A 72,089-nucleotide genomic window follows, 5' to 3' on the forward strand; every position below is an offset into this window, starting at 1 on the left:
TTCTGTCCTTGAGCAAGGCTGCGGAGATGAACTCCAGAGTATCGGGAGTGGTGCGCTGCCATGACACCATGACAAGTCTCATTGTTTTTGTAAGACTCCTTGTATGAAATGTGGTACATTGAGGTTATTTCCTTAAAGTATTGATTGATTGTTTTAATGTAAATAAAAACTTTGGTTATTCTAACTTTAGCGAAATGTGGTTATGATCATTCATTGAAATAGCATGAATTGAAACAAGCATCCACTTGATACAAAACTGAAATTCTGTGATATTCTAGAAATAAAACGGACATTCTTCACTCTCATTTTTCGACTTGGGGTGGTGCCCACGCGCAGGAAGGCGCCACCGAGCTCGGTCCTGCATTCCCCACCACGTTTGCCAACCCCACCGCATTAGGCACAGTCACTCAAACTAAGTGATCCACTAATAGTCCAACAGTCATTAATAAACCCCGGAGAGAGTGCGGGTCCGTGGAGGGAAGGCCTCTGACGGCTTGGCTCCGCGATCTTTCCGCTGGGTTAAGCGCGTCGGCCTGTCTCAGCGCTCCCGGTAGCTCATGCCGCCGAGCTCAGGTGTGCTGACAGGTAGCGTTCGCGCGGCAGCGCATGCTCGGGGGAAATCACCGCGCGCTCGTCCTCCGCGCTCTGAACGAGGCTGTTTACCGTGCGGGGGGAAAACAAACAGGCCTGCGCGCGGAGAGCGCTTCTCATCAGCGCGGGCGAGGGCGTACAAATGGGGCTTCTGTGCGGGAGTTATCTACAGCCAGACTGGCTCTCCGACGATGAATATAGACGAAACATATCTGAATCCAGTAGGGAAAGCAAAGAAAGAAACATCTCTATTAGCAAGGCGAAAACATAAGGAATTTGCCATTTTTATTAAACTGTAGGGCAAAAGTTAATGTATAGAACACATTTATTGCAAGGTTTTTACAAGCTGTCATCTGAATATTATTCTTTTGCGCTATGGTTTTATTAGCACAAGATAACTTGGCACCAACTCCTTGAATTGTATAACTCATTTGGCTCTTTGGTCTCTGTAATATCATCATACGCATTACAGACTCAGACCTATTTGCTTTGCCACAAAGCAGTCCGTTTCTCAGCATATCCTGGGGGAAAGAGAGACTGACTTGGGCTGCGGCTTAGCTGCTAACCTCTGGACCAGGAGGGGACCCAGCCTGTGTAAAGATGTATGTCTCAAAGCCTGCATGTCGTGTTAATATCACACACACACACACACACACACACACACACACACACACACACACACACACACACACACACACACACACACTCATACATACACGAAGTCAGGGAAATAGACACACACAGGCGTGTATATACACTAGAGTCCTTAGGGTTTACCGCCCAAACATGGGAGGAAAATAATTTATCAGGGGAAAACAGCAGTGTGCAAAAACTCTTTCTCCACCCCCCCACAACTCACTCACTCACACACACACACACACACACACACACACACACACACACACACACACACAACTATATTTGTGCATTTATGCTGTTCTTCATTCTGGTTTCTTATGCTATTAGTTAATCAAGGTTCTGTGAATTTGAAAGTGAAAAGAATATATATATATATATATATATATATATATATATATATATATATATATATATATATATATATATATATATATATATATATATATATATATAACGTGCTAAACTGCTAATGCTAATTTTATTTATTCACTTTCAAACATATTGATCTAAACTGCTCTTGGGGAGCAAACAGTGATTATCCAGATGTAACTGATAAGTGTACCATAAACCTCAAACAGCCTATAGATAATAGAATTGATCTAAATTAATAGATTATGTTATAGAACATAATTTATGTTCTCTAGAATTATTTGTTCACTGTAGGGCATGTATGGAAGTCTGTGCCAAACAGCACTTATTCAACAGTCTTGGCTAATATGTTGGTAGGCAATCATATGCAAGGAACATATCATCCAGTTCTAACTGTGGTTTCTTAAAGAAACTTAAATATCAACATTCCAGAAATTACTTCATGCCACTCAAGGGCAAATGTCTGTGTGCATGCATGGTAATTAAACAGATTACTCAAGACTTCTGCTTTTGGTTTTTTCTTTTTTTTTTGGTGCTTATTACTTCCCATCTTTCTCATCTTTCTGCATTTGAAAAAGCTTTAGATTTTGTTTCTTTCTATCTCTCCTTTGTCCTGTGAGACATAATTCAATTTGACCATTTGCAGTGAGGTCCCATGCTGTCCAGCGCTTTATGGCAGTAACTCCTCTGTGCCATTAGGGGGTGCTACAATTCTATGGCAGCTGTTGTAAGTTCTACCCCTGCTTTTAAACGGCATGTAATCTGAGAGAAAAAAACTCCCAAAACACAAACTTTGCAAACATAGCTCCTAAAATAAGAAATTAGGGGATTTGTGAGGATAAGAACAGAGTGAACCCTCAGAAAAGACGTGTGCATAGTTTTGGGACCAAAGTGGGGATAGTTCATCAGTGCTAAAATATTTTTAAGTTTGTAAGTGATTTATCAAAAACGAGGCAAAATGAGTTTTTCACATTACATTTATGGAATACAATAAACTCTTTTAAGTGAAGTATACATATCAACAACCATCTTCTTCATTTAAAATAAAACCTGCTTGACATTATTTCCTTCTTTAACAAGCCCCTTTGCTAACCTTTCCTCTCACAAAAGGCTGAATGGTAATTTTGCAACAAAACATCTGAATTTTCCCAAATTTGTCTTATAACAAAATCTCAAATAAAATTATGTGACTTCCCCTAAAACTGCAGCTCATGAATTATGGAAATGAACACATTTGCCCTTGTTTATTTATATATACATATGTATAAAAATCATTTATTCTAATAGGGTCTATAAATCAAAAGTATTGTCAGCGAATAAGAGATAAGTGAGGTTATTGTGCAATGGGGCCAGCTGGTGGTAATAATTTAATGAAGTTTTACAGGCACTATAAAGACAGAAAGCAGATGTGGCATTAAGTATTATAAACTTGGTAAAACTTTTAACAAGTGAGATGAATTTCAGCACTGCTATAGCACAGAGCTGCAGAGTTAAAAAAAAAAAAAAAAACAACAACAGGAATTTACACATCTTTCAATTGCAAAGCTATCAATCACACGCGTGTTATTCCTCTGGGAACGTCTTTACATGCATATTTATCAGCTCGACATGCTAATTCCCGCTGCTCCCGGCCCCTCCGCTGCAACTCAGAGCCTGTTTATGACTCATAATTGTTGATATCCTTTGATATATTTCTCTCAACTAAGACATCATTTGCTTTTTGTGGTCTTAAGTCAATGAGGCACAATGACCCGGGCTTTCAATTCAAATTTACAGTTCAATATCTATTCTCTTCCACATCATCTCCAGTGGCACTCCCCTGGGGGAGAGGAGGGGCACTGGAACCCATTGTGTCGGGCTTGGCTTTGCATGTAACACAGGTGGCTAGAGGCTGGGGCAATAGAACAGAAAAGAGAATCGAAATGACCAAATATGTACATTGTAAAAAAAAAAAAAAGGAAAAAAATAGGACTTGTGGGAAGAATGAGAAAGAGGGATCATTAATACTCCTTGTCTGTTTGAAATACAAGGTATTATGTACAAACAGAACCTGATGCCAAGTTATTTTAATAAACATATGTTTTTTTCAATGCAATACATTTAGCAAACTCACTTTTTTTAACTGTAAGAGTAGTCTATCCATTGTTAGAAATCAGGATAAAAGTTCATTGCGATAGCAATTCCCCCCCCCCCCCCCCATCCTTCCACTGAAGTATTCAACTTTGGGATAAAGTGTATTGGAAAACAAAGAGGCATACAGAAACACCCGCCGTGAGTGTCATCAGCATGAATTTCCATGGCTAAGAAGTGTGTATAGCAGATGTATTAATGAAGATTGGGAGCAGAGAAGAGCTTGTGGAGGTGTGTGTATGTGTGTGTGTCTGAGCGTGCGTGCATTCTTGTGTGTGTGTGTGTGCGTGTGGGAGAGCTGCTCCAGACACCTGCCACCAAGCCAACTCCTCTTGGGAACCAACATCTGAGAAATGCAATTTGAGCGTTTCTGAGCCACAAAGAGAAAGTAAACACAATGTTTGGGAGAGAGAAGGGGTAAACAGAAATGCAGTTGATGCTGGGCAAACATGTATTTTTCACAAAAAAAAAAAGAGTTTTTGAGAAAAGAGAAAAATAATCATAAAGGCTTCCGTTGTCTCACAGGTGTGGGAACTCAAGGACAAACTCAATTGTGGTAGTAAAGCCCACTTATGTGTGTGTGTGTGTTTTATGGTTGTTTGCCTGTTTGTTTGTTTTTCAACATTGTTTTCCAAGTTCACTACATGAGGGATGCGGTGTTTGACGGGACTGAAGGCCGTCGTGTGCCACATGCATGGTTTGTATTAAACACCCTAACCAGGAGAACAGCTAGTGACACCTTTTCCTGCTTAAAACGCTCGTGTACATCCCTTACTGGGGCATGTACTCTGCTCTTCCTCCTGACTCCTGGAGAGTCTTTCTCAGTCTCGAGTGCTTTTAAGCCCGAGTGGGGAGGTCTAACCGGTGTGACCTCCCCTTTGCACACTGCCCCAGTCAGCGTCTGTAGGTGCCGTGTCACAGCTGGTCCGGGGAACCGCTCACGGTTCGCAAGCGGTTGCCGTGGTGATTCTGCTGCAATGCGAGCGTTGTGGCCTGAGGCACTGGCCGGCATTTCCAACACACAGAGGCTGAAATACTGAGCCTCAGTGTTGACCTGTGGTGGGACTTTACAACAACCTGTAGACACAGCACTCATATGACAAGAAACAAACTAATGGATGTGATAAACCTGACTGGTTTCATCATTACTAGAATTATAATAATATTATCCACAACACAGAATGAGCTGTACTGAGAATTGACAGTGACGTTTGAACTGACTGTGTTGTCATAAAATGAAAAAGGCATCGTTCCCCCAGATTACACTTGCGTACACATTCATTTAAATATGTAACTGTCTGGCTGAATTTTTCACTCATAGGAGCCACATTTCTAGATAAATATTATTGATTGAGTAGGAGGCCATCCTAGCTTCAGCTGGGTCTTAGCACGCGCAAGTCTGAAGACCAAGTGTCAGAATTCAGTGCAGAATTCAGCTCCACAGATGAACTACTCTTGTGCATCATGCATGTGGAATTTCACTATGAAAGCTAGCAGCAATTTTTAAAATTTCAATACAACAAGGAAGCATGCACATGTTTGATGATCAGAGACAATTAGAACATGAACAAATGTGGCACTGCTACGTGATTGATTTCCATGTCATCTGCTTGAGGTTAAGAATAAACGAATCAAAAACATTAAAATCATGAAATTCGCATCAAAGTGAAATAGGGCCTAACAGGTTGTTTTACATAATCATGCATACAGCCATCACCTGTTTTGACACAGCTAAAGAAACATCGAAGCCCTCTTCCCTTCATTAAAACCAATAATAACGCAGGTGTGCACAAAATGGCAGGCTAGCAGCAATATGAATTATTAATGCTGAACTTAAGTATTATAACAGGAAATCGATGAACTTACCTGGCACAATTAAAATGCAAAATGCCTCATTTTTCCATAATCCAGCACAGTATAATTATGTCTCTCTATTCTGGTACACGATAACTTTAGATTTTTTTTTTTGAAAGCACACAACACCTGCTTGCTTTGTTTACACTTGTGTGTTCTCTCTCATATTATGAACAGGGTGCTCAGATGTCCTCCTGCCTACAGCTCTGAAAAGACATATTCTGACAACTTGTCAAGCCACAATCATAATCTGAAACACAGAAATTCTCATATAGGTAGGAAACTTTAATGTGACCGGGGCCATGGCTATGCAAATGACACACAGCATGCTAGCCTGTGGGTGTTTTAAGTAAATGACAATGCAGGGTTTGTTGTTTTTGCCCTTCGGAAAGTACAGTGCGTTATCGCAGTGTAGGAAGCAAATCAATACCTTGTACATAATTACTAATTATTAAACAACGCATCACACATGAATTAGACGGCGTCACCGATGGCACATTAGCTGTGTTTATATAATGCATCGTGTGTGTTAGGTAATGTATACATGCAGAGCACAGCTTTCGGAGGATACGTTTCACTGAAAACATCCTAAAAATCCTTCACCCACAGAACTGCTGACCAATCACAGGCCCGGATTCCAGCCCTTCCTTAAAGGACACAGAATAACAGCTTGTGTGGTCTCCAACATGGGACCGGCATATCTATTTATTTATTTATTACTCCTTTCACCACCCCCCTTGGCAAGTCAGACTTTATCAGCAAAAACACGCACAAATGAAAACAAACACATCCCGGCTTGCTAATTATGCGTGTGTCGAGCGGGCAGCGGGCGGCCTCGCGCCGGGCTCTTCTTGGCCGGCCTTCTCCCGCGACTCAGGACAACCTGGCCACACTTACCGCGTGCTCCTGGAGCAAACTGTTTGATTAGATAACACGGGGCCGGCCACGCCACTGGCCGCGCCATTTTTCAAACCCATTATTCTGCACGTGAAGTTCCAAATTGCGGCGGTGACACCAGGCTGGTATCTCGCGGGCCATGTGGCCTGTACCCCCGCCAAAATCCTGCACCACTAATTTTACTAATTGCCTGGGCACAGCCAGCAGTTTTCATTGGTCCATATAGCCGACGATGTCACAGCAAGCTAATGAGGACTAAATAACGCATGTGAACCCCTCTAATTGCTTCATTTCTCATTGTAGATACCATTTCTGTAATAAGAGCAGGGATGCCAAAATATTCACAATATAATTTTGGAAGGAAGCATCAACATATCCGGACTACTTCCAAAAAAACATTATGAGTCCTGGAGTATTATTTGTTTATTTATATATATTTATTTGAGGACAGTGCAGTGTGTGGTCAGTGTTGGCACAAAAATATGACAATATCCCCCTGTTTATTTCCGAGTGCGTATATATTTTCAGCGCGTACATCCCCCATCAACATGTTGGTAAAGTGGTAGTAAATATGCAACATACAAGATCTCTCTCATTCCGTTTTTTTTCCCACGAGCTACAGCGGATGGTGCGTCTTATGTAGTAACCTATGTTGGGCTGCATATTTCACTAATGCACATCTATCTTCACGCCACCTGGGGCAGGGAGCGTGTGACGTTCCTGGCCTGGCTGTGTTCCCATTCGTGCATGTTATTTATTTATTTCTCTCCCGCCCTTTCTTCCTGCTTTGCTTGCCTCTTCGCGTCTACAGGGAAACACGTGCTGAATATTTGAATATTTAATGCAATTAAAGGCGGAGTGAAAAGAATGCTATTACTTATTTACTTCCTACATCCTCAGCAGAGCATCAGGTGGTCGGAGGACCAGGGCCCGTTTGCGGCACCGCCGCGAATTATTGACCAAATGATCTGTCTTAATTCACGTCACACTGAACTTAATAATGCACGCGGTACGGGCGCGTTGCCTTTAGGAGGAGGTTACAAAAAAATAAAAAATAAAAAATGCACGGTTTGTCTCGGTCCATGACACGGTGCAGAGGCAAGCGTGTGATATGGGTGGAAGGGGAAGGAGGAAGGTATGGTAGAATATGATTAAATAAATTACGATGACAAACAAAACAGGGTTTATGTTGAGAACATTTGCTATGCCGGGGAATATAGCTGACAGAAGTGCCAATCAGACGCGGTGCGGAGATCAGAGCCACCCTGCTTTCGCTGCTGAGACCCGAGGAGACGGAGCACTGCTCACTGGGTCATCTGTTCATTAATTTATTCATTCACATTATAATCTATAAAGTGGAATTTGATTAGTGACTATTCCGGAATGCCGTTTCAACGGTAAAAACGACTAAGCAAACTGCGTTTTTCCTACTGCACGCACCTTGTGGTTCAGACGTCCCTTAGACGATCTGTACTGTTACGGTGAATGTCTGCTCTCATCCGTGGATTAGGTCTTGTTGCAAAAGGAGAGTTGAAGGTGAAAAGTTTAGAGTTAAAGATTAGTAGTTCTACTGGGAAGAAATCTTTCACCAAACCTTCTGAAGTCTACAAGCTCTCCCCATGGAACTCATTCAGTTTAAAAATCATGAAATTATGAACAATAAAAAAGCACTAAAGAAGAAGCAGCCTGCCTTAGTTCAGTCTCTACACTTTACTGCCATAAATGGTTCAGTAGAATAATAGTTTGGTCTTTGAACTCTGACAAGTGAAATAACTGTTTTAACCAGCTGCTAACTGAACCAAAAGCAAACGTTTCCTGTCTATTTTTTGGCTAATTGTGGTTATGGTGAGGTAGAGACTTGATCGTTTAAGCACCTGGGCTCCTCTCCTCATTGTAATCTTCTCGCAGGCTCAGCGACTGCCACAAATAGCTGTGCGCTTAATAAATAAAAGAATAAATAAAATAAAATGACACTTTGTTCGAAGGGAATCCCAAACAAGAGGGATATGCAAATGTAGAAAATCAGCTTCATGTTCCAATGATTCTGACATAAAGCTGAACACATCAAAATCATCCATGAGTCACTGTGGTCAGATGAGGTTGTTTTTTCTATGAGTAAATTGGGTGCAGAGAAATTCTGGGATTTCCCACACTGTGGATCTCTTGTTGTCGATTTACGTCGGCTCTGTGCAGCTTTAGGGCAGTTTTGGTTTCAACACGGACCAGCAATAACACAAAGTGTGTGAAAGACATGAATTCAGAAGAGCTAGGATGGCATGGGCTTGTACTGAAAAAGACCAAAGATCCATTGACCTCTGGAGCAGTAGATTAAAGGAATACTGCAGGCAGACGCAAATGAAAGCTAGGGGGGACTGGTGAGCATGACTCACTGTTGTAATGCTAACATGGAAACACTACATGCATTCATCATTTTTTAAAGCAAAATTAGCATGTTTGGGCAGAGTGTTCCTTTAAACGATGTCTCTTGTGAAGGTGTTTACTCACTTAAATCACCACGAGAGCTGAACCTGCTCTGGAGTTCTTCATCCCGCACTAGTAACAAGTTTGTGTTATAATCAACACGTGAGCCAAATGTGAGGTAAACTCGACTTCCTGTGCCACATTACACCTGCTGTAGAGTGCAAAGAGCAACTCTGGAGCCAAGCGTGCCTTATTTACTTTCAAACACAGTGATTTTCTGATTTGAGGAATAACACACGGCATCTGCATGTTGACTCTGACGGTCATTAAAGTATAGCTTTCCTGGCAGTGTTGAAACTTGCGCCAAATGTCTTCTTTATGTAGCCCATCGATGGTTCGTTAATGTAACTATGAATATGAGTAATGGATTAAAATGTGGTCAGTGGCGCAGAGCCCCAGTGAGCGTGTGTGTGTGTGTGTGTGTGTGTGTGTGAGTGTGTTTGTGCGACAGCTGCCTGATTAGGCACACAGCACCATTTGCAGTCTGCATACAGAAGCGGGTTTGCTCAGAGACACATTGCATAGATGAAAGATAACAGATAACCACATACATGGCACTTAACATAGGTATTCGAAGCGAAACATATCAGCCCTGTTTTCAGTACAGATGTAGAGTGTGTGGGAAAAGGCTTATTTATAGAGTCGTGTTTGTGCCTCCGTGCTTTTTTGTTGTTGTTGTTGTTACAACTTCCAAGAAATGATGTGAAATTCTGCCTACGTCATTTTGTAACGTAGGTTTATTTCGATCAATAGTGAACTTCTTGTTAGTTTCAAAGAAACTCAGCTAACAACGAAAGGTAAGAAAAACATTTGGCCGTTTTGACTTTTTCTGAGCTAAATAGTTGTGACCTTCAAAAAAACCTTAATTACCTTTATTGTTTTTTTTTTTTTTTTTGGTTTGTTTGTTTCGCTGACAGAGAACTGATAAGAACCATTCCAAAAAGGAAATAGGGAATATCGTAGCAAAAGATTTGCTCCCCAATGACTTCAAGACCTACTTTCATGGAGCAATGTGCCCTGTGCTTGTGTGACTGTGTGTGTGCGTGTGTGTGTATGAGTGTGTGATATGCTTTATTTACCAGTGCCCTGTGCTTGCAGGTGACTTTTCCGAACAATATTTAAACGTGGCACACAAAATAGTGTCCTGGTGAAGTTTGTATGCACTTTGAACAGAACTACTATCAGTCCAGTGTAAAAGACAGGAAGTGGTAGCTCATAAATACATAAAGATGCAAAAATCCCCTTATCCCTCCTCAGTCCTATATCAACCCCCCCCAGGCCACAACGTGACCGGCTTCTGGTTCTGCCCCAGCTCTGAGGCTCACACAGCAATGACCAGAACAACACACACACTGCCAGCCAATCGTAACAGGTGGCTGGGGAGCCCAGAGAGCTTCACAAGGGCTAAGAGGCTAAGTCATGAGGACTAAGAGAATTCCGGGATGTTACGAGTGTCTACATCAGCTTGCTGAGAGAGAAACTTACTGAATTTAAGTCAAGAACCGAGTATTTTTATATTGTCTCACCAATCCTAACTCAAATACACAGACTGAGGAGCCTTGCTGTTGCCAAAACTATCTGACTACCACCCAACAAGTCAAGACCTAAGCACTACCTCTCACTTAAAAAAATATAATTTAAAATTAAATAAAACCCAAAAGGGGAGTCACTGCAGCATAGTGGCACACAGCAGGAGCTCGGTGGAAGGAGAAAGGCCCCAGGAGAACAACATTTGCTCCATCACTGGACTGCATTTCCTCATGCTAATCATCAGAGGGAACATATTAATGCAGAGCGAGGTGGCACTCTGAAACAGCTGCTCCCGCTATGGCCAATAATAACACTAGAGAGAGAGAGAGAGAGAGAGAGAGAGAGAGAGCGAGAGAGAGAGAGAGAGAGAGAGAGAGAGAGAGAGAGGTGGGTGGAGAGAGAGAGAGCGAGAAGAGAGAGAACTAACAAGTGAAGGAGGGTGGGAGTAAACTGCGTACACAGATCTCTCACAGCTTTGGTGGGCTCTCTCCAATGAATTGTTTCTCCTCTGACAAGCAGCTCATTGAATTTCCCATCATGCACCTGATCGGTCATTCAGAAACACAAAACACAAATAAGTCAAGTCGACCATCTGCTTGTTAGCGGCAGCTATAAAAGTGCATCTTTTTTTAATAAACAATCAAATTACTTTGAAGGGCCAGAGACCACCTGAATGGAAAATCAAATATTTTATCTTACTTAAGTTTTGTTTCTGTCGGCTATTAAAAAAAAACACCTTTCGTCTTTAATTTATTACCACAACACGCACAATCCTCGTGTCATCCTCATTTTCCAAATCAATAATCAGCACAGCATGCTTCATTAACAGTGACCAATCAGAGACAAGCTGGGGATCTCATTTTACAACATGAGCATTCCTAAGACATAAACCATCTGCTACTTGTAGAAACAGCAAAATCAAATTAATCCATTTCTACCATGCATTCAGATTTTAAAGCAATTAAAGATGTTCTTTGTCTAATCGCAGACACAGAAGAAGCTCAGTAATGAGCGAAGCAAACTCTTTGCTGAACTTTCCAGGGTTCTCAACAACACATTTGGAAAGTTTACAAGCCCGCCATCCTCCAGTGGGTCGTCAGAGCTACAATACAGATGTTGGCAACAACAATGAATTTTTTTATTAAGCATTTAATCATTGTGCAAACCAAGAATTCCCATAATATGAGGCCCCTGCATAAACGAAGGAAGATGCCAAATCATCCAATGTAATGTTTTCTTTTTTAATATGAGACATAAACAGATGCCAATAAGCTGAACTTGTTTTAAGATTATATAAAACCAATGATGAAGTAGAATACAGAATTTACCTAAATTAAGCTTGGGGATAGAAGTCTCACAGAATGCTAATTTTTGTTGAAAAGATTTTGTGTTGTTTCTCCCCTAACCCCTCGACTTTAATGTCTAATCATCATGAAAGAAAAAAAGCCGCAACAATGGGCTTTGGTTGAAAAGCGCTGAAATATTAAGGAAGTGCTAATTTGTCATGATGAGCACATGCACCCACGCATGCATGCACACATGCATACACACAAATGCATGCCCCCACGCATGCACAGGCATGCACACACACTGCAAAATAAGGAAGATAGAGGTGAAGGCACTGCATCACCTTAACACAATGTGATGATCAAAGCCCAGTTTGGCACTGTGCTATGAAGACTGTACTCAATTCTCTGTGTCAAGGCCATGAAGCTCTTATAAAGGTGTCCTGTTATGGCCCCAGCACTCACTGAAGAGGCATAATACCAAATGTTTTCTTTTACAAAAAAAAGTTTGTTTTGTTTGACTGTATTCACTCCACATTAGCACATATTAACTGCTTCTGCTTTCTTCACAGCCTAAGTCTTGATTGTTAGTCACTGACAATGTAAAGGAAAAAGCACATTAACCTGCTACATGTTTACCAGAGCAGAATGCTGCTTTCATTCTTTTTGATCCACCAAACATTTGTTGGTTGTGAAAAAAAACGAATCCCCTCAGTTAATTTTTGTTTCAAAACCAGGAAGTAAATGTTGTCTGTCTTGAGCAAGATATACTGTGATTCAAAAAAAAAAAAAAAAAAAAAAGCCTTTTCTCTCTGCTAATCAGTGACAAGCAATTTGAGCAAATATCAAAACATGAATTTAATTTAATTGTATTTATTTATTTATTTACTCACAACTTTTCTTTAATGACTAATTAAGAACAGATTCAGAAAGACTAAACAAATGGGTGACGGTGAAGCAAAAGCGACGCGGAGCGAACGCAGAGAAAGGCTACAGAGGAAGTTTGCCTCGCCTTTTCCTGGCTGCTGCGTTTGTCCCTTCAATCAGCTCCCGTTTGTGCCCGTGGTTGAAATTCATGAGGCGGCCCTCAGCGGGGCCGAGCTGGCGACCGGACCGCACGCGCAATGAGCTCATTGTCACGCTCTGGATGCTTCCCGCGATTTCCGGAGCAATCAACAGCTGTCGATCGAGATGTCCTGGACCTCGTCCATCACTCACAGGGCATCGTCGAGAGACAACAACAACGGCGATAACAACATCACGCGGCGAGATATGGAGTCCTGAATAAAACTTACTGCCCCACAGACGCAGGCACGTGCACAACCACACACACACACACACACACACACACACACACACACACACACACACACACACACACACACACACACACACACGCTCTCTCACAAATGCACATACGCAGATGCAGACGAGGGAAGGCATTTGTGTACACTACTAATAAAAATGTAGTTTCAGAACCATTCTGCATTTCTGAGTTATGGAATTCAAAGGGTTTTTAAATTTTTTTTTAAAGGTTTGATTGAGAAAGACGACAGGCATTGTGGAGAGGCTGATAATGGCTGAATGACCAAACATGAGTCAAAACTAAAGTCTTTTTGGCATTTCATCTGAGAGCTATCGAGGTCACAGATGTTTTCTAATTTGCCAGTACAGCTGAAGGCTCCCTAGTCTCTATGGAAATGTCATGTTGCATCATGGGAAAAGAGCTTTATTGGCACAAAGAGGCCTACGTTTTGAACTGTGCCACACACTCAGAGAACACCACTCATTTAACCAACAGAAAATCAAAAAGACGAAAGCAGAATGGAGATGAATCCAACAAACAGAGGAAAACAGAAAAGACACCGCCGTTGTGTAAATATTTTCTCCACAGATCCCTTTCAATTGTAGGCACAAATCAATGCTTTTAAACCAACAATATAATGCACTGTACATAATGTTTTGGCATGCCAGGAATCATTTTTCAGTGGTAAACATTCAGTCACAGCATCACTGGCCTGCCTCTGTTCTAACATGGGTGAGAACAAAACACTTCTTTTTGTGTTTTCTCCAGGTTCAGGCAGATAATGGATATGTGTGTGTGTGCGTGTGCGTGTGTGTAGGAGCCCCACCTCATAGGGAAACAATAAGCGAGGAAATTGTCTTAATATGGGGAAGTTGAGGTTGGTAATATGATTAGTGTGTGGATGGCACTAATAAAGTGAAGCTTAATAAATCACACCGAATCTTTCTCTACACTAACCCCTGCTACCTGACTCTGCCATCTGTTAACATCAAAACTATATGACAATATTCCATAGGCAATTAATACGTAAACAACAATCTAATTAAAACGGACAAACTCGATGCTCTTGCCACCAGGGAGTTTCCATTATGGAGTAAATCTTAAAATAAAATCGAATATTTAAACCACCAAGTCCTGTCTACTCCTCCCAAAAGCATTAATACGGATATGCAGGGTTTATTTTCTGATGGATTCATGGAAATGTGATTAGGGTTCATCAAAGCGGTTACTAATTGTTCGGTTGTGCTGGGGCACCATATGCCCAGTGCGGCAGGACGGACCCTCCGGACAGCCTCAACTCACATCCGCCTCAGTCTCTAACCTGGTTTTGCCCTGTACTAATGAACTCCACCAGTTCACTGGAGGAAAGGCCTTAGAGAAACACAGAGGCATTTCAGCCAGGTCCCCACACATAACAAGTTAGAAGTTGAAATTGATTGTTTATTTATTTATTTCAGGGGGGTGCAGCAGACAAACGTGACATACAACCATAAAGACGTGTCACTGCCAGGTCAAACCTCAACCTTTCAGATAATTTCCCCATAATTCCAGATCATTTCCACATGACCTTGTTGCACCACGGTCGCGCCGTCAGCATGGAGCACGAGGCACAGGATCACGCCGTCAGCATGGAACACGAGGCACAGGATCACGCCGTCAGCATGGAGCACGAGGCACAGGATCATGCCGTCAGCATGGAGCACGAGGCACAGGATCACGCTGTCAGCATGGAGCACGAGGCACAGGATCACGCCGTCAGCATGGAGCACGAGGCACACGATCACATCGTCACCATGGAGCACGAGGCGCAGGATCACGCCGTCAGCATGGAGCACGAGGCACAGGATCACGCCATCAGCATGGAGCACGAGGCACACGATCACATCGTCACCATGGAGCACGAGGCACAGGATCACGCCGTCAGCATGGAGCACGAGGCACACACTCGTGCTCAAGCACTCTTTACGATACGAGGGCAAGCACTTCTCTCTCTCTCCACCCTTCCACCTTTTATTTCCTTCTTTGGATGCCGCCCTCACAAACGCGCGCGTGCACACACAGCGGTAATACGATGTCTCCCAGAGGGCCCATCAATTCCTATGTGTTGCAACTACAGATTCAAAGCCGCCATCAAAATCCAAACAAGATCCGTCAGCAATTAGGGGAATGCAGGGGCACATTAGAAAGTCGAGCCTCTCTTCGGCCTACATCCCATCCCTTTCCCTCCTCGGTGGGAGCGAGGAAAGCGCCTGGCAAGCAGAATGCCCTCTCCGCACATACCCACGCACACCCCGGGTCATCTATATTCCACCCATGCCCTGGCAATATTGATATTGGCAGGCGGATCTGCCGATATTGTGGACGTAATTAAAACTAGAGGCATTTTACTACTATTGGCAAGTAAAGTGTACACCAACACCAGCACCAGAATCAGAACCAGAACCCACTCCATCACACCCACTCTCCCTTTCCACATCCCTCTTTTGTTTTAGGAGGCAAATATTACGTGGAAGCCGTAAGCCCAGACCTGGAACGAGCGTAGCCGTAATAAAGAAATTCATCTTGTTGTCTTTCGTTCATCCGTCATGGTGTTGTTCGGAGGGTGTCGGTGTGGAATTGATGCACCATTGAAATGGGCTCAGTGATCTTGTAATGTCTGTATTTACTACATTTAAGTGGTTATATATCTCACATAATGATTAATCTTCAGTCAAGGAAAATTTCATCTTTGACACGAACACATTCCGCCGGCAAAGAAATAACAGATTCCACCTTCAAAGCTTGAGATTTCTGTGCGCTATTGAAGCCATTAGCAATATACAGTTACATGGATATAACCATTCTCTGCATATGAAACAAAAATGCAAATCAATCCAATAATGTTGAGGGGTTTTTGCGTAGGTTATATACCTTGGAAATAAAAAGAGCAGAGGGTTTTTGAGCCATATGCTGCTTCTTTTTTTCTCAGAGAGAGGAGATGGCTTCATGTCACTTATGTCTCTGATTAACAGAATGATTTATGCCACGTTCACTCAAAATTTCAGCTTGCAAATGAGAAAATGCATTGTGACTCAACCAGATGTGCACAATAAAACAACATTCCCATTGTAATCTGGGGTACTTAGTTTATATGATGCTAATATAAGGCACACTTGGATGTGGCAAAGTCACTCTTTTTAAAATTTGACTATAAATGATTGGAAATAAATTGTGTGTTTTATGCCCGATGGCATGAGTGGGTTGATAAATTAGGAACAGTTTTGTACCCCGACTTATCTACAAGACAAACCTGGCGAAGATCACAGGGATTAATTGCCTCAGAGGTGTGAAACGGCGCGTTCCCATTCTTCTACACACACTCGGTGCCTAAACAATGATTAATCACCCTTTAACTATCCTCCAGAGGATCCTGCTGGTTGCCAAGACGGGCCTTATCCTCGGAAATCCGCGTGGCGCGGGTTGGGAGGTAATTGCCAGGTACAAGGAACACAACCTGTCCCCATCCGTTATCAGATTAGGAAGGTGTCATGGAGCAGACACGCAGGCGGGATGCCTGTTCCGCGCCCGCGCCCCCTAATCGCACGTCCCTCCGTCTCTGCCCTGGTCATCGCTGGCTTTAACAAGGACTCACTCATGGGACGTGATCTCACAGTTGCCGATTGGGACAACCCGACTCATGCGCACGGTTATGGATGGTGAAGGTTAGCGCTAGTGGTAGATTTCACGTCCTTCCCTCTTCTCGTGTAAAAAGTGCGAATTTTGTGTGCGCTCACACCAAAACTTGCTGGAGTGGAAGGCCAGACAGAGTCACAGGAGGAGACTGTGCCGTATACTCATAACTAAACAGTAAATTGTAAATGAAGATTTCACTTTGCTGGCCATCAGGGTTTTGCTTTTGATTAAGGTTGGATCAAAGTTAAAGTAAGTGTAGTTTCACTTCCTAAGGGATAGTGTTACCTGGATATGTTATCCTGCAAAAACAGCCCTATTAACTCGCTCAATTCTAGTGAATCAAATAACCAGTGAGACATGACAAGGACAGATAAACTGCACAGACTTAATTTTAAATCACATGCGTACAGTGTACACAACCAAATCAGATTCACTCTGTTCTAGTCCACTGTTTTCAGATGACCATGTAGAGTTCTACTAGGGTCATCACTACATACCTTAAGTTACTTTATTTTAAATATTTATACAGACAGATTTAGCCATGTGCAATTTAATGGTAAAACCAGCAGCCCACACAGGTATAATTCAGAACTAGGTCCCTTTAGACATGACCAGAGAAAGTGAAATTAAGGGACTAATGGAAGCTAAAGAAACTAAAAGGACTAAGAACTCATCTGGTAACTGACGGAAGTGAGCTTTTAGCTAGACTACTGCTAGTACGAACACATTCCTTTGTAGCTTTCAATGTTTTTTAAATTTAGTTTTCTTTTTATAATACCAAAAAACTATAACACTCTATGAATTCTTAATGTTGTGATATTTTGGCAAACACAAGAGTTACTGTCCATACTACTGTTGGTCAACGTACCATAGATTTAACACATTGGTCTATGCATAAATTGGTCTATGCAGTTTATGCGTAAATAATAGATGTCCTAGCTGTTAGCTGTTGTAAAGAAGGGCTTCAGTTTTTATGTTAACAGAAAGTGAAAATTCACTTACAGGGAAATGTATAGGTATTCAATACCAGTGCAGACTTAGACAATATATGTATATCAGTCACCTGAATGGATGAAACATGAAAATGTTAAAGGGTATGTGCTCCTGCATTTCAATGGTCCACGCTCCCGAGTAAACAAGGTTTTCAAAGCCCAACACCAGTTTTTAAGTTTTTTTTGTTATCTGTTGTCTCACTTTGTCTTGTCTCATTTCTTGCAGAAATAAAAAGTTAATAGAAACTTCTAGCAGCTAAAAACGATTTCTCATTATATTTCTCTTGACATTAATGGTTTCTCAGATATCACATACAAATAAATCTCAGATATTGTCTCAGGTTTCAACATTTATATTATTTAATATGATTAAATAACATTATTTAACGTCTACATTATTAAATATGTATATATGTTTACATTAAATAATTTACATGATGTAATGTGATTTTCTAATTTTCTTACCACGGTTTCTCTTTCATGTGTCTCAGAATATAACTACTTCAAACCACAAATTAAAACCCACAAAACAAACTCATGAATTCTTTTTCCTCTCGTTTATTTTTCATTCCATAATAGAGTGTAAAAATGTTTCACATCATTTGAACATTTAAATGGGAAAAAAAAATGCTTACAATTATAGCTCATGGCCACAGTATACATATCAGTAATTATTTCTGACTTGCATGTTTAGTGTCTCATCAGGGTGCTGGAGAAGTAGGCAGAATGCAGAAGGCCAAGCCTGGATGACAGCGCCACGAAAACACCTTTAAACGCCTGTCTTGGAGACGCTGCTGTGTGGTCCCTTTGCTCCGCTAACTCGGCTAGCGAGCAAGGTACTAGCTCCAACACGGCCACGAGGTCGTAAAATCGCCTGGTAAATGTTCTATATGGTCAAGCAGTACAACGTGAGCTGAAGACAAGATGCCGCGCACACGATATCAATATTTTATTTTTGTCTCTAGTCTCACATTTCTGTGGCGGTAGAGGGAGAGAGACATTTATTGTGGTCAGTAGTGAATACACAGTGATTAATAAAATAATAAAACAATCGAAGGTGACCGAAACAGGGAGCTAAGAATGGAAAGCAACGATGGAAGAAGGAACGTGACCAGCGCAAACAACATGGCAAGGAGTACACACGTATAGATAAAATACTAACAACCAAACAAGAGAAAGACCAGGGTGCTTACACAGGGAGGGGCAAACAAGAACACCTGGGGGCAGTCGGTAAGGGGCTAAAGACAAGATTCAGGTGAGGTGCATGACCAGGGCATAGAGCAGGAGAAAAGAACCAAATGCAAGAGACGCATGACTAAGGAGACACACAACACTGAGGCAGAGACCATGGAGGTGAAAGACAGACAGGGGAAACCGAGACAGTATTGCTCCAATGATGACCCTGAATAACCTCATTTTCCTCATGTCAGCCTTGAACTGATCTTAATGTATCCTTGTTGCTTTCCCTTAACAAATATTCTCTGTAGGTACAGAAAGCTGAACTAAGATCTCCTATTGCTCAAAATTGTAAAAATGCTGCTGCAATCGTTTCAGATAGGACTTAAATATGTCCCAGAATTGATCTTTTTTCATCTCTTTATCACTGTTAAGGAGCCCTTAGGAGAAATAAGGAGGCTTTAAATATACTCTAGATGATTCTAAAATGAGAAGCTCTTGTTCATCTCAGGAGATCATAAACATATTAGAGTAAGCACCATGTGTTTTTTCTTTAAGGGAAGACATTGGCTGGTAATGCTCATAACGTATTTCAGTATCTTCTTAGTGTTTCAGTACCTCTCAGTGTTTCAGTACCTCCTAGTGTATCAGCCCCTGTCAGTGTTTCAGTACCTCCCAGTGTATGAGCACCTGTCAGTGTTTCAGTACCTCCCAGTGTATGAGCACCTGTCAGTGTTTCAGTACCTCCCAGTGTATGAGCACCTGTCAGTGTTTCAGTACCTCCCAGTGTATGAGCACCTGTCAGTGTTTCAGTACCTCCCAGTGTATCAGCCCCTGTCAGTGTTTCAGTACCTCCCAGTGTATGAGCACCTGTCAGTGTTTCAGTACCTCCCAGTGTATCAGCCCCTGTCAGTGTTTCAGTACCTCCCAGTGTATCAGCCCCTGTCAGTGTTTCAGTACCTCCCAGTGTATCAGCCCCTGTCAGTGTTTCAGTACCTCCCAGTGTATCAGCCCCTGTCAGTGTTTCAGTACCTCCCAGTGTATCAGCCCCTGTCAGTGTTTCAGTACCTCCCAGTGTATCAGCCCCTCTCAGTGTTTTAGCACTTTCTGCTGCTCTCCCAGGCTGCACACCACAGTTCACTACTGTCATTCCTCTTTCATCACCCCAAAGAGCCAACAGCACCATGGCAACATGTGTACAACCCCTGGGCTGTCCTACCCACAAGCAAGGAGACCTTTACTTATATCTTTGTCAGATAAAAAAATGAAGAGGAGGCTAAGCCAGGAGAAGAGGAGAGGAGAGGAGTGGAGTGGAAAGGAGAAGAGAGGAGAGGAGGGGAGTGGAATAGAGAGGAGAGATGGCTAAACGACCGCTCTAGTTTGGTGAGTTACAAGAAGGAGGTTAGCTTTTAATATCTGATGCTGTCTGGATGGAGTGATGGTTGAAGTGAATGCTGCTGACTGATAAGCAATGGGGACTAAGGACATGAGTTTACCTCCACCAGCGCCACCTCTCATGAGTTTACCTCCACCAGCTCCACCTCTTATGAGTTTACCTCCACCAGCTCCACCTCTCATGAGTTTACCTCCACCAGCGCCACCTCTCATGAGTTTACCTCCACCAGCTCCACCTCTTATGAGTTTACCTCCACCAGCTCCACCTCTCATGAGTTTACCTCCACCAGCGCCACCTCTCATGAGTTTACCTCCACCAGCTCCACCTCTTATGAGTTTACCTCCACCAGCTCCACCTCTCATGAGTTTACCTCCACCAGCGCCACCTCTCTTGAGTTTACCTCCACCAGCACCACCTCTCATGAGTTTACCTCCACCAGCTCCACCTCTTATGAGTTTACCTCCACCAGCTCCACCTCTCATGAGTTTACCTCCACCAGCGCCACCTCTCATGAGTTTACCTCCACCAGCTCCACCTCTTATGAGTTTACCTCCACCAGCTCCACCTCTCATGAGTTTACCTCCACCAGCGCCACCTCTCTTGAGTTTACCTCCACCAGCGCCACCTCTCATGAGTTTACCTCCACCAGCGCCACCTCTCATGAGTTTACCTCCACCAGCTCCACCTCTCAGCTGGCTCACTCATGTAGGCTTGCTTCAGAGTGGATTGGAAGCGGTTGTGAAGGCCACAACACCTTTGATTAGTGTAGCCATGTTTCTGAACACACACACACAAATACAGTGCAGATCCAACTTAAGCTTTAGCCTTGCACAACTGTGTTATAGACATTTTAGCCATGGCGTAGACGTCACATTGAAATGTTCTTGTTGATAATCACAGGAGAACAGCAAGTCCACCTGGCTCCATCCACAGTCCCATTTTAGGTCCTAGTGAGAACCACACAACCTGAACTTCATGAGGTTTCACTTCATTTTTTCTCAGTGACATTAAGGCCTACCGAGTGCCACATTCCATCCCAGCTATCCTCGTGGTCAAACATTTGTGTCTCTGCTCTGCATGTTAGCCATGAGTTCAAGTGGACCCAGATCAGCTCTGAGTGGCCCAAGAGTCCACAACAGCATTGCTGCACAGCTATAATATTCCTAATAAATTGTTTGTCGAGCACCCTGGTGTTTTTGTGTACTGCTTTCATTTGAATGTGTGACAAATTGTGGACGTTTTGACACATCTCGAAATGTTAACAATGGCAACGTGTTGTTGCCTCACAGAATTAAAAAGACATTTTTGCGCCTTGTTACATATTTTCGCGTTGCTACAATATGCAATCTGTTGTGTCGAAATAAAGTGAAAATACATATGAGCGCTCAACAGTGTTAATCAGTGTAATTTATACGTTCATAAAAAGGGGGTTAGACTGGGGTGACATTAGATATGCTGTTAAGAAGCTATGATTATGAACATTGACTTAATCAGCACAGATAGAAGACAATTCAAAACATATTATTTTCTTTCATCACATAACAGGTTTTCAAGGAAATAATTCATGGGGCCGAAGAAAGCAAAGAAGATAAGGGCCTTTCGTGTGATCCAGAGCTCGGCACGTAAAATCTTTGGGCTTTCACTTCGGTTCCGTATTCATCTCTGCTCTTTCTCCAAGGCAGCTCCTCAAATCCAGTGCTTCCTTTTGTCCCCTTTCTGTGAAAAACACAATCTCAACTTGATTACCACCTACTCTGTCATTACCTAATAAGATTCCATGCTCGGCAGCCGTGCGCTTTTCTCCGGCGCCGCGCGGTGCACTCCGCGCCGTGATTGCACCTTGTGCAGAGGACTGTTTGCTCAACACTTCCCGGCTTCAAGGGCCATTTCGCCTCATTCCGGCACAGGTGGCGAATGTGCTGGAGGTCGGCTGCTGTAAGTAACAGTTAATTAACATTTGAATCACTTTTCTTTTTTGAAATGTGGAGCGCCTGGTTTGGGAGGGTGTGTGTGTGTATGTGTGTGTGTGTGGGGGGGGGGGGTCACGTGCTGCGGGGAAAGCTGAGACGTCCCCGAGGAGGACTGCTTCTCTGGTCTGGAGCAGCTTCAGCATTCATTACTGGTGTAAATCATGGAGAGAGAAAAGCATCCGTCGCACAAGGAAAAACAAGAGAAAAAAACCCCCCATCAACCTTATTGTGTCATCTGTATCTTATTAGATATACACATGATATATTTACACGTATATGTGCAATAATGATAATAGGCGTTTTCCACGTGTTAATAGTAAGTAGATTCATATAGGTAAAATGTCCAGGGAATTCAGATCTTGTCTATGTTGTATTTCTGTCTCTGCAGTATGCCCACATCACTCAGGTGAACTGTCACTGAAGCAGCTGTCACTGAAGGTGAACTTACACATTGCTAGCAGGGTCTTTTCTACAGTTTTCAGCACAGAGTCATTTATAGATCCTATAAATAAATACAACCAAGAAGGCAGTAGATAGTCTATTATACAAAGATGTGAATTAAAGGACTGGGGCTATAATTTGGTTGATGGTTTCAGTTTGCAAAAAGGCATCTGTTTAAGGATCATCTTCTTTGGGCATGTCTTTAACAGAATATATTACCGACTTATATCACTGACTGTTTGATCCATTCCTGTACATTCTCAAATGACTGTCACCTAGAGTTACAACACATTCTGCCTTAAAACTATTCAGGACCTCGGTTCAGCAGCTACCAATCAGAGCACTTTGGTTTCCTGCGAGAGTAGCACCTCTGGTGAAATCAAGGGTTCTCTTGTGCCGTTCTCAAGCCCCAGTGTACTCTGGGGGAATAATATGCAGCTGTGTGTCTGAGCTTTACGCTGATGCTCTGTGACAACATTATGAAATTATCTGACTGCATTAAACAACCGGGAATTTGTTCGCTGGAGTAATCACCGAAAGATGATTAACCTCAATGTCTGCAATTTTAGCCGCAGGCCGTCGCTGCCCTTTGAGGCCAAGGGGGTGTTCTTTATGTTCCTTTTGTGCTGTTCCTTCATACTAAGGCAGCGGGAGGAGACCGGAAGCTCAAGGTCTGTAGAGAGAGCCGGGAGTTCGCCGTGTATCCGCTGAGGTCTCTCAGGGCTTGTCTGAGAAGGGAGCAAATTTGCTGGAAGTTCGGTTGAGAGAGGTGGGGAAATCTGAAGGAGAGACTAAAGGCGGATTTCGAAGGAGAAAGAGTGAGGTGTTTGGCATATGATGGGGGAAAAATGGGAGGGAAAAGTTGGGGTGAAGTACGGATGAGGAGGGTGGGTGAAGTTGGCCACTCTGTCTGCTAGGAGTGCAGGAGAAGCAGCTGGCAGTTGCAGCCGTTTATCACAAACACAGAAATAATCCAATGTGACAACCAGCAGCACCACAAATGATTTATTAGTCTTTTACGCTGCTCCCAACCATGCTTAGGGCCAGCAATAAATAATTAACCAACAACGTGTCTTCCAATCATTCATTCTACTGTGTGTAGTCAAACTTCTTTCCACCCCGTGTGACATCTCGCACACTTGCGATGTGTGGAGCTAACCCCCCAAGTTCCTTCATACAGAGTCTCTCTACCCTCCCACCCTGAGAACATAACTCGCCATGTTTTCACAGAATATTTCACTCCAAACTGCTTGTGTCTCACAATAGATTAAACAATCTTTTTTTATATATATTTAATTTCTCCTTTGCGTAGAACTTCACGATCCAGGGCCACTCAGAATATCACGGGCTTCACGTTATGACAAAGTTTATTTCTTATCCCACACTCATGTCAGCTCTTTGGTGCAGCTGTTCTTTACACTCTGTTCAGTAAGGGTTTGGGCTGAGATTTCTAAACACACTTTGTGAGAGTATCTATGGTGAAAGGTGCTTTGCAACAAAAATTAAGTTGAACCGACTAAAGAAACTAGGAAAGGCCAGCTAACACGATCTCCTAACGCTAATGCTAAACGCTCCTAGATTTGTTTGTTGTTAGCTACTTTTTTTTTAATGGGTGTAGGGGAGAGCATGATACGGCCCTTCTGTGAATGTGTTTTAGTGATCTCGGCTTCAAGAGAGACTAATAACTGCCATTTATTTGAGGCAGTATGATGTGATGCAGCATTGTAAAGTATGTAAGGCCTTTTCAGCGTGCTCTCTCTCATTAGTGCAATGTGGGCTGTCTAATCAAAGCTATTTAAGACAGACGTGGTACGGTTGTAGATAGCTGTGGATACAGCTCACTTTAAATAATATTGGTCAGGAAAAAAAAAGCCACGGCTTGTCAGAATTATGAGTATTATGTATTTATGGTTTTGGAGACATGTTCTGATGCATAATTAACTTGCTGTGGTTTTAGGCTTGAATGCAAAGCTGTGTTTACTATGGCCAAAGTATCCTTCAACTTATAAGTATAAAGCATATATAATGTACTGCCTCCCTATTATTAATTATGGAAATAACAGAACGGAAGCGTATCCCAAATCCATTACTGTAGTAAGCTAGAGTTGTCTCAATAAATCAGCATCCACAATCAAAACTGAAATAATTTTTTATGCATAATGTATGTGCTTGTTGCCACAACAGCTGTTCATTATGCAGAGTAATGCATTCTGGTAGTTTTTTAAAAACTTCAGACCTATAAAATAATCATAATGAATGCTTCATTATGGAGAGTCGGAGAATACAGAAGTACAGTTTACCATATATCTCCTCTTTTACTGTTACCTCTGCATTTTTATTGGCAAGACAATCTCACAAGTTTTAAATAGTGCAGGAAGTGATGATGAACAGCCTGCAGGGGTTCTGAACGAGACTTTTGAGGAAAGAGCCAGATGTAAACCGATTATCTGAATATGTCAAGGCTAAGTACCAGTGTAACCACGGGCTTCCCACCAAGCAGCTAGCAAAACTGGGATAGTACTGAAAACCCCAAATGCACAAGGAGCCCAGAGGTCAGTCTTACCACAGTGTGGACTGCAGACGAAAAAAACTGTGCGAGGGAAACTATAGAAGAAATATTCATTTAGTTAAGTGCAACTTCCTGATATTACTGAGAGTAATCTTATCATTTTGCTTTATGACCTCTCCATATGGGAAGGTTAATTGCTATTTTTCAAGGCTGTTGTGTGTTTGCTCTTCAGTACAAAACTTGGGTTAAGATCATTCAGGGTCAATTGCAAAGTGACAAATTGCCAAGATTTTGCGATGTAGAGGTTTGGTGTAGCACAGGAAAACAAAAGAGCAGTCTGTCATGGTAAAAGTGTAATCATAAGAAATGTGGCTTCAAACAAAAAAAGTGATAAAATATTACCAATTACTTTCTGAATGCGTTATACGTGAAATTACATGTTAAACCTGTTAGCCTGCCTAGGTCTGTTGGTTTTGTCCAATTAACAGTTGTCTCAATTTTACGTTTGTGCGAAAGTTTACTGGACTAGCCATTTGTGTCAAAAGTCTTGAGGTACAGAATTTATTTAATACAGCAAAACAGCAACGACGATTTCCAATTAACAGAACGGAACATTTGCTACTGAATATACTGCCACTTAAATAAATGTGAATCTACTGCCATCATGTCTTCCGCTCTCCTTAGGATATGCTAGAATTGCTAATACTGAGGAAAACAGAGTCCAGTCAATGCCCCTAGCTGTCACTCAATCATTATCTGATGAACAATTTTAAAGTATTCCTTTAATGGACTTTAAATTGTTTTCAACTGGTGTAAATAGAAAATGATATTTTTAGATATTTTTTTCCAGATATGGGCAGATAATAGAAAAATGAAAGGTCAATAAAGCTTGCAATGACCACGGCATGTTTCTCGAATTTAGATAAAGAGCTGTGTGGATCTTTTCATTCTGATTCCAAGTTTGTGTCCTTGTTATAACCTGTCTCTGCTTTGCTTCAAATGAAGACAAAATGGCCTGGGAGCCAGATTTAATTTCCTTGTGTGCCTTGACGTGAGAATGAGAGCCAACCCAGCAACAATGTGGCATCTGAATGCAATAATCTCAAATTAAGTCATACATAATTCAAGCCTTGTCATGAAGATGAATTAATAATTCAATAGATAAATAATTTACAAAATAATCAAATAAATAAATAATGACAGACCATAAATAACTCATCGGATTAGATCATTTCACAAAGCAGCCTTGTGCGAGAATCAAAGACCTGACCAGATGCACTACGGTGAACAGAGTTCTTTTCTTTCCCTTTACATCTCATTGTTCCGCTTGTGGTCGGACTCGTGTTTGCGCAACAGGAAACTGTGCTTTACAGGTATTTAAAATGCTGATACGCCGAAGAACCGTCACCTCTACCACACTAAGACAAAGTGGGCCATACAGTAGAACATGACAGGGGAGAGACGCATCGCCCTAAAAGCTAGGTACTGCCCCTCAGCTTGCGGTGCGGCAGAATTAGCAGTGCTGGTCACGCGTTCAGCGCCGGTACCTTCGCGGGTCACGCCGCGCTGTCAGACACACAGATCAGGCCAGTGTCTTGCCCTTTGAGGGACAGGCAGGTCAGAACGTGGCTGTGAGTGCCAGCGGTGGCAGCACAGGTGTAGGCTCCCTCCCTTGGGCCTCTAGCAGCCATCTGGCTGCCATTCCCGCTACACACACACACACACACACACACACACACACACACACACACACACTCAACATAGCTGTCAGATGCCACGGCAACCAGCCTGTCCCTCCATCCTCTACCCATAATGTCTTATTGATAGTATAGCCATACTTGTAGACCGTAGACCTATTGAATATTCAGCGAGCGTTGTGAATCTAGGTGAATTAATAAAAACAACTGAGGGAAAGATGAATGTTTTGTTAGTTAATGCGAGGGAGGGACATAATTAATATTTGAAACGAGCCCAAATGCAGGCAATTTCGCCTAGGGCGGTATTAGAGAGTCACTGACAAATCAGAGGTGTTTATGGAGAAACTGATCTTTCTTTCAATATACAAGTTAAAAAACTTGAAAGGTTCATACATTTGAGAGTTTCCAGTACATCTGAAGGAGAAACTACTATTATGAATAAACATTTTGTCCATCAGAAACAGCAGATAATGCAAACATCCTTCCTCTCCTCCTATTTAAATCCATCCATCCATCCTTCCTCTCCTATTTAAAACAACTGATCACAAACAGTGCGTCTATAGAAAAACAGGACACAAAGATTAATTAAAAAACAAACGTACAACGGCCATATGAATTGTTTCAATAGCAGCAAGCGTATGTGTGTGTGTCTGTGTGCGCGCGCTCATGTATATGTGTGTGGGGGTGTCAGTGTGTGTGTGTGGGTGTGTGTTTGTATGTGGAAACGCCAGAGAAATATTTATGAGGGAGCAGGATGGACAGCGCTTAAGATAAAACAGTCGAGAAATGTGCAACAGACAAAAACAGCAGATCTGGAATAGCGAGGAAGCCTAATGAAGCCAGCTGGGCCTGATCCAGCCAAGCAGAGGAGCGAGGTGGAGGAGGAGGAGGACGATTGATAGGAGAGGAGGAGATTGGGGGGGTGGGGGGGGAGGGAGGAGAGAGAGGCGAGACAGAGGAAGACGTGAAGGATGTATGGCTGCTCCGACTGTTGTATTGTATCAGGAGGTAGCAGTGGGCAGACTTCTTCCAAACTCGAGGAAAACCCGATCCTTGCCAAGCACTCGGCATCTGCTAATCACGCCGCAATTACTAGCCTAATAGATGTGTCCCCCCCCCCCATCCCTTCTCGTTCCCGTTTTCCCACCCATATCCGCCATGTTGCGAGGATGGAATTCAGAGCGATTACAAGCCGGCAGAGGAGAGGAGCGCTTTCACACGGCATGGCGGCTAATCTTTCCCTGTCACCGCCATCTCCTAACCGTGGCGTTAGGAGCTCATGTCTTTTAGAAAATAGACAAATAGCATGGTAGCCAGAAAGGAAGGATTTTGTTTTGTCTTGAATCTTGAAAAATGCAAAGTGCAGTTTCAAGCAGGCAGCCATTTATTAAAATACTCTGCAACCTGTGTACGGTTCCAGAGCTTCCTTGTCTGTTTTCTATACGACTGCATGTATTTTATTATGCTTGGCAAGACTGTACCATATGTAACACCAGCTAATCCGACAAACGCTTCTGGGAAGGCATTGTGGAGATGTAAATAAATAAACAAGTGACAATGAAAACGGACTTGGCATTTATCTGTTCGCTGAATTTTCACCTCATTATTCTCTTATTATTTAGGACTATGTGCCAAATCATTTAAACTCTGTTTATCAGTTTGAACTCCTCTGGATGCAGCTAAGGCCAGAATACTCAGGACGTGAAAGCTTTGCTCACTTGGCAAAAATACCACCAAAGTTCTCGGGCGGGGGGAGAGGAGGCACTGCTTAAAATGACTCTCAAAAGATGGTACAAATTGAAAATTTTATTTCCCTAAGCCACAGTACATTCTTAAGTGCACAGTTTAAATGGTTTATTAGTCATCTGTGCTTTGAATTCGGTGGCACAGTTTGTGACAGAGAAATCTTGTGGAACAATATAAAAAATACAGATGCAGAACATGGGGGAAAAAATCGAAAATGAAAGCAAGATTGGATTTCTTCCCACCCCTGTCCATATATTGGGACATCATTTCTAACTGTGAGCATGGATGTAGTGAGAGTGTGTATTAAATGCATGGATGCTACATTAGCAATGGACAGGGGGGTAATTAAGTAAGTAGATTCATACTTACTTTGTAAAGGAAGTTTTGTTTTTTTTTCCTACTGTGGATACAGTTTTTCCCTCCATGCTGTATTCACCCAATTTGCTGCTGCAAACCGGATCCTTCATTCGCACAATATTATTTATCTGCTTCTTCAAACAAATCTCACTCCTTTAAACTTTTGGCTTTAAGGAACATTAACATATGGGTTCATGGTTTAAAATTCAGTTTGTAAATCTTCACTTGTCTCTTACAGACACATTTTCTAAATGTATGAATTAGATTTAGTGAAAACAGTCCTCCTGGGGGTTTCAGAGTAAACATTTAGCACGTGCTAATGCTGCCTTCTTCCTTTCATTCTTTCTTCCCTCCGTACTGGTCCATTCTGCGATGGCTGCTCTTCTATAGCCCCCCACCCCCCTCTGTAGCCCCTGGCCTCCTGCCCTGCCCTGCCCCTGCACTCTGCCCATTATGGGGTTTGAGGAAGACCTCTGAAGAGTCTTCATGGGGCTTCCAGGAGATACATGCTTGTTCATATGCATGCGTACACACTCATGCACGGCCGCCATCACGCACGTGTGCGCTCACACCCCCATGCCCTCGCACACGCACGCACGCACGCATGCAAGCGTGCATACGCGTGCGCTCATCCTCGCCAGCAGCGTCTCAGACTGAACGACACTGCCAGCATCCAGCCAGCTTTCAATTATGCAAGAAGCCACTATCTAGAGTTTCCCACCCAAGAGAGTCTGAGCATGGCTGAAGAGATCCGGCAAAACAGAAACCTCCCTAAACAAAAGACCAGGGGGTTGACCCTGGCCGTCTTCTGGACCAGACCCAGTAGCGTATAGGAAGGACAAAGATGGATACAAACACACGGATGGTGAGAGAAACATCAGAGCAGGAATTTACAGAGGGCCAGTAATTGTAATATTATGTGGGCTGCTGTTGAGAGCAGCTTGCCAGTTGTGACCTTTTCATGAGTGACTTCTTTCACAGCAGGGTCACTGTAAGTTTACGTATGACACCAAAAGAGAGGAGGAGCAGCTTAATAACACAACCACTGTTTGCTGCATGCTTAACCCTACATCAATGCCTAAAGTTCATTTCAAGTTCTTTTACCAACACATAGAAGATGATTTACACATTCTCTCAAAAACTTAAATGTCCAGACAAACTGAATCAAAATTTTATATATATATATATATATATATATATATATATATATATATATATATATATATATATATATATATATATATATATATATATATATATATATATATATATAATCCCACATCCAGGCTTTTTAAAATAATTTAAAACACAGCTCACAGGTTTAAGGGCAGAGGGCGGTAAATAGAAGCTTGTTGATGAAGTGCCATTACATTTTTTTTTTTTTTTGCTAACGTTTGAAGAATTTCAAACCTCTCTTCCTCTCTCCCTGGGTTCCTTCCATCTCATCTAGTCCGAGGTATGGAGAGCTCGTTTGGTTAAATGAGAGCCGCCTCTTGCACTCGCCCGTTCGCTCGTTCCGCTCTCAGGTGGCTGTCTGATGGGGCATTACGGTGTGCGGCGGGTGCTGGGATCTGTACTGTAAACCGGGCCACACCACTGACTAACCGATGAGCTCCCACGGCGTCAGTACTGTTTTAATCATAATGCTGAACACAAACGACGTGGGATTTCAAAATGCGGCGATAGGTGCCTTCAGAGCCAGTTAAGAATGCGTTTAGCAGTTATCCGAGCACTTAATTATTCAAATGCTACACGGATGTAAATGAGTGTGAACGCGACGGGTTTAAATATTGGGGTTGGAGAGGGGGACTCGAGTGAACTGTCAGCTGACGGAGAGACCCCAGCTCCCGGCGCCTCGCCAGCGCACGTCCCGTTACCTCTCCGTGCGGGCAAGGGGAAGACTTTTCCAGTAACTGACATCGAAACTGAGTTCATGTTGTGTAGGAATAAAACTTCACGATACATTTCTGTTTCGTAAAGTCAATATAGAGAATCGGTCGTGAACTTTAGGTGATTTTAGCCGAGTTAGAGATGGTAAAAGCCTGTAACCAGATTTTTCAGGGATGAAGTTTATTTTTGTGAGCAAAAACCGTTTTAATCTCGTTAAACACAAAAGATTTCTGAGGAGAAAAAACAACAACAATCCTTTCTTAACTAAAAAAACCCAACATGGATACTTTTAAACCCTTCAATTACAAGACCATCAAATAGGTGCCGGAAACAAAGGCAAGTACAATCGCCTGGGTGAAAATGAAAATGTTTTTGTACAGACAAGGAAACAATAGGGGATGGGCTGGCGCTCTCTCTCTCTCTCTCTCTCTCTCTCTCTCTCTCTCTCTCTCTCTCTCTCTCTCTCTCTCTCTCTCTCTCTCTCTCTCTCTCTCGGAAATCACACAAAACCAGCGCTTTGTGCATGATATGTCCTACTCCATAGTGCATCTTCTGACTCATTATATGTATTTGGCAATTTATTTATTGAAAAAAAAGTATTTTTTTAAATAAAGTTAAAAATGTATTATTTAATAATTTTTAAAATTTATATTAGTGTTTACACACACACACACACACACACACACACACACACACACACACACACACACACACACACACACACATATATATATATATATATATATATATATAAATATTCATTTTTAATACACACACACACATGCGAGTGTGTCTTAAGAATATTTTCTCCATAAATGTTAATATGAATACATCTTGCTGTTAACTTCAAACTTTTTAAAAGTGTCCTCATGCTGAAATTATTTAGGCTAATATAATATTTATATTACATATACATATGTAACTACAAAGGTTTTCATTCTTTATCCAATATTCTGTATTTGAAGAAGGCCATCGAGGTGCATTCCTCCACACAGTAGCTTTGCAACAGCCTGCCTGTACACCATGAATATGCCCGACCATTATATAAGAGGAGATGAAAGCAGCAAGCTGACTTCTCTGTGCTGGAGGAATGTCTCTATCAGCATTCCCCAGGGACCAGGGCTTGTCAGTGAGCGGTTCCACTGAGCTATGTCCTTTCACGGGCTCTGAGGGAGAGCATGGCGTTTAGTTGGTGTTAATCGACTCCAATCACACTCTGCCATTGTTCCCGCGGACGGCTCGCTCCTCTGCAGAGGGCCAGGGAGTGAATTAGCTATTTTGTCCTAAGCGCCTGCAGAGAAGTCCAAGGTCTAGAGCCTTAGACCTTTGCTGAAACGTGAACGAAAGCTGTCTGATGGCAGCTGAAATATTTATTCAGATTTAGTCTGTGAATGCTTTCAAACAGCGAGAGAAAGAAAAGGCTTGAAAAGAAAAAGAGAGACAGGCAGGCCTGCTGACATTTTCGGAGACAGACCTCTCACGCCTACCAGCCGCAGTGGCCTACATCGAGCCGTTCCTTTCCTCGCCCGGCAGGCCACAGCGGCTGCTCTACATCTCCACCTGGAACTGCTTCAGAACCGCACGCTGCTCTGCAGATGCGATTCAGGTTTTATGTGCTAGGCCGCGACGCGAGGAAACCAGCAATGGTGGCTTCGGAGCACAGGAGTCTGATGACACGGGACGATAAGGGCACTTTCATGTTCCTCATCCTGTTTTTGCGCTCCGCCAGCATTCAGACGTGACTTCCATTCCTCGGCCGTCATGCTCTCCACCTGTTGGCTGAGACACAGTCAACACTCGACTCCTTAAGACATCCATTGTGTCCTAAACAAAATGATCCCTATTGTGTACGTAAATGCAGTAGCAGGTGTGTACACACACACACACACACACACACACACAGCCCCCACTCCCCTTCCACCCACCGTGGTAAGCACCCATCGTGCACAGATGCGCCCATGAAAGAACACCTCGCAGATCTCCGCCAGATAACGCAAACCACGATAAGAACCTATCGAGTCTGGATGCTCACATTGGATGCTCACAACACCTTGTTGTGCGTTTCCTTCTCCGAACACGTCACTTAGCTGGAGGAACGTTTTTAGGTCACATATGGCCGGGCACCGCGCATTTACGTCGTGATAGGCGCTTGTAAATTGACAAGAAAAACTGATAATGCCATAGCAGAGTTGGTGGCGGGGGGGGGGGGGGGGGGGGGGGGGGTTGGAAGAGAGAGGGAAAAAAGAGAATGATTGAATAACAGTAATTAAAGCGGTTATTCGTTCGGTGAGCACCTGCGCGAGGGATGATATTGCTCCTTAATTCAGCGCCGTTTAACTCCCCTCAGCCGCTGGATTTCGACTGCGCCTCATTAATCGCTGATTGGCGTCGAGTTGTTTGCAGGAACAAAATGTTTACTCTGCTATAGACTGCTTCTCAAGGCTATTGTAGGTCTAAAATAGTTTTTTTCTTTCTTTCTTTACATTACGCAATATTGAAGACTCTCACGACTTAATATTTTTCCACCATCCTCTCTACAGCTGTGATAAACGAGATCTTTAAAGATTTTCCGCGTGCTTAAATCGAGAATGCAGGATTTGGGATGGTGATGGATGCGTATGTTGAAACGCAGCGACGAAGACTTTGTTTAGCCACTAAACGCGCTATACTGCGTGTCCTTTTATCGATGAAATGGCACGGTAAAAGGAGGAGAGTCACTCCACGTGTCCGGCCGAGACAATACCACTAGGGCGCGCGTGCTCGCGGGCGCGCGGCCACACTCACACGGCATGCGCACACACCGCGCGAACAGGCACGGCGTGGTTCGGTGGCGTGCAAGCAGCAGGAGTAGTGACTGTGGGAGCTTTAGCTCCTGTGTATATTCTTTTCCAGCCAAGGCAGCGGTGCAGCCCTTGAAGCGGTGTTGAAACGCTTTTGAGATGGGCGGAAGATTCTCCTTTTTAAATGACACGCTTTTTATTTGGGAGAGAATACCTTCTGTTTATTGGATTTTCAACCATTTGACTGAGCTCAGTCTGCCTTTTAAGGTGAAAAGGGAAGAGGAAAACATGGCATTGAGTGGAGCGTGTTTGTTCGGCGCATTGTGCTTGATGCAATGTAGGTCAGTGTTCTGCAGCAGGGGAGATAAGACTCAGAGAACAAGTGTTGTGTGTACTTACAAGCAAATATCTGTCAAAATAGCAATTGACAGATCTACACGAGCATTTTTGGCTTGAGAAGAGTTCCTTCGTCATTAGCATTAAAAAAAAAAAAAAAAAAAAAAAAAAGGGCCAGAGATTTGGGCCTATCAGGCAGGAGTCACAGTACAGCCAGGCTGGCCCAGGTTGTTATCTGTTCTGCACAGAGGTGCAGCTGTTTAGCAAATGGATTTGCTGATTTTTAAAGGGAGATGAGGGGAAAAAAGGGAACTGAAGAATCAGGTACTCACAACAAGCATCCCCAAAACAAGCTGTGTGTGTGTTTTCCTACAGAACCTCTGCTTCTGGTTCTAGAGCCCACATTATTTTTGGAAACGGCACACACACACACACACACACACACACACACACAAACAAGCATGAAAAAATGCCTATTCTCTCCATTCTCAGCTTTTTTTCTTTATTCACTTTCCAGTCTCCCGAGGGCCCTCTCCAGAGCCGGGGACACAGTCGCCCCAGTGGCCCACAGACGCTGCACACAGCGAGGGGAACAAATGTGTCACTTTAGGTAGGATGCAGCTGGCAAGACTGCTGCCTTTGTCTTAAGCTATCCCGGCGAGGCTCACACACACACGCACACACACACACGTGGAGGAATTCTGGCCCTGATAGGAGCCCCAAGGGGGTGGGACAAAGACCCCCAACCACTAAGACTCAGAGGGTGGCTTCTTTCAGTGAGTCCGTCTCTCTCACTCTCTCTCTCTCTCTCTCTCTCTCTCTCTCTCTCTCTCTCTCTCTCTCTCTCTCTCTCTCTCTCTCTCTCACTCCTACACACACATTTACATGGCCCATGCCAGTTAGGGAATTAATGAGACACAATGTAAGCCTCCACTAGGAGGGGTTGTCATTTTCAATAGCACATACAGTGATGTTAAACAGGTCTCAAATTCAGCTAATCTTTGATGAACACCACTGGGCTGCATAACGGACATTTTTTTGGGGGGGGGGGGGGGGGGGCATCAGAGCCAACGCAGCCAGTCAAAAGAGAGGGCAAAACATGTGCAAAGTGCAGGCAAAGAAAGTTAAAATGTGGTGAATGAGCTGCTTTAAAAATTGTTGCGTTATCTAAAGACGCTGCAGTGAGTTATCTAGCTATATTCCATTTATAAAAAGATAGACAAATGCATGAGACTTCTGATTTATTCATTAATGACATTTTTCCTCATCTTAATTCAGTTCCACGGCTTCTTTCATTCCATTACTCTACCAAGCGGGCGTCCAAACTAACAATTAATCTATTGTCGAGAGGAAAAAGAGTCAACGGAGATGCTGTCAGTAGTGATAACATTCAAACATCATACCACTGCACTGATTAACCCCAAAATGTACACATGTGAGTGGAACACCGGAGCCATTACAGGCAGTAGCTCCGCCGAGGACAAATAGAGGATAAAGTGCAAAGCACGGAGAAGATATTAGCAAATAAAGGATAAAGTATGAAACGTTGAAAAGATATTAGCAAATAAAGGTGATTTTTTTTCACCCATCACCTTTTTATATAATTATTTTTAAATACTGAGAGTTGGGTGGGGTTTATTAAAGTAGATTTTGAAGATCATAACACTTTCTCTGTCCATTTAAGGAAAAGCACTCACTGACATTTATGCTCATGAATCTAGTTTTTGGTTGTCCCAAGTGGACACTTATCGAAATCCCCAACACTGTGTTATCAGTTTCAATTCATAAAAAAAATCCACAAAAAGAAATGTTAAAAAATAAATGTCAGGCTGTGGTTGTGCTAATGTTTCAGTCCAGTTCCTCTTGTACTTTAAGAGTTGTAAAATCTGAAACCCCCGCAGGGCAGTGTGTCGCGGATTGGCCTAAGTTGCAGCTACAGCTGCAGCGTGGGCAGGAGGGGCTCACAAAGCCCATGTTTCTTGCAAAGAGTGAATTTTATTTATTTTTTTGGCCTGAGCTGCAGGTTCACAGATGCTGGCTGTCCACAAGTCTTTCCCTCTCTGCCAAAAATATCAGGCAAGAAATTAGGGAAGGTGATCTATTACTGTAACGAGCGAGAAGGCTGTGTGCTTCCACAGCGAGTGACTGACCCAGGACTGTACAAGCTGCAGACAGGCAGTGAGGCTGGTGGGTAGTAACACCACCGATGCCCTGTGTCTCCACCCAGGCCTGAATCACCATGCCGGCGAGGCCATGTGACAATGTGAAATAAACACCTTCAAGCCACTCTATTAGACAACACTTAATTTTTTGTGAGAGAGAGAGTGTGTGTGTGTGTGTGTGTTTGTGTGTGAGGGGAGGGGTATCTTAATTACCCTCTTGTTGGAGTGAGCTTTAACGGGGGATGCTCCTTTGCTCTCCTGTGTGTGTGTGTGTGTGTCTGTGTGTGTGTGTGTGTGTGTGTGTGTGTTCAGTTGTATAATCAGGGAGCGGCTGGAGACGCAGAGCAACTGGATTAGCTTCTCGTCAGTGAGTGAAGTGTTTAACATGGCACACATGACAGGCTCACACACACACACACACACACACACACACACACACACACACACACACAAGTGCCCCTCCCGCCTTACCCTCCTCAAACACTCATTGTCATTAATTTGATTTGCTTATCGTCCCCTTTCTCCTGCTTCTTCAGGGCCTTTAGATGCTCTCCATCCTGCTTTCACAGAGCCCCTCCGATCAAACGTCAGTGCTAATTACGACGCCCGCTGCTCCGAATTACCATCTTAAAACAAGGGGGAGGAAAAAAGTTAAATTAAGATGAAGAATTGGGAAATGTTTTCAGTTGGAAAAGCGTTGATTTGCCGGCCCCTGGTCCTGCAGGATTACCTGAGATTCATCCTCATATTTCCGGATGCCACGGCCTCACCGATCCCTACACCTCTCGAGGGGACCCTGAAGCAGCTTGCATCCAACCCTGCCAAAAGAATTTATTAGAGCAAATGGTAGCGTAAGCCCTATGGAAGGCATACCTTATGTGGAGATTTAAAACATATTAAGAGAAGAGTGGAGCCCAGAACCCAGGTGTGTTGGGTAATAGCCATTGTCTTGTGTGTGGATGAGACAGGGACCCATGCCAGGGAGGGGTGGGGTGTGCTCCAGTGGGGCTACAGTTTTATGGCTGAACAGAGATTCCCAGACGCTCCTCTCTCTTACGCTGCGGTAACCGATTCCTCCATCAGTACTGGTGTTACTGGCAGAGCAGCGTTTCCGTGCGGGAGGGACACCATCGTCCGGGGCCTCTCTGGCCTCTGGATCACTATTACAAATCTCATTTGTTAACGACCATGTTTCCGCGTCGAATGGTCGTAGCAGATATGTTCTGCATGTGAGTGCTTCGGCGGTAATGAGAGACACATTCGCGAGGAACTGCGCTCCGCGTCCCGCAAACTAGACTTCTCTCCTGAAACTTTCAGTCATGTCGGCATGGATCAGTCGGCTTTTTGTGCGCCTAAAACGCATTCCGGGTACAGTACGACATCAACGCTTTATCCTCATTATGCCAAAACATTATTCCACGTGTAACACCTGCAGAATAAATTTGGCATTTGGATTTGCGAGGGATGATCAAACGTTGCCGAAACACTGTCATTATTTCTACCTCAAAGACACCACTGCAAATGGCTACCCCCCCTTACTGAATTATCAATTCAACTGGAAGTAAACTTCGTTTTATAGGTTTAATTTACCTCATTTCCCAAAAGTGTATTCAACTGTCACACCACCAAGACTGCCAGAGAGCTTAAATCACACCTGAACAAGTTCAAACCGGGCCGAGGCACGTGAACGAGCGCCAGGCTGCTGCATTGAACAAAGACTCATGCAGCTCAACTCCTGAAGAGACAATACTTCACTAATGGGCAATTGTCTGTCTCCTCTCTTATTAGACGGCATGATCATAAAGATCACATGGAGGTCTTGACAGCGAACCGAACGGCGTGGGTGGGGACTGGGACTGGGGGTGAAGCACTGCTTGCCGCTTTCGCTTTTCCCATCTGGAGAAGAGAATAAACAACATTTATCCACCCCAGCACCAGCAAGGTAGCCCTGTACCCATAAGCTAGATATAGAGAAATGAAGGCTAATGAATTGCACCTCCCTGGATATAATTCCGTAATGGCCGTAATCATCCGGTTCCGAGTCTATGAATATACATGGCCAGGCTCAGCTGCAGTCCTGTTGGTGGTCAATATTCTTGAAGCTCCGCCAGCGTGGGGAATACTGCGGCTTTTCCTTCGCTCGCCGCTTTAATGTTATCAGGTAACGCACACTGGCATTAAATCCACAACATAATAAAAGGGCCTTTCTGGGAGCCTTCACAGAAGACAATGCGAGTCTCGCCGAAACCCCTTTAAGTGCTCCTGTTTAATGTCATTACTGCGGTGGGAAAACCCCGCACAAGACCTCGAGGAAAGAGGGACCGGGAGAAGAGAGGAGGGAGAAGGCGAACGGAGCAAACAAACGCGGAACAGCAACTCCAGCCATCTCAACTGACAGCCTTTAAAACCAGAGATTTGTGCACATTAGTCACACATTTTAGGGAGAAGGTGGTTTATAAAGTACATTGATGAGGATTACAGTTCTATCCTTTCCTCTCTGTCTTTCATTCGAAGACCTCTCGCCGACTTCAGGCTTGCCAGGAGGTTTCTTGAAATAAAGGCACTGGGGAGCGATTGTACTTTGTCTTCTCGAAATCAAAATTCATTTCATATTAGGACAGTTTAATCTATGATTAATGTTCTAATGATTCCACCAACCGCAGAATTCAGAAGGTTCCATTATCTATTGGGATATTATTGTGCTTATTTACATCTGAGAAGTAATAAAAATTGAACAGGGCTCACTCACAACTGGGATTAGATGGGGATATGTCTGTATAGTGATGCCAACAAGGATTTGAATACATTTGGTCTATTGAGTTAGTGATAAGTTGTAATCGTAGATTAGCTACAACATTACATTTAAACAGTGTTCAGAAAATCTAGAATTATGAGACCCACATAAGCCCAAATCAATTACTCTAGTTTACTCTAGCCAAATGCACAGTTTGGTCCTCTGTGTAACATGCATTAGGCAGTTCAATTAAATTCTCTTTCAAATAAATATTCACCTTTCTTAAAGTAGGTAAGTCTACAGGGATTTGGACATATGCGTTTAGTAACCTAATTTTAAAATATATGCATGTATAGACAAATATCTAAATCTTACACACAGTCATGTTTTGCTGGAATGTCATATGTTTTCTAAGCAAATAACAAGAGTGAGTAAAATTGTATTTTCATATAGCCTATAGTGTGATGGGATAATATATTCCAGTCAAATAGTGTGTATTGAACGGACGATCTACTATGGTCAAATCCACGGTACTGTTTCTGTTATCTGTTGTAGGAAAATTCAAATAGATGCTGTATTTGCTACAAATCACCCTGTCATTTATTTAGCCTTTTTAAAACGTAGAATCTGGGCCTGCTGGAAGTAAACTGGAATAAAGGAAATAAACACAAGACCAAAAGCTGTGGGACTGTTTTCAGATCTGTGTGATCATTACATCGCTGATGAAGTCAGGAGTCTCTAACGAACGTCGGATATTCTGAAAGATGACTCAAAAAATAGGTGTTTAAACTTTAGCTATGGAGTGCGTTTACCAATACTCAATAAAGTGCTGCCTCTTCGAGACTTTCTTGTCCTAATCTGCTCTATCCTTTCTTATCCGGCCAAATGGATATTCCACTCCTCCCGGTTACTTCTCTCATTTAGTAGCTGAGAGTTTGCACAGTTGGACTGCGCTTGGACACTGTAAATCAACAGGGCGGCTGCAGTCCTTGACGCTACGGGCGCCGAGAGGCTAATATTAGAATTAAACAAGCTCTTCACCTTTATCCCTGCTGGAGCATTCACATTTCAGCATATCAGAGGATTAAAATGCGGATGAAATAGTAGAAACAGGATCCCCGCAGGGCTGGTTTCCCCCCTCGCTCCACTCTTCTTTTAGAGGAGCGGAGAGGGGGAGTGACGGGAAGAGAGACGTGACTGCACCTCCGTCCTGACGGACTGAAGAAAGAGGCAGTGGAGGCAGACTAATTCACGCTTAGCCTCTGGGAGAAGCCGACGCAGGCTCTCGATAGTTTGAACGCGTTCAAATCTTGTTCTGATTGGCACTGCAAAGGAAGCAGCAAGGATAAGGGAGAGAAATAAAGGGTGAGGGGAGGCAACTATGAAAGGCGCATTCATTGTCCATATCCTCAACCTCTCCCTCTCACACACTCTCGCACTCACGCACTCACGCACTCACGCACGCACGCACACACAGACTCACACACACACTCACACGCACACACTTACACACTCACACACACACTCACACGCACGCACGCCCGCACACACACACACACACGCGCGCGCGCACACACGCATGCACGCACACACACACTCACACACAGACTCTCACACTCACACGCACGCACACACACACACGCGCACGCACACACGCATGCACGCACACACACTCACACACTCACACACAGACTCTCACACTCACACGCACGCACACACACACGCGCGCACGCACACACGCATGCACGCACACAGACACACACACAGACTCTCACACTCACACGCACGCACACACGCACGCATGCACACACACACACACATGCGCGCACGCACTCACACACTCACACACAGACTCTCATACTCATACGCGCACGCACGCACACACACGCGTGCATGCGCATGCACACACACGAGCACGCACGCATGCACACACACACACACATGCGCGCATGCACTCACACTCACACACAGACTCTCACACGCACAAGCACGCACGCGCACGCACGAACGCACACACGCACGCACGCACACACACGCGCATGTATACACACATGCACACGCGCATGCATGCACACACACAGACTCTCACACTCACACACGCGCATGCACGCATACACACACGCACGCACACACACGCATGCACATATGCTTACGCACGCGCACGCACGCACGCGCACGCACGCACGCACACACACACACGCACGCACACACACACACACACGCACGCACACACGCGCGCACGCATGCACACACGCACGCACACACACGCACGCATGCACGCACACACACACACACACACACAGCACTTTGCCATGAACAACTGCTTTCTTCTAATAGACATAAACATTTAGCCACTCACACAACACCATACATGACAGGCTTTCCACAAGCACCAGGGCATATCATAGCAACCGCTATAGCATTATAAAATATAATACACATTTCACAAACAGTTAAACTAACCCAGCCAGCATGAAGCCTTGTAATGACTTACTATTAGTTTTTTTTTAGCATTGTAGAATGGTTTCTATACTGTTCAAAATATTCTGCTCAGGTCTTAAGGGGCCCTTCTTGTAAAATAACGGTTAAATAAAATGTACCTTTAGCTATGTTTGTAATTAAAATGTGTGCAGAAAATACCCTTAAACTAATATATATTAAGTTATTACTAAGTAGAAGCTACCAGAAACAATGATATCATGAAATAGGAGGTAAATGGGAAAATCAAAAGCAGCAAATGCAGCAGCACAGAAGAAATAATGGGCTCACATTCTGGGAAAGAGAAGAAATCACAACAGAGGGGTGAAGAGAGATCACCCGAAATGACTGACTATATTGACACATGAATTTCGGTGTAAAGTCCCGGGCAACTGCTCAGTTCATGTGTCAACACAGTTCATTCCACTTAGTCCCTGCACCCACAATGCTTAGCTCACTTTTTAATCTTGCTTCATCAGTCTGGCAGTGTTTCTCCAAAGTCAAGCTGTCACGTTCAGTTCATAGTTCATCCAGATTAATGAACTGTGTGACATCACAACGGCATGAAATGGTTTAATCTAGCAGCGCTCAACTGTCACCTTTAGCTTCCTTTCTGCCATTCTGTTATTTCAGCGATAATTTAGTCATATCGTCATGATCTAAAAAAGAAACCATAAAAGTCTCAGGTGATCGTTGCTCTCAGATCTCCAGCTACGTATGGCAAAGGCATCCGTTTTACATCCTCCAGACCTGCTACATTACCTCAACCACTTCACCATCCACTTTCATGAGCTGAGGGTTTGCGAATAACACCAGGCAGGTGCTGGCTTATATGTTGATTTCCTGTAAATATTGACCTTCTGGATGCTCTCCCTAGTCACTCCTCCCTCCCTCCCGCCCTGATTCCCTCGTTCCCTCCCACCCACCCACCCTAGGCTGCTTGCCCAAGAAGCACCAACTCCCTGATGCAAGCGGCGAAATCGTTAACGTGAGGTATCGTCTTCAGTCCTCTCACACACCCAGCTACTCCCACTAGGGCACTGTGGGTAGCATACAACTGCTGTGAGTGGGTGGCACACCTGTTCCCTAGGACAGCTCCTGCCCCAGGGGGTGCCCTGTGCCACGGCTACCATTTCACATCTTCTGCTAATAACCGCTCTGATATCCGCCTTTAAGCAAAAACAGAAAGGTGGCGCAGGGCACGGGATCGTCTGATCAGAGGAGCAGCGTTTTTAATAGCAGGAGTATTAAAGGCCAAGTACCTCTCTATCTTTCCATCTGGCACGCCTCTCTCGCGCAACGGGTTAAGCACATTCAAAACATGCATTATGGAAATGGAATATATTAAGAACAAGGGCCGTCTTGTCAGCAATACCATATGCACACTGAAGATTAAATGCAGAGCAGTGCAGCTTCCTGTGAATAGTTCCAATACTGTGCCTGAAAAAAAAAAAAAAAAAAAGAAAGCAAATTTAAAAACAAAACATGCTTGATAAATGCCCTTCACACTGAAGCAGTTTTACCTACTGAGGATGCAAATTAAGGGCTCGGAAAAGTTGACAATCATTGTCCAAAACCTTTCAGCAGAATTAGGCTGAGGATTTGGACGGGCCAGCTTGGCAGGAAGTTCCACACGTGTGGCTGCCATGCTGCCCAGGCCTTCTTCTTCCCCAAGCACCCAGATCGAGCCTCCGCAATCCGGCCCAAGTTCTTAGCGAGGTGCGTGCGATGAGCTGGGGACGAGATAAGTTTGCTCAAGAGTGGAGGTGTGTGTTTTGTGTGCGCGCGCGCGTGCGTGCGTGTGTGTATGTGTGCGCGTGCGTGCGAGTGTGTCCATGATTCGAATCCACTGGGAAGAGTGAGCCGACGGGCTCGGGCAGAAGAGAGCCGGCAGACAGCGTTGAGGATGAAAGATGGAGTCTAATCCTCCACATGTGGCTGCTTTTTTCCCGCCTTTATTTTTTTTTTAAGGAAAGCCAACTGGAGGCATTCTATGGACCACAGGCCAAGGGCTCCAGGAAAGCGCCATTGTGAGCCAAAGCACATAGTGTGAAATGAGGAGCTCGGGCTCGAATGTGCTTTTGTTTATCGGAAAAATGCACTCTAAGTGGGATTGGCACTGCCGGGCCCCAAACTCAGTAAGTCATATAGACTTGCGTGGACCCCGGCAGTAGAGGCTTCTGCGGCGGCCAGCCCAGAGGAAGGCTTCTCCCAGCTGCTTGGCAGCCCCGTTCCCGCTCCGATCTTAACTCCGCCACAAAGCAGGATCAGTGGGGTCAATCTAAAGTAAAGAAATTCGGTTGCAAGTTGAGTCAGGGGATAAATCCGCGGGTCTGTGCAGGAGAGGCGGAGGAGGGGAACGTCCTCTTTCCGGGGGGTGGGGGGACGAGCTGCTGAATTGAAGAAGGCCATACAAAGCCTAAGGAATTGGGGACGCAGATTTCTGGGCAAGTTGCGGGCAGCAAAGTGCCAAGGGATGATCAATCGCAAACAATAGCTGTGCCCCTGCGCTCGATAGAGCCGTAGGATTCGGACGAGGCAATTCGTCATTGAGCTGCATGACCTCCAAAGAAAGTCCAAGGAAAGTTAGAAGAAGAAGAAGCCGTTTCCAACCAGCTCCCTAAGGCTAGGTCAAAGGTACACTACGTTTGCGTTGTCTGGGTGTGTCATGTTTCAATGCAGGACTGCATCCTACACTGCAAGCTTCATGGGAATGTGCATAAAGTGTCTGGAAAAGCAGTAAACCAAAAGCAGGCACAGGCAGGCAATGAGCTCGTTGCTGCTTCAGGACCCAGCTGTGTTCATGACCCATTCATTGCTATTTACTTTCATTTAAGTTTGTTTGTTTTGTTTTTTTTCCCCAAAAAGGAAGCTCCGTAGAGCTTATAATTTTTCTATCACACAAAGCAATTTCACCATGACAATTTCTCTGAGGTGTTACTACTTGTTTTAGCTTGCACTAAAAATTATCATTGTAACAAAAATACTGGTATTCCTTTAAAATCTCTTTGCTCAAATCCAGCTTTGTGTTGTTTCTGCTGTAAGGCTCTATCAGCATTCAGAATACAACTTTTATACACTTTTATACACTTATACGGTCTGTCTACTTTCTGCTCTTGATGCTTGCTAACGTTTTAACTCAATGTGACATGTCTTTCAATGACACTTAAAATACTTCAAGAATTTTTTTTTTTAAACGAATGTTACAGCAGCATGAAAATTACATCTGCCTAGTAGGTTTAACATGTACCAGTAGTGTTACCAGGTGTTTTTGTTATCATTGTGGGTAAAATGTATTGCAATCCTGACTCAAAGTGCAGAACATGCTTCCCGGCGCACCGCCCCAGACGTCAGATTAAGAGGCGTGGAGTCATTTCTGAGAATGTAAATGTAAGATGAGTAAAATTAATAATCATAGAAAGTGACATTTTCAAAGATGAGTGATTCACAGAGTGATTTAGGGCCCACCTAGACCTAAGGTTTTTTGTTTCAGCTTTTATGAGGTTGCACTTGTCTCATACAGGCGGACCAAGCCCCTCTGCTGCCTCCACCCACCCACAACCCTCTGCACCGCTTCAAGCTCTGCATTCCAAAATATTCAGTGCGTTTTGAGAAGTTTGAGAAACAAGTTCACATTCTGGAAAAATACATTTGTATGCAGTTGAACTATTCCAAACTCGGGGGGAAAAATCCGACTCCAAGTGTTTTATTTCCTCCTCACGCTCCCTCAGGGTGTGTTTAGGACCATACCTGCGTGGGGATTCCGGCTCAGGTGCTGGCTCCAGCCATCTCTCTCTGGCACAACTCCCACAATTCTGTGCAAAGTTACAAAGTCCTTTGAAGTTCACTGACCACCATATTTCCTTCTAACACTTGTCCCAAATGCATTTTCCTCCAGGCGTTGCTCATTTTGCATGGGTAAAACATTATATGGACTCCAAACTGAGACTGGGCTGCACAACTTTGTCACCCAGGTAAAGCCTCCAGCAGTATATTGACATCGTCGCCTTCAATTAATAATTCATGAACAGATGGGGCAATAAGGAAGCTTCATTTATTAGTGCTGTCTATGTATAAAATATCACTTCAAATCTTAAACAAGACAAGTACAATTGGTCTGTGCACGGCGGCTGATTTGAACGAATTTTCATTTTTTATTAATCAGATATGTTCCTAAATATCAATAGAAGTTTCAGCATTTGCCAGCTAGGGTTTGACCGAGCATTTCTAGAAACAGATTGTTGATTTTGTCATCCGTTGCCCCTCTGCAAGATCTCACTCTTCTTAAATGAGTCTGTGTTAACGGAGCACGCAGACATCCACTGCCTCTGTTGATGCAGCGTTCCATGAAGTGCAGGGCCGCACACCAACAGATGTACGTCTAGACATCGATCCTTGCCGCGTCAGGGAGGAAGAAGGAGAGAGTGTGTGGTGTGTGTGCGCGCGCGTGGAAGCCTGATCTCTGGCGCCAGCTGCTTGCTTAAATTGCCTTGTTTTACAAACAAACCAGCTCTCGGAACTTTCACACTGCTAAGTGAGAAGAGAGGGACGCATGACTGAGCCTTATAACGGCGCCGAAAATTCAAGAACAGTAGAATCAGTGACGCGTTTCACAAGGAGAGAGGGGAGAGAAAAATGCGAAATGTGTTTCGAGTTTGTGAAAACCAAAGCATGGACGAAGGGTCAGTGTTGCTAAAAACTGCACCAGCGTGATTCCATGTTCTTCCTCTCAGCAGGAACTCAGCAAAGAGATGAAAAGATACAAGAGTGAATTTAGCTCCAGAAATCACTGATTACAGGAAAACCCAACTTGAGAAATGATCTCATGAAAACAACATGACTCAATTCAAAAGTTTGGATGGTTAAAAAGATGGCATCTTAATAGGGTCAATCAAGAAAAATCTAATGACACAATTACAGATAGTGGCTCAAATAATAACGAGAAAGTCAGAAGGGTTACAAAAATTTAAATGGAAGTCGTAGAATAAATGAGTAAAACTGAAGACAATCAAACAGCAATGATGATGATAAGGGAAAAATCGGAAAAAAACCCCAACAGCTTCTGTTTAGTATTTCTAAAAAGGAATGTGAAAGACATTGTGTTTAAAGCAACAAAAATCCTGTGAGCTGACTGTGACTAACCCCTCTCCACATGGGCTCACCACAAATGGAACAAACTTCACAATAAACATTTAACATCTCATATACCACTTGAATAGTAATATTCTCTGTTTACTAGAAATTTGTGGGCTGCGGAATTTCTACCCCAAACCAAGTTTTGGGAAATCTGTGAAGATTTTTCCCCAGTGTTAACCTAGGGGAACAACTAACAGTATGGATCTATTTATGTACAGATTATCTAGTGTCCATTCCATAAAAAAGCAACGTACACCACAAAGCATATTGCTAATAGATCTTTATATGTCTAACTTTTGTTCCCTTTGATTCACCAAAATTATTTTTCTTTTTACCCAAACTGTTCCCAGAGTGAAGTGGTATATTTTAAGCTGTGTACTCATGTGAAAAATGATGTTCCTAAAATACTGATTAAAAAAAAGTAATATATTTTACATGTTAATAAAGAAAATCTATTATATATATATATATATATATATAATCTTAGTCTCACTGCTAAATAAGGTGTATCATTCATGTTTTAGCACATTTATACTAGTTGTCTCACTGAGTGGTCTCATACGGCACATGCGTCAGACGTCACCCAGGTTGGGAAGGCCAAGCTCGCGTTGGGCTCCATCCAGCTCTCCCCATCTCTCTGTAGCTCTTCCCAGCAGGAGGCTGGCCGTGGAGAGTACCGGGGCCCCGGGGGACTACACTCTGTGTCAGCAGATAGCGCAGGAAGGGCGGGAGGGCAAGTCGCGGGCGGTGGGAGGGGGTGGAATTGCTGGAGGCAGCCTCGCCAAGACCCACACTCTCTTGGCATTTTGGCGGGGCAGAGCGGCACGAGGAAATGATCCAATTTAAGCTGGTTTAGGAGCGCCCGAGAAGGGCCAAACATTTATTTATTTATTTATTCTCCTCGCGAGCGCAGGGAGACAGGGGCTTTGCCCCGGCGATCACGAGCGTGCCGAGGCCCCCAGGGACCTGAGTGAGATAGCCAGTTGGCATGACGGCAGGGCCAGTGGGCTCTGCCCAGCAGGCTGCTTGCTCTGGTGATCCGGCTCCGGTCTCTGGCCCTCTCCCTCCCACAGCACAAGACCGTCGGCTCTCCTTCCGCACTTCCAAACGTTCAACCTCTTCTCAAACCACGGCGACAAAGACTGTGGATAAAAAGCAAATGGTCAAAAAAGGCAGTAGGATAGTACTGGTACAGCTACCTCTGATAAAGATACTAATAACAATCCCCTCTGAGACATCTTACGTGGTTGTATGAGAATACAACCAATTCCATCTGTTCATTCAAAAAGTCTTACTTTGATTTAACTGATTGAGTCTTTTTGAAATACAAAAAAATACAGCTGATTCATTCGGCTCTATAAATGACTAATGCCCAGTGCGCTGTACTCTCTGACATTATTGATGTTGATGATGATGAGGGCCACTGTAATAATTGCATTTAATGCGGTTATTGCTATTACTGTTATTATTACTGCTAATGAAGGAAACGCCGGCCCACATCGCCCCAGCAGAAAATTTCACCATGGAAATAAATGAAAAAATGCCTTTATTGGATTACACTAAAAGCAATTCCAAATAAATGGGCCTTGAATACGTCTCTGTGAGATGAACATCACAAACATGTAATTTCATTGCGTTGGGAGCAAGGGCACAGAACTCAGCAAGACACAACACGGCAACGTTGCCTGATCTCGTCTGAACGCAGCCGCTGACGGATAGACGTCTCCCACAAGCATCTTCATCCTCCTGTACACACCGAGCCTTAGCGCTGAGGATTAGCATGTTGGCGTGGACTACATGTATGCATGCACGCTTTTAATAAGTCATGCAACGTTCTGTTGCATTGCCCTTGTAGTCACTTGTAGTTGTTGGTGCATTTGAAACTGATTTTGCACAAGTATATGTATATATGTATATATTTCAGCATTCAAACCTATTTGCCATATATTTGAGCATCTTGTTCTCAGCACTGTAAAAATCTCCGCATAGTTTAATTAACTGGCGTTCACAGTTGGTCTATGGCATTAATTCTGCTGAGTTGGTCATATCACTTTTAATGAGGCCCATCTGAGCTCCAAATACTACCGCAACAGCTAATATCCCAGAGTCTCACACTCAGCGCGCAAACATGGGCCCCTCTGAGAGATCTTAAAGCCCTAACAATGAACACCATGTGAAAAGTCCAGACAATTAGAGTGATGAACATCACGTTCATGCATTTCTGCAGAGAGGACGCATGATGCGCACCTTCACGCTGCACTGCTGTTAACACTGACGACATGGGGAATCATTTGGTAAAGGTTTGCAAACGCCTGACCTGCGAGGATCTTTGATTATACCTGATGCCTTAATTAACAAGAAGGTGTCTTTAAATGTTACGATATTTAACATCAATGTAAAATTGCAATAAGATGTTTTTTTAAGTGTGAGTTTATTCAGGTTCACATTAGCAAGGTTGCAATCTGTCTAATAAGCCATTCAGTTTAGCTTGTGCAGCAAAATTCTGCAGATATTCTGACTGCATGCAGTACTTGGTCTTGTAATGGCACTCACTGAAACCACCCCTGAGTCTCCAGGTCCAGGTGGTTAGTTCTTGAGACTCTGCCATAGTAGGTGACCATGTGTGCCATATTTATTTTGATAAATGAAATCATCTAATAACTGATGTTATGTAGAAAAATTTGAAAGAATATAAATATTTTGTTTTCTTGCCTAAAACTCTATCCCTGTAGCCAGCAGTGTACTGTGAATGCATTTTTTCATGTGATCTGTTTGTGGCCACAGTGGTGTTTGGTGACAGCTGTTTGATCTCAGAAGTCCATACTGGAGTGTAGAGGTCAGCACAAATCCCATCTGGGCTGCATGCTAACCCTGGCCAGGGAGTCCAGCAGTATGGCTCGTTGCGTTCTCAGGCAAGCAGCTCCCTCACAATCTCTAAGCATGTGATTACACTACGTGACTGTTGCTTTGCTAGAGACTTTGGGTGTATGCTCGTAGGTGTTTCCCAACACTGACAAATGCTATTAATTTAGCCGAATAAATATAAAAGGATATCATGTCCAATGTCAGGAACTGTGTTTGTGTGTGATCTAAATGCAGGTAGCTGTGCTGTGGTTTCAGGAAATGACTGTGAGGAATAAAATGGGCCTGGGCTGCTGTTTAAATTCCCACAGCATGGGGACAGCATTGGAGCAGAAACAACAGACCAGTAACACACACACACACACACACACACACACACACACACACACACACATACATACACTTACACACACAGCATGGGGAGAGTATTGGAGCAGAAACAACAGACCAGTAACACGTACACACACACACACACACACACACACACACACACACACACACACACTTACACACAGCATGGGGAGAGTATTGGAGCAGAAACAACAGACCAGTAACACAGACACACACACACACACACACACATACACTTAAACACACAGCATGAGGACAGCATTGGAGCAGAAACAACAGACCAGTAACACAGACACACACACACACACACACACACACACACACACACACACACATACACTTACACACACAGCATGGGGACAGCATTGGAGCAGAAACAACAGACCAGTAACACGCACACACACACACACACACACACACACACACACACACACACTTACACACAGCATGGGGAGAGTATTGGAGCAGAAACAACAGACCAGTAACACGCACACACACACACACACACACACACACACACACACTTACACACACAGCATGGGGAGAGTATTGGAGCAGAAACAACAGACCAGTAACACAGACACACACACACACACACACACACACACACACATACACACACACACATACACTTACACACATATACACTTACACACACAGCATGGGGACAGCATTGGAGCAGAAACAACAGACCAGTAACACAGACACACACACACACACACTTACACACAGCATGGGGAGAGTATTGGAGCAGAAACAACAGACCAGTAACACACACACACATGAGAAGGCTTACTCTGGTTTTATATCCTCGCACGCTTTTCTTTAAATGTAAAAAGCAACAAGGACAGCGAGAATGACGAGTGCTAAAGGACAATTAACACAAACGTGATCAGACAGACGAGAGACTTATACCATACGGCCAGCCAAAAACAAATACATCTACACACGATCGCAGCATCACCAAAACTCCCATTCACGAGTTCAACCAAATCAAAGGGGCTTCAGCTGACATGACTATTGATGTCCATGTTACTCCTACTGGGACGATTCAGAGCTGGTGATCTTCTGAAGGAACAGTACCAGTAGTTTCAGCAGACCTCCTGTGGCCGAAAGCTGGGGGCGCAGTGTGCAGTTTTTGTCTATTCTGGCACTGTGCTCTCTGAACTTTTCCCACAAAGCTCAATTTAGTTGGATGAACGTTTTCAGTCTGTGCTTCAGACTGCAATAAGTTCATTATAATATCTCATATATGGCACATTATTTCATACACAGCCCATTATTCTCAAAGCTCAATGAGTACAGCTTTTTGTAATTCCCTTTAATTTCATATAAAATTATTGCTATATTCATAAACGACATATGGTGTAGTGTAGTGTAGTGTGTGGGCATGATCAAAAAAACTATAACTAATAAATAACAAACTCAAAAATCAGATCAACTCCTTTGGCCTTGTTTGGAAACAAGGACCAAACAAACAAAACATGAAACAAATCTGAGTAATGCTATTTTGTATGTCTATTTGACACAATCAGAACGTGATTACATGTTTCAGCAGTACTGGAACAACTGTACTCTCACATTTGATTCGCATTCAGTATCCATGATCCAAACTCCTGCCTGATGTGGGTCTGAGTATGTACTGCAGGTTTGCATTTTATGAGTTCAGTGTAATTTGACTCATGGCCAACTGCCACACAAAGAAAAGAATCATTTGTAAAAAATATGGATTCTGCAGTCTCGTACTGCACAAGGCTCTGATAAGCTTGGCCTTGAGTCTTCAGGCCTTGTGAATTGTAATTCTATTACATTACGGGTTGCTCTACTGTCACTTCTCACCCACCCCCACGCACACTGTGAACAACAAGTCATGTGACCATTAACGCAACAATGTCGGCCCCTTCCCATTTAGGAACCCCGTTAAGAACTGTGTTGTGCCCATGTTGGAGGTAAGCATGCACCCACAAGGATCCTACTCTAGAAGTTGTTAGTGTGGACCTGTGGGAAAAACAAAACAAAACAAAACAAACAAACAAAAAAAAAACCCACTTCGGACAAGCAACATTCTGTTTGTCAGATGATTTCTGTATTTACTGTGGCATGATGAAACCTGCTCTAACGTTTACTTTTAACACAGGTGATGCATCTTCCAAGTCCAATTCTTGGGTAAGCCCAACCAAAAGTGTTGATGCAATGCAAAATAAGATGGGAGCAAAATCACACTAGGCATCACACACAACTAAATATTATTCACAGCATTCTGCTCTTTCTGAGAAACGGCCGCTGATTATACAGAATTGGGGACTGCAGTTTAAAAGCAGAACCAGACACATCACCTGGAAAGGGAAAAAGGCTCTTAAGAGAAACATCTCCTCTCTCTCTCTCTCTCTTTCTGAGACTTCTTTAACAAGCATGCAGACACCTAATCCTTCTATCTCCATTAATGGTGCTCTTAGCATCCATTTACTACCTGAGAATCTGGCAAGCTGCAACACCTGTGTGTTAGTGAAACAAGAACCCTCGTCACCCCCTCATTCACTGCGGCTAAGATAACAGCAAGTTGTGAGTCGGCGACGATTCAAGGAGCGTTAACTATGAGGAATGATGTCGATTTATCATGATATTACAGCGCTGACAGGGAAACACACCTGTACTTTTTTGATGTAATTTATTGACTGGTTTGTGGATGCCGAGTGAGGAGAGAGAGAGAGAAAGAGAGAGAGGAAAAAATTAGCGGCGCTTTAATTACTGCTGCTGCTGGTTAAAATATTAATGGAGCACAGAGTGTTGCATGCTCATTTCTGTTGATTTTTAATTAGCAGTAATTCATTTCGCACAAAGCATGTTGATGCCTGTGCCGCAGACATTAGCGAGGAGGCTGAATAAAGATGTTTTTCCGAAGAGGCTGGGTGCACACCAAGAGGGAGAGAGAGAGCGAGGGAGAGAGAGAGTGTGTTGGAGTGCACTCAGGCCAGGGGGGAGAGAAGGACCGCCACCCACAAGCTCTGCCTCAAACTGCATGCCAAGAAACACTGCACAAAACCAACCACACAGTCCTATTTTACCCCATTGGAGGGAGGCAAACACAATTTACCGCCCCCTTCCTAAAAACAAGATAGCCTTGGAACAGACACTACTGAAAATGCAACCGATTTGTCACAATCTTGCTAAAGCTAAATGATAGATGCACCCATACAAGGTCCAAGCTGCCTCTTGATTTTGTTGATATTCAGTGTGTAAAGCTGCAGGATGTGTTCTGTGTGTGCCTCTAAATGAAGCAATTTGTGTCTAGGCGACAGATGTGCACATGTACAGTAGGCCTATTATCAAACCGTGGTGATTAAAAATCCTCTTGAGCACAAACATGTACTCGGGATATTTCCAATAAGTCTCTTACGCGAGGCCGCAATTTTGAAAGCCAATACTGTTTGTCCAGGTGCCACAATCTATGCCATATCAGAGTGATACACTCCCAGAGCTCCCAGAGCAGTGCTGTATTGTGCCGCCCTGGCTTCTACTGCGCACACACACACACATACACACACACACACTCACACACACACACACACACACGAAATACAACCCCTCCCCCAGCACACACTCCACAGTGGCGTCCGGGTGGCATCTGGGATGCTGTGATTGAGAAGTGTAAATAAATAATAATCCCTGGAAAGGGGAGCGTCACATCAGCATCTGTCTACTCCCCTGCTAATAGTTTTATTGTGGCACCATCAATTTAACACTCTTTGTTTCAATGGATACCTCATTCAGCAAGAGATATTTCCTCTTTTAATTGAACTAAACAGCGTTGTTTGAGGATCTCGCTCCTCCAGTCTTAAGCGTCCTGTGATGTTACAATAGCCGCGTGCTACAGAACCTTTTGGACCCAGACAAGCTGCGGGAGAAGCGTCGCATTGTCGGACGTCACGTTGTCGTTTGGTTGAAATAGCGCGCATGTCTGTAATGGCGTTTGGACCTGAGTGTACACGCTGTGCAGGCAAAGGGTGCTTGCCCTGTTATTGCATAAATGCATGAATGCAAACAGATGAATGTGTTGGTATTTGGGTCAGGAGACTGGAGAGGTTATTGTAGGGAGGAGTGGGGTATTGTACGGTACTGTGCATGTGTGTGTGTGTGTTTGTGTGTGTGTGTGTATGTGTGTGTCTGTGTGGGGTGCTAATCACAAACACCTTCATAGCTGTCAGTCACAGCTTTGATGATGAAGACTTTTTCCCACTCTTAATCCGAATGAAAGCATTTGATCATATCCAAAAGTGACCCCAACACACACACAAGCGTACCTTCCCCAGCATGAAGCCACTCTACAAACACATCTATTCTAGTCTGGCCTGACCTCATCTCTCTAAACTCCAGTTCTAATTAGGAATTCTGTACCCATTCAAAGTGGGCTAGCACTCAACCACTGTACTAACTGGGCCGCCGCACCCACCTACAGTAGCTGGAAAACTGGTTTTCCTAGAATATACCACGCCGGATGAGTTAAAGATGGCCGACGAGTGAAAGAGAGCAACTGCGTAAGAGAGAAGTAGAAAATATGCTTGTGTTTTTGTGGACATTGGAATATGGCTGATAGGAGCATAAATAAAGCATGGCGGAACATCTGGTCTTTGTTGTGCGTTCAGCTTTTTAATGTCTTCAAAGAGCAACTCTGACGCTTCGCTGACTACCACTCCTTGCTCCTCACTTGGTTTTAGCATGGAATAATAAACCATCTTTGGGGAATTGAGCCCCCCCCCACGTATTCAGTTATGCCACTTCCATGTCGCTCCTACCCCACTCACACCACCAACACCATTTGCGGGAACTTTCCTTTTCACTTAGTTCGTTTTTAAATTTTTATACCTCGGGGAATGCCAGTGTGTCAGAGCAATATGTGTGTGTGTGTGTGTGTGTGTGTGTGTGTGTGTCTGTGCTACACGCACAATTAAAATTCACACAGCTCTGTCCTCGCATGCCGCCCGCTACTGCAGACGCCGGCGCGACGGAGACTTGTAAATTTCTAATTTCGTGCAGCAAGGGCGCACGCAAGCGCGTGCGAGAGAGGCTTCCCTGAGCGCAATTAAGTAGCCGGATTCCCATGAATTAAACACATATAGCTTTTGAAAATGTGACGTGCCCGACCAAACAGGGCCCTTGCCCGACGAGGTGCGTTCATTACCGCACACCGCTGCTGGCCGCGCTGGGCAAAGTTCCCTGACGCAAATGGGACGGTTTGAAGGTGACGTGAGAGGAGAACTGGCTGTACCATTATTAAGCCACAGAAGACGGCGTAACGCATGCAGCTGCGTGGTGTGTCATTGTTTCTGAAAGTCGTGCACTTTCACACAAGGTGACTGAAAGCACAAGAGCCGGCTCTATTCCTGGGAGAATGACCATTTTGATGGGGTACAATCGTAGGAAGTAGTGGGGCACAAAAAGCATTTTTATGAGCACAGATGCTTACAAAAAAAAACTTATTATGGACTCAGTGCTGTGAATTGGCCTGGTAGGTCGGAGAGAGGCTGCTGTTTTTGGAGCATATCAAGCCCCAGATGATGCTAAGGTTATTTGTAGTTTCAGCACTGGGCTCCTGCAAATGTGTGAACTGTGAGATGTGATCTGTGTGTGAGCAGTCCTCTCCTGCTGAATCATGAAGCTGTCTGTTTTACCGAATGAAATATACTGCTGAATCATTCAACAGTTCAGCAGGACAAGATACTGATGTGGGGAGTTAGTGACACTTAATACTTCAGTTTAGTGCTGTGCGTCTCATACCGGCATCATTGCTATTTATACTACATGCACTTAGATTCACCAGTAGCTCAACATTTCACCACTGTGTTTGCACAAATCTGGATGGGGACAAAGTTCAGTGAAGGTCTTTGCCTCTGAAATTTCAACATGCTGTAATATTTTCCCTTTAATGTAAGTAATTTGCACTAGGCTTGTGTTTGCCTATAATACTCTGCCATTATGTCCACCAGCTTCCTACAAGAATGCAAGTATTCAGGAATGTTTTCCTGCTCCCATTTTTTACTTAGATAGTCTTCGACACTGAAGCAGGTGTTAAATATCGAGCAAAACCTCAGCATTTCCTTTAAACCTTCCAAACTAAAGTCTTTCACTTCTTTAGAACGTTGCATTGATTGACCATAGAAAAAAGGAGAATTTCCATATGAAACCCAATAACTGCAGATTGGCAGACTCTTCCTGCAGACCTCTCCAATCTTCCGACAGGATGAGGCTCACGCTGCCTTTCAGGGCCTTCTAATCTGATCACCAGTACTTCCTCTGAAAGAAGAATGCGAGCATCTCACCTTCGAGCCACAGGCTAGGCCGCCTCCATCTATGCTGCTGATCTCGCCCAGCGCTGCATCAGACCACCCCGTGGCTCTTCACTGGGGTACTCCAGATCACCCCGTGGCTCTTCACTGGGGTACTCCAGACCACCCCGTGGCTCATCACTGGGGTACTCCAGATCACCCTGTGGCTCTTCACTGGAGTACTCCAGATCACCCTGTGGCTCTTCACTGGGGTACTCCAGATCACCCTGTGGCTCATCACTGGGGTACTCCAGATCACCCCGTGGCTCTTCACTGGGGTACTCCAGATCACCCCGTGGCTCTTCACTGGGGTACTCCAGATCACCTTATGGCTCTTCACTGGGGTACATCAGCTCACTTGGATACAAGATTTTCTGCCTCAGGTGGAATGATCCAAGCCTTTTCTTCTATTCAGATCTACTCTTTGGTTTTTTTTTAGAGGGGGTGGCTTTGGATGGGGGGGATAATAATTTTTTTTTTAATTTACATATTCCCACCTAGCCTTCCCATTCACAAGTAATCACAAGTCATTTCTCTGCTAATAAGCATTTAGCATTGTGAAAATACAGGTGTGAAACTGCAGCACTAAGTTAAGAATATCCAGGAGCTAAAACTTTTTTCCCCTTGAAATTGACCATTAATTAGTCATAAACATTTCCCTTCTTTTTCTAATTGGCTTTTATTTGTCAAGATACAGTTAAAGAGAATGCTTAATTAATTAAACATGAAAGTCACACCTTTCTGAGTGTTTGAGAATACAGATGTAACAGATTCTTTTTTTCCTCCCATATCCTGCGCCACCATCAGATTTGTTCAACTCTTAAAAACGTTAATTAGCACCTCAATCCTGTCCCCTTTGCAAATGAGAGGTAGGTGAGAAGGTGGGGGAAAACGACTTAAAATGCACAGAGCTAACAAGTTATTCATTCCTCTACAGCTGTTAGTTCCATTTAAACACATCAACCCCACCCACCCTTTTATTTCTCTTTTATTTTTAGTTAGCGTGGCTAACTGGGGCGTTGTGTGCAGTCTGCCTTTTTGAAGAGACATCGCACCTTTGTAATGAGGAAAGGCTTGGTCTCGGAATGCTTCAGACATGAAGCAGATTTGAGGAAATTAGATTCATCGATAGTTTAAACTAGCGGGTGTGAGGTCGTGGAATTACGCTGCTATTTGGATTGTCTCATTGCTGGAATACTGTGCAGAACGCAGCGTAGGAAAGTTCAGTAAACCTTCAAGCAGAATTACGCCCAAGACATTCTTCATCAATCACTTTGCACTGCACTAATGTCAGTACTGTAAAAAGGATATTTTATATAGTCTCTTCACCAGTAATCAGTAAAACCTTTCAGAAGTGCTCTCAAACAAGTGTGGAGTAGTTGAACGGAAAAGAAACCATAATAATAATAATAATAAAATAAACTGTTCAAATAAATAAAATCAATCGAAATTATACACTGCCCTACATCTGAGAGTGGATCAGATGGGTTTTTGTGCAAGAATACTGATTAAGTACAGTTAAACTTTGAAGTCACTGTTATTCTGTTTTAGCCAAGGCAATGCAATAATGGATATTGAAGTATATTACCTGCACTGGTGAATGCGTGTGACAGTCGCGAGGTGCACCTGTTTTGGTCACCGCACAAGAGGGACCATCAGAGTGAGTGTTTGCCATCGAGTGGCATTGCTCATCGGTGGGTTATTGCTTTAAAATGAATGCAGGGAGACGGGTTTAGAAAAGGAAAATAGGTTCAACTAGTGCTTCACATAACAAGAGGCCACTTCAGCTAAATTTCCAGAAAATGAATAAGTGGGCACATATTGAGTAAATGGTGGCGGATGTTGTTCAGAGTAATTGTTTCCCGGCATGAACACGTAGCACCGATGCTGAGTGACAACAATCATGCAGCACTGGTACACAATGGCACTGCACAACAACAGAGCGGCACTGCCGTCACAAAGCACTGCGCAACACACTGTAAATCAACACTGGCTTTGGGGGTTGTTGGTCTGAACCAGGGGTCTGAACTGGGGGTCTGAACCAGGGGTCTGAACTGGGGGTCTGAACCAGGGCTTTAAACTGGGGGTCTGAACTGGGGTTCTGAACTGGGGGTCTGAACTGGGGGTCTGAACCAGGGGTCTGAACTGGGGCTTTGAGCTGGGGGTCTGAACCGGTGGTCTGAACTGGGGCTTTAAACTGGGGGTCTGAACTGGGGGTCTGAACTGGGGGTCTGAACCGGGGTTCTGAACTCGAGGTTTGAACTGGGGGTGTTGCTGACAGATTCAGTGCAATTGCAGGCCTGGTCTTTGACCGATTACGAGCGACGTGCCTGCTGAGCTGGACACATCCAAGGCCCCTGTTTGCTTCCTAATGTTGCTTCTACAAGGTGTAGCTCTAATGTTTAACGTCCAACCTGTTCACATCAGTTCTCATTGTTATATACTGCAATTCACTAGGCCAGTCCTAGGTGACAGGTAGGTTATTTTTTAGCATTTATTTAATTTATATATATATATATATATATATTTTTATATAATTCCTTTCTCTGTTATCTAGATTTCTGCATGAATGGCTTCTAAAAAGTGAACTAATCTTTATCTATATGTCATAATATTAAATGAAGATATATTACAAACAACACACTCAGCATTTACATACTATCCAAACCATCCTTAAACAAACTGTATAAACCAAAGTTATTTTGATGGAAAACCTCAGGTATAATGACCTCTTGACAAGATGTTACTGGAATCCATGTTCCATTCAACTGAGGTGTGGGTTTTACATGCTCTGAGTTTCATAAAAAATGTAATAAATAATAATAATTTTAAAAAATGTATTTAAAAAAAACACCTGCTCCCCATAATAAAATTCATTAAAATTCCCCATAATAAAGTTCAAGTGCAATATGCCCTATTCAAATAAGATTTCGAAGGATCTTGGAAGAAAAGTTGTACAAGCTTAGAAGGCATTACAAAAGGATTTCAGGAGGAAAAGACTTGGGCCTCCACCAATCTGCAGTCAAGATGATAGTTTACAAATAGAAGAACTTCAGCTCTGTTCAGCGTTGCATTCCCAAAGAGTAAGTGTCTTACCCAGAGCAGGGCCCAGGCAGCCCCGAGGACCTGCGGCTGGCTCAGGAACAGCACTGTTCTGCACATACCGTGTGCTGATAATATCTGTCTTCATGAGTTATGTGCCAGGGAGACACTGAACACAAGCTGTGGAGGAAACCACTGTTCTCTCTCCCAACAAAATGTTACCTGTTATGTTTGGAGAAATGAAAAGACTGCATGCCGACACCAAAACCAAATTCCTACTGTGAAGCTTGGCAGAAAGAGTAAAATGCATTGACATTTACATTTTCCAGATTTGGCAGGCTCTCTTATCCAGGGTGACTTGCATAAGTGTTTTGTTGTTTGTACTTGGAAATAATTTCTCCCTAGCACAGCTAACTTTAGGCTTCAATCTAAGCATATTCACTGCCAGTGTCAGGAGAATAATGCATCAAAAAGTACATACATAAAAGACAAAGTGAGAAAGTCCAGGCAAACGTTATTGATCATTTAAGAGGTCTTTGAAGAGATAAGCCTTCACACGGCTTTGGAAGATGGCAATGGACTGTTCAGAGAGCTCCAGAGAAGTCCAGTCCAGCACAGTACAGAGTTTGAAGAAAGGGATGTAGGGTTACACCTTGCCTTTGGCATCAGCGTGTTTCATTCTGATCCCAGCAGCTATAGAAAGCAAGCAGAGGGCGTGCAGTGGTGGTGCACTGTGGGAGAACTTGGGGAGGTTGATGGCACACAGCCCTGCTGCATTCTGGATCAGGCACAGGGTTGTACTCGCACCTTGCTGCTGTACTGCCTCAGGCCCTGAGCAGCTTGCAGTCACTGAGGAACAATGAATTTACAAGTTGTATTATGAAATCCTGATACAGAATTTCAGGGTTTCTTTCTGTGAGCTACAACTAAAAAGAGGTTCGGTCATGCAATAAACAACAATCCAAAACACAGCTTCATTTGAAATGGGCCAAATCAGAGTCCTGAGCTCAGGCCGATTCAGATGCTGTGGCCAGATCTTTTGAATCAAGCCATTCAAACCAGACATTCCAAAAATATACATGAACTCTGAAACAGTTTCGTGTACAGGAAAGCAGCCAAAAAAACTCCCAGCCACATCTCCTAACCACGCCCACACCCACACCCCTAACCACGCCCCCTAACCAGCAGCTACAGAAAGCATTTGCTTCAGGTTAAAGCTAATAAAAAAGGTTTCCATAGTAATCAAATGTAAGTGTTTTTTAGTGCTAAAAAAGGTACAAGATAAAGATCTGTAAAATACTTGTTAAACGAGACTCTTCATTTATTATAATGGCTTTCAGTGAATATCAGATCACTTTTAAGGAGAGAAGCAGGTTTTCAAATCCAGGCTAATTTCAGAGGGCTTGCAAACTTATTATTCAGAACTGTTTATATTCTGTATATAAGAAACAATACAAATGATAATGCTGCTTTGAAGACATTTAAAGAAGTATCATCATTAAAAAAAATTCTCTCAATACAAAGGATCATGTTGAGAACACATATCACACACCGTATTAAGGCCGTCGTCATGTAGTGTTTAAAGGAGACATCCAAAATTGCACCCTGGGAGCATATTAACAAGTTTACCCTCCATGGAATTGAAAAAAAGCCCCCTTTTCAGTTCTCTTTTCATTGTACTGTCACAGGTTTTCACAAGGACATTATTCTGTATATTACTTCGTTAGCTGTTCTATTTCCTCCAGCATTTATCTTCTCCAGGTGTGTTAAATGAATCTTAAGTGCTTTTTTGATTGTATGGCTCTCCTTCACAATCACTATTTTATCAAATTCCCTGATAGTTACAGCAGTCCCATGCACATGTATCATTTCATGTTGGCTTCTCCCATTCCCAGGGCCAGAATCCCGCCTGAATTCTCAGAATGAATGGTAATGTTTTGGTTCTTTTCTGTATTACCAGAAGTGCCCACAGTCCCCCATATGGCATGTTCACGTCCCTGTCGTATACAGTGAACAGCTGAACAACACAGCAGTATCACAGCACAAAAATCCACAAAAAAGAGCAGTGACCGCGTCCTGTGCCGAGGCCATTTCTGACGTTGTGCTGAGCTTGGGAAAAGCAGGCCCTTTTTTGCATTTGTGGAGATGTGCCGGTGCTCTAACGAGTTAAACGGCATAACGTAAACCTGGCTATAGCTGCCTCTGACTCTCCACCATGTAGTTGCTTGGCAACATCTCAATTTAGCCTCAAAGTGGAGGTGTGCGGAGATCAGCGCGGGTGCATGCAGCAAAGGTGACATCCTGTTCACTATCAGGTCTGCCATTACCGTGGGTCACCATCGTCGTCGCCTGCAGGCTGCATGACATGCTTTCCGCGAATGACTCTGCCTTGTCCTCTAATTAAACCCTTGTATTTGATTATGTGTGAGAGGGGGCTGATTTTGGCTTCTTCTTTCTGATTGGCGCATGATGCTACAGAACCTGCTCGTGATCGCTCGTGTGATTGGCTGCTGTCCTTCGTGCTGTATCCCTGGTTTGGGAACTGCATGCTAGTGAAAGATGTGCTGAGTTTGTAGACTTGGGGTTGAGCAGGACCTCAGTGTGAATTGATGCAGGAACCAGCCGTTCACCACAGGTGTTCTTCTATCCACAAAAAAAACAGTTTACAAGAGCCAGTTAACTAACAAAACTGTAGAAAAAGCCAGCAACTTTGTCAGAAACCCCCCACCCCTCCAAAATCACAGCTTAACAAATGAACTTCAAGGACGACTGCCTGAAACAATCACTTTGACATGCTGACATCAAACTGTCCAGATGTGCTGTCAATCATAGATTTACTGCCATATACCACCAAGATAAGCAAGAATTACTCAGCACATCAATCAGGGTGCAGATGCTAACTTTAGTGTCCACCTAGATGACCAGACCTCACAGGGCTGTTTACTGGTTGGCTGCCCTGTGTCCAGTCCCTGGACTGGGTTGTCCAGTGATTGTCTGATACTGCTCTATAGAACACAAGAAACAAAGGAAGCACATAACAGGTAGATCCAATTTAACTGCCAGTCCTCTGTTTCCTGGCCAAATTCATGATGAAATCTAAAAAAAATGTACTATTGCTTCATAGTTGTAAGAACAAAGGTACAAAAAAAGAACAAGACAAGATAAAAGACAGTAAAACTTGTGCTGGTGTGACGTATTTTGTTTTGTTGTGACTTTTCTTGTTTGGTCTGGAAATAGATGGAAATGCCTGAGAGAAACGTTCCTCTCTGATAAAGCTACGTGCTGCTATCCACCACCAGAATTGTCATCGGGAAGTAGCAAAACATAAAGCATGTAATCAAATTAAGAAAACAACGCACTAACAAGCACAACAAACAGGAAGCCCTGCTCAAGCATAGCCAAGAATGCACTGTGCAATGAAATGAAATTCAATGTTGTAAAATGTTTTTTTCCCAGATCAAAAGTTGTATTCCAGCACTATGATAAGAGAAGTAACCCCAGGCATGAGGTTTATCTAATTGTTTTTTTGTGACATGAAATATAGTAAATGTAAATATTTTGAAACTTTGGTGTGTTATGATGTACTTCAGAATCTTAAACAATGACAATATTGTACTTTCCTGCCAAGCTTCTGAAGCTTCATGCAAATGAGAAATAAATAAATAAATAAACATGCTTACAGCGACTTGGTCACAAAAAAATGGAAACATGATTAAGTATAGGACTGGTCAAAGAGGCCATTACGGGACCCTGCTGAAATCTGAAACTCTAAATGACCGCCATTTCAGTGAAGATGTCCATGGTGCAATTTGTAATAATGGGGTGCATCGTAAGGAACATTACATCAGCGAAAGTCAATTCACACTGCAGAATACTCCACTGTTACCAATTGATAAATGTCCATTGCCCCCAACGTTTTTGCAGCTCATGATGACACAGGCTAACTGAATCCAATTCCTCACCCAGAATGGCTAACGTTGCTTCACGAGGGAAAGCTAGTAGCAGTGGGTTAGTATGGTGCATTATAAATCATCCTTACTGTGCCAGTACTGCATTCATTCCCTGGTAGCCACAGTAGTTTCTTGCTGAGACACTTTTTAAAAGATTTTCGTACTGACCATGGTATGACTTGCAAAGTTGCAGCAAATATACTGCGTACAGCTAAGAAAAGCCTCCAAGGCTGCTTAGAAACGAAACGGAAAATTCTAAAATCCACAGTGAATGCATGATGTTATTATGGCATGTTGATATAGGGGGCAGAAGAACTGTGAACAGTAGGGGCTGAAACATGGGTGCAGTAATCACCCACCCTGGCCATCTGTCTTAGCCCCGCCTCCAGCTCCAGAAGACAGGCCAATCAGCATCGCTGCTGGTAGAGTTCAAGGTGGAGTTCCTGATGATTTACTACTGTGGTAATTTGCCTTAAAATAGACTGTGCTGTCAGATTATAGTACACTGTGGTTTTATCCTCTGAAATGCAGCAGATTGGTTCTACTGTCCCATGTAGTCTTTAATAGTAACGCGTAATAGTACATAGGGTTTTATTAAAGGATAGAAAAACTCACCAAGCATCTTGTCATTTGTAAAAATCTATTTTTCTTACTATGTCCTCAACCTATAGACATATTTTGTAAGGCCTAAGTTACGTTCACATGTTCAGCTCCCTGAACCAACAACAGGGGCCACACTGAAAACTCTGGAGCCTTTCTTGAGCTTAACTAAACCTCATATTTGGGGGCTGGGCTATCATTCTTCTGCTGCATTTCCTGCTCAATTTCCTGTGTATCCTCAGGGGCTGATGGGTAATTGCAGTGGGCTCCTAACAGGTGCCAAGCATGAGTGTTTTGTCAGATAGAAGCTCCCACAGCAGTCAAAACAGCTTTTTTCTTATTTTGACCTCTTCAGGTTTTCTCAGCGTGTTTGCTATGACCTGCAGGCACTCTGCACACTGACACTAACCTAGTGTGTCATTACACAAGGGCTGTTACAGTAACTTGTTTTGACCAATAGTGAAATCCACCTTTCACTAGTCATTTCACTACTGATCAAAACAAGTTACTGTAACAGCAGTCTCATTACTGACACATCCTAGACTGTCAGCTGGAGAAGTCAAAGCAGGCCTGCTCATCTCCACATCTGCCACCACAAAGTGTGAAGCGAAAAGCTGCTGGATTTAACCGCGCTTGGACGCCTTCGTGTTGTTGCCGGGAAGGCGGCACACTCTTTCACAAGCTGACGTTCGTTCCTTGACCTTCGACCTTTTGAGAAACTATAGGCCAGGATCTGAACCTGGACGTAGAATCCGGAGGGCCATCTGGTGACGGCGATTAAAAGATTATGCATAAAGTTTGCGAGAGCCTGACAAAATGTCAGTCTGTAGCCAACTTACGAACAATAATAATGGAGGGGGAAAAAATCACCTAAAATGTCTCCAAGCAGAAAGAACAAACACTGTGTAAAAACTAAACTCTCTGCCACCTGCTATCATGGCAGAATAAGAATCTTTCTTCATTTCTTGGATGACTTTACTGTCAGAGGTTTTCTTCGATTCTTTCCAAGGTTCACGCTGCAAGATGGGATTCCACGAAGGCTGAAGGTCAGCTTATGTTAAAAAATTCAGCAGAATGCTGTTTAGCTCTCGGTCTCCTACACCAGGTAGCAGACCCGTGCTTTGGATGGCTGCTAGCCAACACTTGGAGGGTTTAACATGAGCACATAAGGCTCCGGAAACGCTTTAGTATAGTTGTTCTACAAACTGAGTAGGGTGTTTTGCTAATAGAAAAGCCTTTGTCAAATATTTCCAGCATTCACATGCACTAGAGTTGCACTGTTGTGCGAATAAAGCTTACTATTTCAACTCATTTGCTTTTAAACTGAAACGCATGATCATATTATCCTTACAGTGTCATTGGTGGAATCTGCAATGAAATGTGTAAGGTATTGAAAGTTTCTGTTTTTGGAATATAAGTATGGTCTCTGTAAACAGATGGTTTGGTTTTGTGACATGAGAAATATTGTTTTAGACATTTATTTTTTAAATATTGGTAACTGTATTAAAACAATGAATTGCCTCACTTGTAGTAAAAAGACAATTTGCAAACAAATAAATGTGACACTGGGCATCGTCCTGCATCATATATACTCCCAAGCCCCGCATCTTATATAACGACTCCGCAAAGGCGGGGTAAACCAACAGAATAACGTTCTCTTATCATGGGCAATCACACGTGATCGAGTTACGGAATTTAGTACATTTGCGCTGTCACAGAGAGACATTCCAGGGCTTCAGTCTCTCTCTGCCTTACCTAATGTTCCTCTTGCATACTCAGGCCACGCAATTAAGTGCCACTGATGCTCTGAGATGCCTGGATACTCGCCATCCGTGTAGGTGCAAGGGAATATTAACAAACGGGAAAGACGGATATAGAAAATGAATCTCCGATGCTATAAACAGTTTGCTGTTTGCCAGCAGCAATTAGAATGAAGAGAGACAGAATGGGAGAGGAGAGCCGTGTGTGCTGCAGTGGTTTATGAAGTCCTTCATTAAAAGAGAGGGAACGCAGAACTCTTCCTACTACCGTAATCTCCATTTCCTGGGGTCAGTGGGATTATCAGCAACAAAAGCATTAGAAGAAGAGACTTATTTTTCATTCAAATCTTGTCCTTTAGGGGTTTTATTCAACGTTTGAAAGAACTGAAATGTGCTTGTTCATACTATACACAGCTGTACACATTTAAATAACGCATTTCACAGAATACACACCTGTACACATTATGATGCAAAATTTCACATAGTTTGAAACATTGTATAAAGGATCCAGCTCGCTGGAGGTGACCAACTTAATCTGTGCTTCATTCAGAAACTAATAGTAGAAATGAATGACACCAGCATTACTGGCACTGCTCGATCGGCAACACAGGTATCATAATGCATCATCTCATGGCTCTTTGAGAAATGGGACATCATATCAACAAAATAACGTTACTTGGCTTTAGAACAGTCATTTTCATTAGACAGGAGTGGTACAAAGCATATAACATCCACATATAGGCCTTGGACATACAAATATCTGGAGATGACGACAAAGTTGTATGCACCAGGGTCACGGCCGGTGTTCATGATTTCTTGAGATTCAGTACTCAGTATTCAGAATTGTCAGTACGCAGGACCAGTAACATGAACCTGTGAGTCTCTACCTGGGAGCGCTAAGGACGTTGGTCCACACGATCACTTTGCATTTGACTCTCTGTTTGCTAGCGAGAGCCTGAGTATAATGTAGTTGTTTTTTTGAGTCGTTTTTTTTTTTTTTTTTGTAATGACTTTTAAAATTCATTTTTGCAAACAACTGAAAAACGTTTATGAGCAAAAAAAAAAAAGTATAGTGATATAACTTGAAAGATAATTCTTAGCATTACATGGATGACACATGAACATTGCAGCTGTGTGACGTAATATATGTAATATATGTATGTATACATTATATATGTATTTCAGACTTACCACTCTCAGTGCCAAGTCCCACTAGACTCGGTGTGCCAACTACCAAATGACTAACAGCTTTGTGCCTTCACAGCCCCAATCTTACCTGACTGGCCCTTAAAGGAAAGAGCAAGTTGGTGGGGCGCAGGGGGTGTTGGTTACCGTGGAAGCAGCTCAGCACAGGTGCACACAGGTGAGCGATTGCGCTGCAGGAGGCCTCCAGCTGCTGCCTTCGCCCGGGTTTCAGCGAGGGGTCAGAGCACCTGCATCTCTTTACACCCTCTCCCCGAAGATCGGCTCATTAACGAGGCGTTAACGCCAAACCTATTTACCAGAAACCTGCTCGGAGTTTAATAAATAAATAAATAAATAAATACCACAAACAGAGGGAGAGGCAGAGAGAGCACGAGGGTGAGAGCTACTGTGGTGGGGTGGGGGGTGGGTTATAGGAAACATGGGGCTAGTTTCCGTCTTGCAAATAATGTACTTGAAATACATGTTCCAGTGGTACATGTTCCAGTGGTATATCCGTATATTCTACAGTTGTCTTTCAGAAAGCACCAAAATATACCTGCCAGTGGTATATAGGTATTAACTAATGGTTTGACTTACAGTAAACCAGAAGGAAAAATGAATGGAGAAATAAATTGGCAAAACCTACATAAAATGTACCCTGCTACCTATGTATGGTTGTCATTAATGCAGAGATGCTGGGGTACGATACAAACAGTTTAATTGTGTCATTAACAATCAGTAACCACTCCTAGTTAGAACAGTTTTGCTCAAAGTAACCGAGAAACACTTATAAAACAGTCAGTTGTAACAAAATAACTGGTGTTCTCATTGCAATAAACTCATAAAAAAGAAAGTTTTTTTATACAGAATATTTTATACAGGAATAGAATTGAATTGGATTGTTAACCAAAGGAAGACACATTGCAAACATCAATTTCACACAAATTGCATATGTTCCGCTAAGGTGGTCTATAGGTTAGTCTTTTCCTAAGCTTATTTGCATGATAGTAAAAATTGCATACAACATTAATGGTGAAGCTTGTAGCATGAGTTGTTCGACATACAGCACTTCTTAGGCAACTGTTAAAGCACATTTTCCATTTAAAACGTTAAGACACTTCTGATCTTACTGCCCATCAAAATGACATTTATAAATAGTAAAGATCAGCGAAAGGAAACGCGCCGTGTAACGGGCATGTTCCCAAAACGCCATTACAGCGGAGCCCAGCGGGAGCTGCAAATAAATAATGTAGGACGGTTGGCGTGGTTTGGGACGAGAGCAAGGACGCTGTGATTCACATTTCAAACTGTGTGAAAATCCTGAAAATTACAGTGACAAAGGTTTGCAAAATAATCTAACATCGGCAGTGCCATATAGTACAAGGCATTTGTTGGCATAGTTTCTTTAAGACTGTATATTTTTTTTTTTTACAATTAATATATGTCTATATATATATTTATATTTCTTTCAAACAGATAACTAAGGATTGAGCTATTCTTCACCAGACTGCCTGCAGGTTGTGTGTGTGTGTGTGTGTGTGTGTGTGCGCGCGCGCGTGTTCCAGAGTTTGAGACATCCTTCTGTTTTTATGGAGAACGCCTCGCTGGCCGTGACGGCTCGGCCCAGTGCTTCACCCTTAAGGCTTTGTCCCCATTCTACCCCGGTTTCAGGCGCATTTAAATAAAAATCCAGTTAACACCACATACGTAAACATCTATCAAAGTCTATCAAACTCCACTGACTCGTGTTTTTTTCCTCTTTTAAAATCAGTAGCTCAAGTTCAGAAGTTCAGTGTAAAAACAACAGACATCAAGTGCAGTCAGCAAATATCCACGGCAACATGTTCAAGATTTTTTTCTTTTTTCTGTTTTCTTCATTTTTTAGATCTAATTTCATTTGTGCAGGTTTTGTAAATGACGCGCAAATCTTTACAGAGAAATAATACAGGTTTTACAAAGTGTAAAAGGTAATACTTCTGTATTACTCAGTCCTGGGTCAAGAGTCTCATAGTCCTACCGCTGTTAGAGCTCAGAGAGAGAGAGAGAGAGAGAGAGAGAGGGAGAGAGAGAGGGAGGGGAGAGGGAGAGAGAAAGAGAGAGAGGGAGGGGGAGGGAGAGAGAGAGAGAGAGAGAGAGAGAGAGAGGGTGTGGGGATGAAGCTCTATTCTTTCACTTCTTGCTCAGCCTGAGCCTGCAGGTCAGTGGTCAGGTGTTCCTCCATCTTGATGGAGAAGACACTGCTGTTGGTCTGGGTGCCCTCGTCCAGCTCTTTGGGGAGCTCCCCGTCTCCGAAGTCCGTCAGGCCGTCCTCCCCCCCTCCCCCCCCCGCAGGCGGGGCCAGGGCGGCCGCCTCCTTGGCTTTGCCAGCGTGGCTGACGTAGAAGCGCTGGTTCTGGAAGAACTTGAGGATGGTGGGTCTGGGCAGGTCGAGCTGCGCCGAGAGCGTGTGCACGGCCTCGTCGTCCGGGTACAGGCCCACGTCCTGGATGAAGCTCTGCAGGATAGCCAGCGCCTCCAGCGAGATGCGGCCGGCCTGCCGGGCCTTGGCGCGGCCCTCGTCCTCGCCCTCGGCCGGCGCGGCGGCAGCGGGCTGGCGTGGAGGCAGCCGGGGCCCCGCCTGCTGCAGCGCCGGGGCGGGTGGCGCCCCCTGCTGCTGGGCCGGGTGCTGGGGCAGGAGCGGCTGCGGCGGGTGCTGAAGGGCCAGGGTGGCCTGCTGCTGGCTCATGGGCGGCTGGTGCGGCTGGGGCTAGACAGACAGACAGGCAGACAGACAGACAGACAGACAGACAGACAGACAGACAGGCGTCAGAAACATGGTGAGCGAGCGTTCACGGCAGGAACGACCCCTGCCGCCTGCACCCACGTTCCAGCAGCGCTTGAACCGCGGCAGCAGGCTCAGCCGAACTGGACTGAGGTAACACGGCAGAAGGCTGTGAACCTCGGTTTGGAAGTCTGTCTGTCATTGATAGCATTGTTAGGAGCAGGTCAGAAAGAGGTTGTGAACCCTTACAGTGAATGCGGTGCCCCCCCCCCACACGTTTATCTGACTCCACTCACGAGACCGTTAACTCAATTCCATTTTCATCTGAAACTCTCGCAGAGAAAACGCAGAGCCTGCTGATTGCTTATCAAGAACCATTCAAAAGGCCGGCCTTCACACAACAAGGGGGGGGGGGGGGGGCGAACACACCCAGATCCACCGAGATTCGATCGCCATGGCGACTGCGAAGGGCCGCTATAGCGGGCTCGTGCGGGTGATTAGGTCAGCCTCATGTTAGCGGGGAAGGCATGACACAGCGTCTCTGAAATGCGCCATTGTTTGCCAGCTGGGAGACGCGACGGCAGCGGCGGGTCGCTATTGACCGTGCCGCGCTATTTTTTCCTGGGTTGTTCTCGGCGGTGTGGGAAAAAACCAAGGTGACACGTTCTTTTTTGGGAATGTGCAAGCATTCCCAGAGAATAAGCGTGGAGAGTTCAGAAGCCTGGCTTCGTAACGGTGTCCCAAATGTTTGCAGTAGCGTACCCATTATTACAGCAGAATAAGTGTCACCTTGAAGGCCTTCCTTTACTGGTTAAGATGACATCAACACAGTTCTGCTTTTGGAAAACTGCAGGAATTAAAAAACTTACATGGGAACTCTGAACTGCATGGCCTTAATATGAATCTGCCCCCCCCCCCAAAAAAAAGATCTAAACCCACATAAACCTTGCTTTCAAACCTACTTCTCTCAGTGCTGATAAAGCCAAGCAGCTGTCCGAGTTGTTTATGATCTGGTAAAGCGCAGTGGAGGTTCTGAGTGTGTCGGCCGGCGTGAGTGTATGGCATCTGTTTCACATCTGTGCCTTTCACACTCTCAGCATTGTGTGCTGAGGTCCTCACGCTAAGTGGTCAAAACCTAACGTAATAATGTAATTTGATAATAGTGTCTTTTTTGGACTCCACACCCTTTACGTGGACTGACCGACAGCTCTGCAGTAAACAGAGCCGCTGTAAGAGAGATGTGTTGCGATTTATTTCCTGATTAATCCATGTTCCCGAATAAGGCCCTTTGGCTCAAAACAGGCAGCTGTCTTTAGAGGATGAGTGCTGATGGACATCTGGGTTAATGACAGTGGGGTCTCTAGTGCAGAGGTCAGGGAGAGGTCACGAGCACTTCTCAAGGGCCTGCGGGTTAATATCCCACAACTCCAGACTGAGATTATAAAGCACTAAACACAAACATGAAAACTGTGCCACTGTGAGGCAGATCAACAGCACAAATAAACAACATAAATAAACTCCTGAGGAATGTGTGTGTGTGTATATATATATGTATGCGTTCGTTCCTGACCTGGAGCTGCTAGCTGCCCATGTGCAGTAGCGGTGGGTGGGTGTGTGTGTGTGTGTGTGTGTGTGCGTGCACTGCTGACCTGGAGCGGCTCGGTGCCCATGTGCAGTAGGTGTGTGTGTGCGCTGCTGACCTGGAGCGGCTCCGTGCGCGTGTGCAGTAGCAGTGGGTGTGTGCGTGCGCTGCTGACCTGGAGCGGCTCCGTGCCCATGTGCAGTAGGTGTGTGCGTGCGCTGCTGACCTGGAGCGGCTCCGTGCGCGTGTGCAGTAGCAGTGTGTGTGTGCGTGCACTGCTGACCTGGAGCGGCTCGGTGCCCATGTGCAGTAGGTGTGTGCATGCGCTGCTGACCTGGAGCGGCTCGGTGCGCGTGTGCAGTAGCAGTGTGTGTGTCCGTGCACTGCTGACCTGGAGCGGCTCGGTGCCCATGTGCAGTAGGTGTGCGGGTCTGTCGGTGTGGTGCTGCTGACCACCACTGCTCTCCTGCTCATAGATGGCGTCCCGCTCTGACTGGGGCAGACTCAAGAAACGCCGGATCATTGACAAATTCTCCCAGAGCGTGCGGTTGTCAGGAGATGGGTCCTCCTTCCAGCGCAGGAGCTCACACAGCCAGCCCTGCACGTGCAGGCAGACACACACACACACACACACACACACACACACACACACACACACACACACAATCAACTCACACTCCTCATGAAATGCATTTAGCAACATCAGAAATGACTGCCCCGATTTCTGGGTGCTAAGTAAGAACCATTCAACACTGCTGAAGACCAAGATGAAACACTGTGTAGGAATTTACTAGTATTTCACAATTCTGCTCATTTGGTTCACAGTTTGCTGTCAAAAATCTTCCTCCGTTTGTGGGTTTTTCCCACTAAACAGATAAATATATTCCAATAAAAGCTACAACCGCTACTCTACGAGAACTTCAGCAAACACACCAACATGATTCTGGAAAGGCAGTGTTGCACAACTTTGCGCTCGTCACAATTTATTTTCCCTTTATTTGCCACTGTTATTACATCTAAAGTTTTCATATAATTTATTCACATTTTTATTTAAACATTTCACGTGTTTCCTGTTTATTTTCGTGCAAACCTTTCTGTGTTTAATGTTTATTTTAGCA

General features: G+C 43.8%; 2 protein-coding genes and 1 long non-coding RNA gene across 9 annotated transcripts in view; 2 read left to right on the forward strand and 1 right to left on the reverse strand.

The window, feature by feature from the left end:
* Positions 1–14,678: 14,678 nt before the first annotated feature.
* Positions 14,679–21,083, forward strand: LOC118241438 (uncharacterized protein DDB_G0271670-like). Its single transcript, XM_035526436.1, has 2 exons — positions 14,679–15,058; positions 20,429–21,083. The coding sequence occupies exons 1-2, from the start codon at positions 14,679–14,681 to the stop codon at positions 21,081–21,083; spliced, it is 1,035 nt and encodes a 344-aa protein (XP_035382329.1).
* Positions 21,084–33,817: 12,734 nt separating this feature from the next.
* Positions 33,818–36,223, forward strand: LOC113578801. Its single transcript, XR_003410797.2, has 3 exons — positions 33,818–34,046; positions 34,563–34,655; positions 36,069–36,223. It is a non-coding gene; the product is annotated as an uncharacterized LOC113578801 (long non-coding RNA).
* A 31,106-nt stretch (positions 36,224–67,329) lies between these two features.
* LOC113578828 (DNA-binding protein SATB1) overlaps positions 67,330–72,089 on the reverse strand; it is a 41,621-nt gene continuing 36,861 nt past the window's right edge. For all 7 annotated transcript variants that reach the window (XM_035526617.1, XM_035526618.1, XM_035526621.1 and 4 more), the window contains 2 exons: positions 71,363–71,569; positions 67,330–69,374 (listed from right to left, as the gene is read on the reverse strand). In XM_035526617.1, the coding sequence (XP_035382510.1) occupies positions 68,790–69,374; positions 71,363–71,569 (792 nt within the window). In that variant the 3' untranslated portion in view covers positions 67,330–68,789. The remainder of the gene's footprint in view (positions 69,375–71,362; positions 71,570–72,089) is intronic.

The sequence above is a fragment of the Electrophorus electricus genome, chromosome 5, assembly GCF_013358815.1.
Source record: "Electrophorus electricus isolate fEleEle1 chromosome 5, fEleEle1.pri, whole genome shotgun sequence".
NCBI lineage: Eukaryota > Metazoa > Chordata > Actinopteri > Gymnotiformes > Gymnotidae > Electrophorus > Electrophorus electricus.

Coding starts and splice junctions, on each gene's coding strand:
- LOC118241438 (XM_035526436.1), top strand. CDS start 14,679: ATGGAGCACGAGGCACAGGATCACGCCGTCAGCATGGAACACGAGGCA. Junction 15,059..20,428: donor GCACTCTTTACGATACGAGG/GCAAGCACTTCT, acceptor TACCTCCACCAG/CGCCACCTCTCATGAGTTTA.